Source organism: Diabrotica undecimpunctata, chromosome 8, assembly GCF_040954645.1.
Source record: "Diabrotica undecimpunctata isolate CICGRU chromosome 8, icDiaUnde3, whole genome shotgun sequence".
Lineage (NCBI taxonomy): Eukaryota > Metazoa > Arthropoda > Insecta > Coleoptera > Chrysomelidae > Diabrotica > Diabrotica undecimpunctata.
Window position 1 is genome coordinate 88788691 of NC_092810.1, and position 60948 is coordinate 88849638.

Here is a 60948-nt window from a genome sequence, read left to right on the forward strand (position 1 = left end):
ACATTGTAGTTAGTTTCCATTTGATTAATTGAGCTGCTTGATGATGATAAAGAAGGACAGTCAGAATCAGATGTCCGACAATCTTGCATCGGGAGCAGTTTAAACCATCTATGGAAATATATAGCCGATATGATGTATCGTCGAATGAGATTAGAAATGAGTCAGGAATTGATGTATTTTCTAAAGGACTTATGAACATTTGCCTCCTAAAGCTGAGCACGTTGCTGTATTCTAGGTCTTGCATGCCTACTCGTAGAAACGTCATGTCGGAGAAGGATTTTATACCCATATAAAGCACTTTTTAAGTGCTCTTCAATTATGCTATTAGGTATAGTAGAACATTAGATATGATTAGTCTCTGGGTAGGGGTGAATATAGTTTTATTTAATTTAAACCTGTGTTTTACTGAGTAAGTATGCTGTAAAAGAGCCATCCGTCACGTCACGTTATACAGGCCTATTTAGGCAAAACCAGCTACTTTTTATTGTCAATGGTTCTTCTTGACAGAATTGTAATCGAAATCTAATCGAGTGTTTAGTTTTTCTAGTTCGTAATCCATGACTACTCATAGGTGTTCGACTTTTCCTTGACCAACTTCAATATTGAATATTTAAATGGCCAATAATTAATGTGACAACGTCTTTGTTTGTCGATTTTTCCATAAAATTGTTATTTGTCAAGAGTCGTGAGGCACCCATATAACATATAATTTTGTCTGAGAGTTGCATAAATTTCGTTAGCATTTTTCTACGGTTTTTATCCCATATAATTTACAAATGATGCGGAATGTCATTCCTAGTGTCATATATCACACACTTATGGATGTTTACTTTCCCTCGAGTCCGACCACATCACTTTACTGACACCAAATACATTTATTTCTGATCCTCTCACCTCTCTGATGATATTATGTACTTTTCCTGGAATAAACAGAAGATCCTGAGAGGAATATTTGTTGGTATATGTAAAATAGTATCTTGAGGAGACGGTACACCTATGATAAATGTAACAAATACAAACACATAGCAGGTATAAAAGACATAATAACTCTTATACAAATGGGAAGACTCACATAAGCAGGATATTTAGCACAACTATAATTGGACAACTCTCCCAGATGAATCTTTATGTCACAGCCCGAAGGCGACGCAGACTTCAGTCACAGACGAGGCTTTACTTCAGGGCTGTTGCACTAGTGCTGATGATGACTAACTTTAACCGTTGATTGAATACAAACTTTAACTTTAAAAATTGATTGTTAAAATATTTTTGAAGTGAAGCTTCTATACTACTTTTTCTCTATAGTAAAATGCTTAGGAGAGCGTCACGGAAGTAGCGCCACGACACGGCGTCGCAGAGGAAGCGCCACGGAATAGCGTCTTTCGTGGCGCTACTTTTACTACAGAAGCGGCTTGGTAATATTCTGTAAACAGTTTGAAGAGTTTATTTACTCGACGAGTAGAGTCCATTATACAACATATAAACTTTTTTAATTTTATTAAAATCTCTAACAAGGGTAATAACTAACAGCGGCTTTATGTAATTTTTAAATATTATTTTTTAATTATGAATCATCTACAGATTCACCATGTATTTATTAAAATTACACGAGTAATTAAAATAATAAATAAATAATAAAATTACTTAATCCAATTTTAAAAATATAGAAAACATAGAGCTTCACGCTAGTCTACAGTACCGCCTACTTTATCAGTTGTTTCATATTTTAACATCTAATTCCCACTACAACATTTTAATAAAATCAATTAAAACGTCAAAAATCGTTGCTTTACTGTATTATAATTTGATATCCTTATTAAATAACCCAAGTCTCGTAAAACGGGGAGAAACGAAACAGGAGGGTGAATAAAAACAAAATGACAGTATTTTACTAAAAAAATCATAAGTTGTTTAAATTTCATCCAAGAAATAACTATTGAGGTACATAAACTCACCAAATGATAAAAAACGCCAATTTAGTGTATTTTGCATTCTAACAGATGGCAACACTACACAACAGCAATTTCAATTGAACAGGTGATTTTGCTGCGTATCAAAGAGCAAAGAACTTTTTGTAACAAGGTAAGAAAAAATGAATTAAATAAATAGATAATTAGTCATAATATAGCTTAGGGTGTATACTTAACATAAATACTTGGCAAATTTATAACATACCAGTAATTTGATTTAAATCTTGTTTTGTAAAAACCTAACCCCAATTATGTTTCTATTGACCCACAGTTTCTAATCACCCGCTATTTCTTTTCATCCACTGTTGTGTTTTCACTCACCTGCTTTCTTTTTTTCTCCAGTATTTTTTATTTTGCTTTCAGATTAACCATGCCACGATACTATGTACATAGTCCAAGGTCCAAGTTTTACGAAAAACCAATCGTAAGGCTCTTGAAAGGGCCTTAAACGACATAAGAAATGATATTTCCCTATAAGAAATGCCTCCCTATAGGGAGGCAAGCAAAGTACATGTAGTTAACTACTCAGTGATCTATAGGCACCACAAAAACCCTAACTTAAAAACACCTGGAGGACAAACTACACTAACAAAGTTAGAAGAGAAAGTTATACTGAAACAATTGATAACCTGTGCTGATTGGGGCTATACCTTAGATAAATACGATCTTAAAGTAATGATAAAAACATACCTAGATAGTCGGGTAAAAATGTACCTAAATTTAACAACAACTTACCGGGAAAAGATTTTGTACATGGGTTTTTGAAGCGACATACGACACCACTACGAACACGGCTTTGTCAACACATCTCGAGCAGCGGTTTCACTCGAGACTTTAAATGTGTATTTTGATCACCTGGGTGCAGAACTAGAAGGTGTACCGCCGTCTAATATTGTAAACTTCGATGGGACGAATTTATCTGACGATCCAGGGAGGAAACGTATAATTACAAAACGAGGATGCCGTTACCCCAAACGAGTGTGCAACTCTTGCAAAAGCTGCACGTCCATCATGTTTGCGGCGGCAACTGCTGATAACAAGGTGCTACCCTCGTACATCGTGTATAAGGCTCAAAACATGTACGAATCATATACAGTTGGAGGGGTAAAAGGTGCGAGGTACAATCGTAGCTGTACTTGCCAGGAAAAAAAATTCTAATCGGCGACAACCTCTCAAGCCATTTTAGTCCCAAAACTGCAACCGAGTGCTTAGAACATGATATCTCATTCATTTTTTTCCGTCAAATTCTGTTTTTCCGTTTCATTACGTCAAATTCTACACATATGATCCAGCGTCTTGATGTGGCTTTTTTTCGCCCTTTAAAAGAAGCATGGCGAAAAATTCTTGAAAAGTGGAAAATGGGTGAAAGGAAGAAGGGCAGCTACCATACCCAAAGATCGCTTTCCTCATTTTGTTAGGGAGCTGATGGACATAATCAGACCCAACCAAGAAAAAAATATTAAGTCTGGTTTTAGAAAATGTGGGATCTACCCGTTAAACCGTGATCAAGTCCTAAACCGACTCCCTAGTGCCAACACTGCAAATGTTTAAGAAATAGAAGAAGATGTTAGCAGTGTAGTGGTTAATATGCTGAAATCCATGAGATATTCTGATACTCCTACATACCGACGAAAGAGAAAGGAGGTCTTCATAGTAGCTGGTAAAAGTGTAACTGGAGTAGACTTTAGAGAAAAAGAAAGTGAAAACGAACAGCTTGATTCAGATGATCATAAAAAAAATATAGAAGAAAATGAATCGAGTGAAGATGAAGAGGTCGTTAACAGAAGAGAAGGGGAGGTCGAATCAGATGATGAGGAGATGAGTATTCCTTTAAGCCAGATTGCTGAAAATCAAAAACGTGGACAGACAAGTGTTCCTGTTCCTAGTGTTTCCTACAAAGGTAGAATTTCTAAACAGGTTTATCACGTTTCGACAGAATCTATTCAACTGTCAGATTGGCTGCTGGTTGCGTTTTCAACCAGTTTTAGGAAAAACGAAAGATTAAAGTATTATATTGGAAAAAGTGTTGAAAACCATTGATGAAAATGATAACATTTACGGAACTTTTTTGAGGCATCGCCAAAGCAAGCAATCCCCAAGGTTTATTTATGGATTTCCCACGAAACCAGACGTTTCTCTTTTGACCAAGTTGTTCGCCAAATTCATCCATCTGATAACTCCGAGCTGCCAAGCAGTTCAAATAGGGAGATTCTTAAGTTTCCCATCAACCAAAGTGATCTTAATTAATGCAATCTGTTATTTTTACGAAGATTCCGTTGCGAGAATTAACGCAGCAGATCTAGATTTAAATTAAAACTTTTTTTATTTGTTCCTACACATGTAATTTTTTGTTCCTATAGTTATAACAGTACAAAAGTTATGCTGTAAGAATTAATGCAACGCAACAGGGTCTTTTGTGTTCCGTAAAGTAAGAAAGTTTTATAGTAGTATATTTTTCTATATTTTCATATAAACGATATAAATTCCAAATTTGTATGTTTATTATATTTTGTTACTAAAAAAATTAATTACAAATATTACTAATACATTTTTAAATTTCTCTATTGATCTTCGGAATGGTATATAAGCCAAACTAAAGCAAAACATAGCATTGTTTCCTTTCACGCCGTTTGGAGAGTGAATAGAAAAACACTACTTTTTTTTTAATTGGGAAACTTTTTCAAATGTGCTCACTAGGCCCTTAAACCTATTTGCCGTGACACACATTTTGCATATTTTTCGTGGCCGATTAGATAAATAGCAACCTAACTACAAAGCCTGAAAACCTCAAAACCAAAACTGTTTCTATTGACCCCGTTTTACGGTAATCAAAGTAACAATATTTCTGGTTATCCATACATTGGACATATTTTTGTCTCACTTTTAACCCATGATATCATCAATAATTCACGAAAACAAGACATTTCAATATTTTGTTACTGTTTTTTTAGATATGTGTCAACACTCTATAATCATAGCACTCAAGATGTAACTTTATCCACGATTTTAATCTAAGGGATATATTATATTTGTCAGAGTGTCATAAAATATTATAAATCTGTCAAGTTCAAATAGGGAGATTCTTAAATTTCCCATCAACCAAAATGATCTTAATTAATGCAATCTGTTATTTTTACCAAGATTTTGTTGCCAGAATTAACGCAGCAGATTTTTTTTGTTCCTACATATGTAATTTTTTGTTCCTATAGTTATAACAGTACAAAAGTTGTGCTGTGAGAATTAATGCAACGCAACAGGGTCTTTTGTGTCCCGTAAAGTAAGAAAGTTGTATATTTTTCTATATTTTCATACTTAATAAACGATATAAATTCCAAATTTTTTTACAAAAAACGATTTACCAAAACGATATTTTTTTACTAAAAAAATTAATTGCACATATTACTAATATATTTTTAAATTTCTCTATTGACCTCCGGAATGGTATATAAGCCAAACTAATGCAAAACAAAGCATTGTTTCCTTTCACTCCGTTTAAAGGGTGAATAGAAAAACACTACTCTTTTTTATTTTTTTAATTGGGAAACTTTTTTAAAAGTTGCTCACTAGGCTCTTACATTTTGCATATTTTTCTTGGCCGATTACAAAAATATCAACCTAACTACAAAGCCTGAAAACCTCAAAACTGTTTCTATTGACCCCGTTTTACGGTAATCAAAGTAACAATGGTTATCCATACATTGGACATATTTTTGTCTCACTTTTAACCCATGTTATCATCAATAATTCACGAAAACAAGACATTTCAATATTTTGTTATTGTTTTTTTAGATATGTGTCAACACTCTATAATCATAGCACTCAAGATGTAACTTTATCAACGATTTTAATCTAACGGATATATTATATTTGTCAGAGTGTTATAAAATATTATAAAACTGTCAATTTCTCATTTTCAATTTAATCATAGGCCATTATGTTATCGTGAATGATATGGTTTTATTAAAAAGAAAAGCAAACACAAAAAAAAGAATATTCTGTAAACAAATTCACCAAAACTGAAAAATGACCTTATAAGAACGTTAGAGAAATGAAACACCATCTAAATATTTATCTAAGACTGATGAAGAAAAAAAACCAGCTACCATCTGTCAAGGGGCGTATATTTACTTGATGCGTAGAAAATGGATAGGCTCGATTAGATATATTTGGTGACCTCCCGTTCACGAGGGGCACTAGAACTCCGATATCTTTCCCATAATTCATCTTAGAGCCATTTTTCAATTCGTAATCCAACGTACGCGAGGACTGTTAACACTTAAAGGTCATAATGTAGAATATACAACTCGATAAGATTGAATTGGAATTTGATATGTGGGCTGGGTGAGAATGTAAGGCGAAACACATAAAGTAAATTCGATATGGATCGATCGATATAGTATATTTATATCAATGGTTTTACTAATATTATAAAAACAAATTATATATACCGAAATTTATTGAACGATTCTGAATTTGAGTTGCTTAGTAACACAGTGTCAAAGTATTTTGGCTTGGTATTATTTTGGTATTAGTTATGGTGACATTAAGGATAACGACAAAGTACTACAGTGAACTCAACGGAACAATAGAAATATTTCTGAACAAAGAAAGTTTACTTCACGGATCTCCACTATCAAGAGTGCTGTTTAACCTGGATTTAGAAAAAGAAACAGCAGTAGTAGAAAAACAAAATTGCAAGAAACAGTATTTAAAAATTGCACCCAAACTATATATTTGTAAATAATTAACAATCAATAAAAAAAGCCATACAAAATCACTGGAAAGAGAATAAGAAAAGCAAGAAATCTTGAGTTAAGGGGCAAGGGGCTACCGTAGTACGTGCTTCGAAGCAACATTTCCTATTTTATCATCAGAGAAGACTAGTAGACTAACTTCCATATTTTTATTTTATGCCAAAAATACAGTTTACCATCATTTTCTCTCAATTTCCTAGAATTTTTGGGTTACAGAATATAGAGAAATACAGAATATACAGAATACAGCTACAGAATACACACAATTTTTGGGTACACGTAATCATCACTGTCCTGCCCGCAGCCCGTGGCAGGTTTAGAGCATAAAACGCTTGCAAACCGCTAAGGTTTAGTAATTTGACGGATTAATCCAAATCCAGATATATTACATGCAAATGCAATTCATTTGCTTTTATTTGAAAATTCTATTGACAGCTACCTAAAACTATACGAAAAGAAAAATTTCTCTTCATTTGCCCTTGTTCCTCCAGCATGAATAGTGAACTGCTCATTGATTACTTTCTGAGCCAACGCGGATGAAAAATGATGGTTATCAGTAAGTTCAAATTTTAATTGCAAAAGACTCTAAAATTTAATTGACGTTTGTGGAGTTTCGCACTGATGTTCGAGGGTCATTCTGATCAAACAGAAAAAAATCACCTTAATTAGGTTCTTCAAGTCAACTGTCAGTGGCGGACCAAGGCTAAAGCGAGCTCTAGGCAACATTAGAAATGGGATTAAAAGCGTGAAAACATATCCTAGTGCTGATGCAGACTCCGACCACAATTTACTTCTTGCCAACTTTAACATTAAAATGAGAAAACAATAGAAAAAAAAGTAAAATTAAGACCAGATTTGTCAAAGCTTGAGGGTGAAAAATGTCAAAAACAAATAAATGAAGCAATTGCACCAGCATTCACAAAAGCTTAAAAAAAAGATATTAACAGTGCCTGGAACGAAAGGAAGTCGGCAGTACCTAACGCTGGCAAAACGTTTGTGGGTAGAAAAGAAGTACCAAAAAGGACTTGATGAGACCAGATATTATAAAGCTCATAGCTCAAAAAAAAGTAAAATTAAGACCAGATTTGTCAAAGCTTGAGGGTGAAAAATGTCAAAAAAAAATAAATGAATTAATTGCACCAGCATTCACAAAAGCTTAAAAAAAAGATATTAACAGTGTTTGGAACGAAAGGGAGTCGGCACTACCTAACGCTGGCAAAACGTTTGTGGGAAGAAAATAAGTACCAAAAGGACTGGATGAGACCAGATATTATAAAGCTTATAGAAAAAAAAAACGAAAATACAGAAACACAAATAGAGAAAAATACAAGCAAATGAAGAAACTAATAGAAACACAACTCAAGGAAGCTAAGGAAGGCTGGACGGATGAAAATTGCAAAGAAAGAGAAGAATTTAATATGACATAGGTACATAACCTACATAAGAAATTGAAAGAAATTACGGGTAATGCATGGAAGAGCATATCACAAGTTTAAGAAACTCCAAAATGGAAATCTCCAATTATCAGATTGAAGACGCAAATTATAGAAGAAGAAAAACAACAAATATAGGAGAAAAACGTCAAGGACTTATTTACAGATAATAGGGAAGAAATAAATGAAACATTTTCAACTAATGAAAAAATACAAATTCTAATATCAGAGGTGAAGCAATTAAAAACTCAAAAAGTGGTAAAGCGCCAGGTCCTGATGAAATTCCAGTAGAAATATTAAAAATCCTGAATAAAGAAAATATTGAATGCCTAACTAAATTATTTAATAAACTATACCACGACGGTCAAATTCCTGATGAATGATTAAAATCTATCTTTTTACCCCTACCCAAGAAAAATAATCCTAAATCTTGCGATGAATACCGATTAATTAGCCTCGTGAGTCACACTTTAAAAATACAAAGTTATTCAACAACGTATATATAAAAAATAAGAAGAACAATTAGACAAGACACAGTCACAGTATAAAGAGTGGAACCTCTCTATACTGTGAGACAGTTTAGATTTAGAGGTGGAATGGGAACAAGAGAGGCATTTTGCGCAATAACGGTAATATTACAAAAATGCAGGGAATATAATAAGAACGTATTTATATGTTATATAGATTTTCAAAAAGCGTTTCACAGAGTTCAACATGGTAAACTTATACATGAATTAAAACATATACACCTAGATCCCAATCATATTAATTTAAACATTGTAGGTACTACAATCAAACAGCGGTCGTACGGGTAGAAGATAGTGAGACAAACCAAGTAGAAATTCAAAGAGGAGTCAGACCCATATTATCATAACGCTATCCCCGACAGTTAGTGAAGTCTACATATAAATTATTTAAAAATTCTAAAATAATTTTCTCTTAAGTTTTCACCACCTCGAGAAAATATAGGTAGAAATCCCAAAAATCTTTCTTCTATACCACTTAGAAGAACATAGCGAATAATGACGTTTAACTGAGCTACGAGAGATATATCAGGTGAATAAATAGAGAGTGAAATTTAGCTTCCTTTAATTCGTTCCCTATTGTGAGTTGTAAATATTTTGATGTAATTGAAATGCATTCATCACATACTGTAGACGATAAATAGTTTATAGTAACGGTGCCACAGTTTGCATATTTTTTTTATGTGTGTCTGGAAAAATGGAGCTAATTTGGATAAATATTCCAAAGCACCTATATAATTACCATTATTTTCACTGAAAAAAACTTCATTTTTCACATCACGTTTTTCTGATAAATAAACATAAAAATAAATTATAAACATATATAGTATAGGCCTTAGTCCGCCCCTACAACTGTTGATAAAAGTATCAGAAAAGAAATGAAAGGCAGAATTTACAAAATCATCAGACCAATAATGACATACTCGGTAAAAACACGACCTGGCACAGAGGGGACAAAAAGGATGTTAGAAAGAACAGCAGAGATAAAAACACTTAGAAAAATTGATGGGAAAACACTATAGACAGAGCTACAAGTATAGATATACGAGGCAGATGCAAGGTCGAGAACATTAAGGACAGGGGAAGTAATGGAAGAGTAGAATGGAACAATCATATAAGCCGAATAATAACAAATAGTGTAGTAACGACGGCAAGAGACGGTTCCCCAATAGGAAGACGATCAATAGGAAGACCACGCAAACCATGGAACGACAATGACAATTTACTATTAAACTCAACAGTCTTCCGGGTTGAACCACGTCGATTATCATTGCGCCGAGCTTTCGACATCCTCTTCCACGTCTTATTCATGACTTTCGAAGTCTCAGTCTCCCGGGCCCCCAGACACTACTACACTGATCAGTAATCAATGAATTACTGTAGTAGTAATGCGGTAAAAGCAAATATTTCGAGATCCCATACAAATAAAGCATGCTACAATGCACACTCACGAGGGCGTTGGGATGAACACTTACTCTCTCTTTGTAATTTCTGCTGAAGTTGTAGATTTCTTTCTTAAAAGTAGAAACTTTTAGCTCTCTTTCTATCACTTAATAATGATAATTTTATAATGAATAATTTTATAATGGATAATGAATTTGGAATGAATACATTAGGAAGCCTAGGATGGATACTAAAATTACAGAAGATTTGAAGCGTTTAAAAAAGCCGTATGTGTTCTTAGCAATGATTTTAATAAAAATATCAAGCAAAGAAATGTTACTACGTGGAAGGTGAAAGGTGGAAATTAGGAATCTTTCCTGATAGCTTCGTATCTCTTCTATTATTATCAGCCAAATTGAAACTAATAAACAGGGCGCTTCGCATTTAGGGCAACACAAGCAAAGAGGCATTTTAAAGCAAACTTTTGTATCTCAGTTTGTAAAAACATGTTCAGATAACTGTATCCAGAAACTTATAAAGTAAGAATTTCTGATTCACCTATCTATAAAAGATGCCAGCCACTCTAAATTATTAGCCTCTTAACAAAGGAAAAATAGACCCCTTCTTTCTTAAGCATAGTTCCAAAAATCAATGTTATACTCCATTTCATCAACTTTAATCCGACAGTAACAGATCTGATGGTTGAGGAAAAAGGATTAATAATTGGGGACAAAAGGGAACAAAGGGGGCTAAAAACGTAAGAGAAAGAATGTGATCGATAAACGAAAAAGAAGATGGACGGAAGAGATGGCTGATTGGACTCTGGATCCTATCACTAAACTCAAGATATGGTTAGAATGTGAATATGGGGAGGTAAACTATAATCTGACTCAGATAGTGACGGGGCACAGTTCTTTCTGCTCTTACCTGAAACGGATTGCCAAAGAGGAGATTCACGAATGTGTAAATTGTCAAGGAGGGAATGAAGATTTTGCCGAGAACAAGATGTTTCTATACGAGTACTGGATTAGAAAAAGATGGGAATGAAATGGACTTATCTGAAAGGATCACAATGGAAGTATTGGTTGAACTGATGCTTCATGGTAAGAAAGAATGGAACCCCGTGAAGGAATTAGCGTAGGGGCGAAAAATCGCAGCGGAGATGATGTAGTTTTAGAATAGAGCATATTACTAAAGTACATTCGATGTGAAACTATTAAGGAAGTGGAAAGCATGATGAAATACGACCGCATAGGTTGTACACCATGTCCTTCTCAACAGGTTTTTAATGAGTAAAAATCACAATCTGCCATCAAGCACATGCTGGATTGTATTTTTTGAAGGTTTTACTCTCCAGGTAAAAAAACAATATTGGATGAACATATAGACTCCAGAAATTTTATACATCATTTAAATAAAACATATACTTATCATTAAAATCATGAATGTGTTGCTTGTGTGAGTCCATTTCAAAAGGTGAAAGAAATAATAAGTTAGACTTACTCACAATCAATTTAATTTAACTAATCGGACGACCGGTTTCGCTTTCTACAATATGCAAAGCATCTTCAGGTCACGATACAAAGTTAAAATGCTGAAAACAATAATCCCTTATTAGGGTGTTGTCTAATAAAGATAAAAACATAGGTAGGTGATACAAATTATATAAATTACAGTAATTATGCCAATATTACATGTCTGTGGTTTTATAAATGAATAAAATTAATAATAATAAAATGTTTAAGCAGACAAGGTAAGACCCACAAATTGGTAACATCGTCTATTAAACTGTAATGAATCAATAAATAAATGAACAACTAAATAAACATTACTTACATTACTTACATGCCGGTACTCTATTAATTGATGGTAAGTAATGTTTATTTAGTTGTTCATTTATTTATTGATTCATTACAGTTTAATAGACGATGTTACCAATTTGTGGGTCTTACCTTGTCTGCTTAAACATTTTATTATTATTAATTTTATTCATTTATAAAACCACAGACATGTAATATTGGCATAATTACTGTAATTTATATAATTTGTATCACCTACCTATGTTTTTATCTTTATTAGACAACACCCTAATAAGGGATTATTGTTTTCAGCATTTTAACTTTGTATCGTGACCTGAAGATGCTTTGCATATTGTAGAAAGCGAAACCGGTCGTCCGATTAGTTAAATTAAATTGATTGTGAGTAAGTCTAACTTATTATTTCTTTCACCTTTTTACTTATCATTAAGTGTAAAATAATTAATGTCGCCTATGACTCAGGTGCGTGACTATAAGAAAAATAATATATGGCAACTTGTAACCATAGAAATTAGTTGTAATGATCAAACTGTTAACTATCGATCAAACATGACATCCCTGTGTTTTATATAATATGTAAATACTACTTAACAAACCCAAAATGTCTGCTTTGGAAAATTTATCCGAACTACCAGGTAATTTTTCGGGAATTGAAAAAGGAGAATCGTTACTTTCTAAATTCAACATTCCGATAACCCATTTCGAATTCGATCACGTTGAAAGGTGCACAGATGGCAGAGAATTAGAAAGGATCGTTCAGGTTCTGCGTTCGGGAGAAGAAGGTTGGTATCCGGAGTTATTAAAATGTGCAGAAGAGCGTCTGCAAATTGTTAAGCCGGGAAGCAAATATTTAAGAGAGGTAATGATGTAATTTTTATACAGATACAAAGATACAGATTTTTTTAACGTGTTAGGTATATAAAGTTATTTATACTAGAATACCACTGTTTACTTTATGTATTTAATAATTGATATCATGATTTGAAAAAACTTAACTTGTTTACTTGTTTCTACTACAATCTGCTATTATGTCTGTGTGGGGTGGAGAGAATCGGCTTCGAACTATGTTCATTAGCCACAAATGACACTAATCACATACTACTGTATGTACTGTACATACACAATGTATTGTCATATGTAAAATGTATTGTAATATTCCTACTTACTTAAGAGTAAGAGTACTTACTTTTACGTATCGATTATATTTTAGTGACTAAGTACCTCAAAAATTTTTAAGCTATTTATGATAAATATTTATTTTTGTTTTCCTGAGAAAGTCAATTAAGTGATCATACACTGATTTTTTAAAAGAAGCAATTAAACATGATATATTAAACTGGGCCCGCAATGTGTACAATCTGCTATTAAACAAAAATTTACATCAAATAATAGTTAATTAATTCTGTCAATATTTGATGACAATTCAATAAAAAACATTAAGCTACAATTATTTTCATCTAGTTATATAGTTAAAGTCAGTTATCTTTTAACTGAGATTCTACCTCACACTTATTATGTAATTATTACATTATTTTGGTTTTGTCGAGAATCGTTCTTAAATCTACCCTTTTTGATTCCGTATCTAATTTTTATAATTATCATCATCATTCTCTTTGTCTTTATTCCTATACGGAGTTAGCTTCCACGATAACATTTCCCTATAAGCTTTGATTGAATAACATTCAATCAACCTATAAGTCTATATTTTTTATCCCTTTACAGATGTATGGTCTAGGCGTCTCACCAGGTTCTCTTTGGTGTTCCCCTCATATCCCCTCCAGGAAATTAAAACTCATCGATTGTTTATCTTGGCTGTTTATCATTTCGGCGTTAAACCTGTTCTAATCATCTTAGCCTATACTCTTTTATGTTGGCATTAATTGGTGTCACACTTTCTTTCTAATTTTATCTTCCTCTCCTTATTCTTAATTTTATCCTTTTCTGTCACTGAATTCGTATTCGTAATTTCTTTTCAGCTGGCCCAACTGTTCGTGCGCTACATCTTATAGTCTTCTGGTAGTTTTATAAAATTCGCCTTTAAGTTTCATTGTAAACTGATAAATTATTATTTTATTTGTATTAATAGCTATATCTTTAATTGACAATTCTGTCTTTCTTTCTCCCCTTCCTTTTACCCTATCAGGGTGTCGGATTTGGGCTAGCTATTTTAATTTCCATTTACCCACCTCTTCCATTCTTTTCTGTTTCCTGCCATTATTTTCAATTCCTCGAGAGATTTTTGTTTAAGTTTTCCCGCCTCTACTACTTGCTGTATCCATTTTTTTCTTGGTCTGCCTCTTTTTCTTTTTCCGATGTTTTTTGCTTCATAAATTTTTCTTGTTATTCTATTGGATTGCATCCTCATCAGATGCCCATACCAGTCCATTTGTCTCTTTGCTATTTTGTTCATTATCGGTTCCTGGTTGGCCATTCTCCTAATAGTCTCGTTGCTTAATCTATCCCATTTTGTCTTTCCAACTATCCTTCTTAGATGTCTCATCTCCATTGCGTTTATCCTGCTCTTATGTTTTTCCAGAATTGTCCAATTTTCACTTGCATAGAGCACAGTCGGTATCACTATTGTGTTATATATTTTTATTCTTGTTTCTCGTGCAAGTTCTCTTTTTCCCATTATTGGTGCTAACGCATAATATAACTTGTTTGATTTCTTTGCTCTATTTGTTATTTCCCAGTCTATTTTTCCGTCATTAGTTATTATACTTCCCAGGTATTCGTAAGTTGTTACTATTTCCAATTCTGAGTATTTACATTTTATCTTTATTTGATTATCTTCCTTATCTCCTTTGCCGCTGATTATCATTATCTTACTTTTTTCCTCGTTTATCTACATTTTAAGTTCTTCTATTTGTTCCACCCATATATCCATTAGTTTCTGCATTTTATTCTCGGAATCTGCTATTAGTACTATGTCGTCTGCATACATTATGGACTCTATTGTTACCGGTTGTAATCTGCGGTAACCTATTATTGTTTGTAGTTGATTAGTTCTGACTCTAGTGTTTCTTATCAATTCGTTCATTACTATTATGAATAGCAAAGGGCTGAGACTATCTCCTTGTTTAATACCTCTCTTCCAATTAAATGCTTCCGATCTTTCCCCTGTTATTTGTACCCTTCCTTTTACCTCTTTGTAAGTACTTTCTATAATTTTTATCAATGCATTAGGTATGTTTATTTTCCTCAAGGATTTCCCTATAATATGTCTTTCTATCGTGTCAAATGCTGCTCTTAGGTCTATGAATGCTAATACTAGTTTTTCCCCCGTATCTATGCTTCTTTCTATTAGGTTTCTAATGATATATATGTTCTATATGATGTTTCTAATGATATACTGTCGCCCCAGTCTAAATGCCGTTTGTTCTTCTCCCAATACCATTTCTACTTCTTGTCTCAGTCTCTTCTCTATTATTTTCGTATATATTTTAAAGCATACCGATGACAGACATATTGCTCTATAGTTGTCGCAGTTTACATGTTCTCCTTTTTTGTATATTGGCACGATGATATTGTTCTGCCAGTGTTTAGGGATTGTTTGTTTTTCCCACGCCTCTTTATATATTTTCCATAGCCAGTTTATTCCTTCTTCTCCCATGTATTTTACCATTTCCGGTTCAATTTCATCATCTCCACCTGCCGTGCCTATTTTTATATTTGATAATCCTTCTATTACTTCTTCTCTACTTATTTGCTCTGGCTCTGTGTTTTCTTCGCCTTCATTGATTATATTGTCTTCCTTTATCACTTCGGTATCAAATTTTTTCTCATAATATTCTGTCCATACCCTAGCTATTTGTTCTGGAATTATTTGTATTTGGTTTGAAGTATCTCTTATTGCGTTTATTTCCTTTCGTTTTCCCTGCCTTATGTGTCGTATTGTCGTCCAAAAGTTTCTATTATTTGTTATATATTCTTCCTGAAGTTCTTCTCTAAATTCTTTCCATGTTTTTGCTTTTGCTTGTGTGACTGTCTTTTTTGCCAATCGTCTCTGCCTATAGTATTTTTCTTTATCTTCTTCTGATCCCGTTTCGATGATTTTTTTCATGCTATTTTCTTCTTTTTTATTTCTGTCTTCACTTCTTTATTCCACCATCTTGTCCTTTTCAACTGTTTATTAACATTAACTGATAAATTATTATTTTATTTGTATTAATAGCTATATCTTTAAATGAACAATTCTACTAGCTAAAACTCTGTTTCTGTTCTACCAAGCTTTAAACCTTTTTCTTCCACATCTGATCTCCACTGTTTCAGTCATTCTAATTCCCTTTTAGTATTTCTTAGAAATACCAGGTTATCAGCATATATTAAGCATCAAGAAATGACAATTTGCAAATTTTTAACATTGATAATCTTACTTTTCCGTGACATTTATCAATCTCTCCCAAACGTGTTCCAAAATTGGTTTTACTGCCTCATAGAACTGTCACAGTTTTTTATGCTTACCGAAAACTCTTTTTTTATTGAATTTTCACCAGTAACTTTCGAAGTATCGGTCACACGCTTTTTCAAGATAATATTTTCCATCAGCTGCCTTATAAAGAAAATTGCATCTGCTGTTAGATAAGTTAAGACTATTTTTTTGGTGTATTTCGATTTCCTCATATACCTAACTAGATAAATGGCTACTTCATTCATCTGGCATTTGGATGCGGGCACAACCACTTGGAGAACTTGGAATCACAGACGACATCTGTCTCCTAACTGAGCCTAGCAACAGGATGTAAAAAAACAAACTTTCGCAAAATTTCGATACAATGGCTTTAAAATAAAGACAGAAATAAAGACAAAACTTCTAAAAAGCAACAGGCAGTAAACTAAAATAAAAATAAATGGAAGAGAAATAGAAGAAGTAGAGAGATTCGCATTCATAATTGAAATCAAACATTGGAAAAAGGCATATCAGATAATATATCTACACAAAAGAATAACAAAAGTACAACAATATAATGTATATATTGTTCTATTGTTGTTTATATAACTTCTTAAAAATATATAAAATACGTGCAATATATCGGAATCGACAAAGGTTACAATATTCAAGATTTGGCTAAGAGTATTTTCCTGTATGGCACAGAAACATGAAAAGACAATCACAAAAAGATTGCCTCAATTTTTTAAAAGATCATTGAGAAAAATCCTTAAAAAATACTGGCCTGACAAAATATTTAATTCAGAATTATAGAAGGGAACAAAACAAGAGAAGATATATGTATATATACACACATATATATATATATATATATATATATATATATATATATATATATATATATATATATATATATATATATATACTAGCTGACCCGGCCACGCGTTGCTGTGGCTAAAGTTTTTGTTATATTACATTATAGTAAACAATCTAAGAGGAACAATAAGAGAACATCAGTCACGGAGTCCACTATGCTTTTTCACACAGATGGTATTTGTAAAAAAATATGGTGATCTCCTTATTTGACTTTCTACTACTATAACCCTTTAGTACAATGAAATTATTTACGAACAAAGACGAAAATGTTGATGTTGGTATACAAATTCACTGGATTGAGATTTGAACGGAAAGTACGTTGAACACAATTAATTAAAATGTTCTTACACTTGATATTAAGCAGAAATCAATAGGTACAAAATAAAAATTTATCAAATTTATTATTTCCATTTAATTTTATAACAAATATAAGTATATTACAGTATAATACAGTAAATAACATGTGACGCTTAAACTCATGAATGAGGTAGGCAAGGCAGACAGTCTTAAACTTTTAAACATTAATATCTATTTTTTTAAATTTTTTATAAATACTTTCAATTTCAATTTAATTTAACACCAATCGGTGCACAGTGTTTTTGGTTAACCTGTCTTTAGCTAACACAAATAGATTCGACGGTTTCCCAACACGTGAACACGCAACATATAGTTGCCCATGAGAAAAACATGGATTTTCCAAATCTAAACCACAAATGGACATTGTTTGACCTTGAGATTTATTTATAGACATGGCGAAAGCTAAACGAATTGGAAACTGTAGCCTTTTGAAGGATATGGTAGAATCTGATGGTATCATCGGAATACGTGGCAGCAGGACCACTTTTCCTTTAAACTTCCCAGCCAGAATGGTTGCTTCAAGAATGTTTCCGGTGATCTTTTTGATGATCAAACGCGTACCGTTACATAATTGAGGTGGATTCAAATTACGGAGGAGAATAATAGGGGAACCAATCTTTAATCGAAGATTATGTGGTGGCATTCCAGGGATATCGAATGAATTTAAAAATTCAATCGGAAAATGTACACTTTCATTTTCATCAACAACAGTATCGATTGATTTAAAAAACATCAGATCACCTGGTAACAACTGTTGTATCTGGAAGTTAATTTCGTCAACATCAACGTTTTTGGCTGCCAAAATCGCCCGTTGACTAAGCCATTCATGATTCAAATAATTATTCTGTATGTCCGGGAAAATACTCTGAATCAATTCATTTTTATCCTGAACAACAGTGCAAAAATTGTCTGGTAGTTTAATGCATTGCGTATTTGGTTGCAGTTCTATTTTACCGTTCCCAATATCTAGTAGTTGTTCGGAAAATATTTGTGCTGATGGATCATTTTGCAATTGTACTCGCATATTTATGGTCAATCGAAGTGTTTCAACACTTCGCCATAAAAATGATTGTTTCAAACATGCATTAATCTCATCCGCGAAAGTAGAGCGAGGTATAACCGGTACGGTCTGCCGGAAGTCACCAGACAAAAGTAAGATAGCACCACCGAAAAGTTTATTATTACTGTTTAAATCTTGCATAGTTCTGTTTAATGCTTCAAGTGAATATTTGTGTGCCATTGTGCACTCATCCCAAATTATTATAGAACTCTTCCGCAACACTGCAGCTATTCCATTATTCTTTTTGATGTTACACATTGCATCTGGTTTATTACGAACGTCCAATAGCAGCTTGAATGTTGAATGTGCTGTTCGCCCACCATCCAGTAAAGTAGCCGCAATGCCTGACGATGCTACTGCTAATGCGATTTTTTGTTGCGACCGTATTTTGGCAAGAATCAACGATATTAAAAATGTATTACCGGTTCCACCGGGTGCATCCAAGAAAAAAAACCGCCTTGTTCAGCAGCAACAGCCAGCATAATCCGATCATAAATAATTTTTTGTTCTGCTGTCAGTAATGGTTCACTGTTCATGATAATTGTTGCTAAACTTCCATGGTCATATTGATTTTCTCGTTGTAAATCGGTATTGACTAAGTCGGTGGCTGGACGATTAGGTGATGGCATACCATAATGATTAAGTGGTAAATTTGAAATAAGAACACATAAATCCTCGATCAAGACCAATGCTTCATTGTACATCTCTGGTGTATAATCTATGTTTTGGCATTGATTTGTTTGTCTAATTCGGTGCAAGATGTCTTCTGTCATACAATTTTTATATTTTTCCCACAAAGTTTGTGCTTGCGAGGGATAACATGTCGTCAAAATAATTGCAAACAACTGACGAATCTTATTCGGTGTTGATGTCAACGCAGCATCAGCAAGCGTTAAGTCCCAATGGTTATCGTCTTCTAGCAATTGCAGTTCACGACATGCATCCTGGTATGTATTGAATACTCGACCATTAACTGTTCGTAAAAATTCAAAAAACGTTGGTCCGGGAACATTCACCAATAACAAACGTAAATAGAAGCACTCACGTTGCTTTGGATGTACCGTGTAAAGTCTCCCCAATGTCTTAGCTTTGAATATGCCTGTAATGGAAGGATGTGGTTTTCCTTGTTTCCGTGGCTCCCATTTTTTACTGGATTTGTTCCATGTGAAATAACGTGGAACATCACCAAACAACAATATCTTCGCGAATTGGCCAAAAACATCAGGTTTTTGACACAATGTAAAAAATTCAGTTAGAGTCGTTTTCGGAGCTTCGAACGCTCTTTGGAGAACATTTTCTTCAGTGAATTATACACGTTGACCGTTTTCAAGACGTATTGCCAGATGTTGGACAGCAGGATCTCTTTCGTGGATGGGAAAGCTGAGAATATGCCAAATAGCTTCATTGCTGCTAATGTATCTGCCCATTTGGTATCGTGCTATTTCGTCATTTTTATTTATGTTTTGTAGTTCAAATATGGCCAAATCACTGCCTTTGTTTACATATTTACAAATATACTTAATTGATTTAACAGAACTGCAAAGCTCAACATTGATATGAGCTTTGTAAGTTTTTGAAAGTAGTGGTGAGTATGGTACCACCCACTGATTATCAAACTCAACTTGATTTGGAAAGTTCGGCAGTCGCATTGTAAATGTGTGGCCACCATTCTCAGTACTTCTGCGGCGATACATTGGATAACCATCAATATCCGTGATTGTGTCATTCGTATGCGGCTTTGGGAAGTTTTTTTTACATTTTCCATTTTCCATGCACGGTGACGTCATGTTGAAAGCACCGCATGGCCCATGGATCATGTGTTTGGTGACAATATCAAATAATTCTTGATCAATTAATGGGTCTGGAATTTCGGCTGAAATTATTTGATCGATTTCTTCAGGACGGATTCTATCTTTAAGCCAAACCAAAATGTGGGCATGAGGCAAACCTCGCTTTTGCCACTCTATCGTATACAGCCAACAACGTGTGATACCAAAAATTGAATATTTAACAATAAAATCAATTAAGGATTTCAATTTTTGTTTAAACACACGTGCAATTAAATCATGACGATGAATAGCTTGTTGTCCTGGCAATAGTAAAGTTTGTATCTCTTCCCAATTCGGATTACATGTGAATGTAATAAATAAATCCGGTCGGCCGTAATGACGTACGTAAGTCATCGCATCTTGTATGTATTCCTGCATGTTCCGTGGACTGCCGATGTAGCTTGAAGGTAAAGAAAGCATTACCGATGTCATTGGGATTTAAATTTCCATCGATGTTTCCAGCAACAGCATCTCGTAAGTGAATATATTCTTCCGATCGTAGTTTTGCCTGGTTGAATCGAAGAAATCGCAAGCGTTCGCTTTCGACCTTAGCATACATATCAACAATGTATTGATGGAACAGCTGACGATATCGAAGGATATAATTGTCTTGATGTTGCCTAACCATTATTTGGTGTGCGTAGTATTTCATTGAGCTAACTTTATTATTTCTATAATCACCTAAAAAAATAAAAAATAAAATGCAATACGAAATTAAAATCTATACATACAGTAAGAAAGTAAATAGATAATTGTCAAATTTACCGGTATTTGGATCATACTGTTTGATATTAAGGTGATATTCATCTTGTCCTTGCCAAAATATCAATGGATATTGTAGTGCGTCATATGAACGGTGTAGATCCGAAATCGTACTGACAGTGTTGTCTCGCCGTGTAATTTTTATAGATCTTTTGTCAACTGGATCACCAACCATGATAACAGCAACCTCATCAACAGTTGGAGCGTTGAATCTACCAGCATGTTCACCTAATGGTACTTTGTCGGCTTTTATGACGATTTGATAATTGTCATTTTGCAGTCGTGGCGAAACTCTTTTGATCAATTGAATTAGTTGATTGTGATCTTCTAAAAAATTTTCCAATAATATCACAATTGCTCTTTCCTCTGCTTGTTCAATAAAATTATACAGGCACCGAGTCGTCACGCGCTCTTCACAATCGCCCATAAAATAAATTTGAAGAAATTTCGGATTGTTATCAGGCATTGGCATCAGTGATCCGATTTTATGGTACACCTGGCCTTGAATTTTGAATGTAGTTTCAAAATTACGTCCATCGGATGCACGATCGCAAATTTTAGTTGCCCCAAATGACGTCATTTGGAAGCAAGAATTAAATTTTCGTATCTTACGCAAAAATAATTTGGAATCATCTGAATTGCCAGTAAGAAGGGATAATAAAGGCTTCAGCGGAGCGGGTAGAGGTGACAGCACAACTTTTCCTGATGCGCAGCACATGCCGGCTGCTTCATTCCGAAATTTCAATGCCTGACAATATTGACATACTTTATCCATTCCACCGATAGCAATTTTTGAATGCGCTGAGTAGTTAATAGCTGGTGCATATTCAAAGGCAAGCCGAACGAATGATGCACGTGTTAATGAGCGGCTGATCCGTTGCCTTTGTCGATCTAGTACTCGTACTGTAGCTATGTTTCGTTCTCGTGCAGCTGATGAGTCCTGATTCTTTGAGCTGCATTTCTTGTTTCGATTTGTTCTGGTAATTGCTGAGCTCTTTCAACACGTTTGCGTCGTGACCCTTTGCTGCTCGCGTTCTTGAGGTTAGATTTTTTCGGTGGCATTTGACTGAAAATAATAATTTAATCGTTTAAATATGAGAAAAGAAAAATTGAAAATAATTCTAATTAACTTTTATAATTATGTGATAATACTGACATGTACATATTTAAATTATAGATTTTAAATAATAATTTCAATAAGAATTGAAATACTAATTTAATCGTTTAAATATAAGAAAAAAAATCTGAAAAACTCACATATAAAAACTCACTCACATCATAGCACATTGAAATAATAAGTGCTAAATATTTTTTAATAGAGGTTAAATAAAAACAATAAAAAAAAATATTTGTACAACTATTGAAAAAGTGTAGGAAATTGTGTATCATTTTTGCATTGACATTTTAATTAAATTTTATAATTATGTGATAATACTTACATACATATATTCAAATTAAATTATAAAGTTTTGATCAATGAAGCACAAATAAGTAAAAAACAGGATTAATTTCACTGTATTATCTTCATTATAATATGAATTCAATTTACACTTCAGTCTAAGTAACACGTGGCCGGCTATGCTAACACCAAAAATTTAAAAAGTGGAAATAATTGAATTATACAGTATTTCGTTCACTACAAAATAAATTTAATTAATTTTATAGCGTCAACAACACGTGGTAATTATGCTATTAAAATGTATCTTATATGACACGTTCGTAGATTTACCATAGCAGCGCTATCTATTGATTACTTACTAAACCCAGTCGAAAGGTATCGACATCTGTTAGAATCATTTGGAGTTAACAGATAATTGTGACTGTCAAATAATAACAGACAAATAATTAGCAATAAATTAAAATTGCGACTATAATTTAAGATTTAAACTATCCTATCTCTCAAGTTGGATCGAACTGCACATGGTGTGCGAATTTTATTATAATCGGTTAATTGGTTTAGGAGTCCATTGAAGACAAACATTGTGACACGAGATTTATATATATTAAGATATATACATCTTTTTCTATCTCTCCAGGTGTCTTCATCAATGGGTCTGTCTTTCATGGTTTCCATAAGACCTTGTATCCAAGACTTGGCTGGTCTTCCTCGTTTCCTTCTATTACTTGGATTGTATTCCATAGCCCTTTTTGGCCATATGTTGTCGTCTATCCTCTGTACGTGTCCATACCATATTAACTGTCTAGTTTCTATTCTTTCAGAAGTTGTATGTACTCTATCTGTTTTTCTTCTAATTTCAGAATTAGGTATACGTTCTAATCTTGATATACGGCAAGCTCTTCTCAGGTAGTCCATTTCAACCGTGTCAACTTCTTTCTTTCCTTTTACTGTCATTTGCCAACATTCTGCTCCATATGTAAGAATGGGCTCTACAATTACTTTGTAGATAGTCATTTTAGTTCTCATGGTAGCTTTGTTGGACCAAAGTATCGAATTCAGAATTTGAACACTCTTCCTGCCTTGTTGCACTCTGTAGTCTATATCTCGTTCCGTTGTTTCTTTACTGCAGATAATACTTCCCAAATATTTGTATTCGTAGCACCTTTTCATTTGTCTAATTTCCAAATCCGGGTCTTCGTCTTCACTGCCTATTCGCATATATTCTGTTTTAGACATATTCATACTCATCCCCCATTTTTCGTATTCATCTTTGAGCTTTCTAAGCATATAATCTGCATCTTCTTCACAGCTTGCAATTAGTACTTGATCATCTGCAAAAAACAGCGTTGTCAGATAATGGTTGTTAAGCTTCAACCCCATTCCCACACATTTTTGTCTCCACTGGTGCAGTGCTTCTTGGATATATATTTTGAATAGGGTGGGGGAAAGACAACATCCTTGTCTCAAGCCTTTCGTTACTGTAAATACCCTTGAGAAAGTATTTCCTGTTTTTACAGTGCTTTGAGGACATTTATAGATGTTCAGTATTGCTTTTAGATATGTTTTACTAAGGTCCGTTTTCGTCAAGACACTAAATAATAGTTTTAAAGGAACTGTATCATAAGCCTTCTCCAGATCTATAAATACCAGATGCGTAGGGAGGTTTCGAGCTGTTCGTCTTTCAATTACTTGTTGAAGGGTAAATGTGTTGTCCACGCACGATCTTCCTGCTCTGAAGCCGCTTTGTTCTTCAATTTCTTTATACTCCTCTTCTATTCTTCTTTTCAATATACGACCATATAACCTTCCCAGCGAGCTAGTTACGCTAATGCCTCTATAATTTCCGCATTCTTTTCTGTCCCCCTTTTTATAAATGGGGCTAATCTGGGCCAAATTCCAATCGTTTGGCCTTCAATTAAGCATTTATTAAAAATATTCACTAAGCTTTCCAAAAGAGCATCCGGTCTATGTTTCACCAACTCGATGGGAATGTCTCCAGGCCCGGGTGTTTTTCCATTTTTCATTTGCTTCAATTATTTTTTCAGTTCTTCTTTGTTTATCTTATGCACCTCTGAGTTTTCTGTCATTGAGATATGGTCAGGTCTTTCCATAAATTCGTGCCTACTTTCTGTTAATAGCGTTTCGTAATAGGTATCCCACTTTTTATTTTGAATCAGGTTTATATTTCCCTCATCTTTTCTTTCTTTTCTAATACTTTTTATGAATTTCCAAGCTTGTGTCACTTTGGTTCCTCCTAAGCATCGGTCCATCTCTTCGCATTTCTCTTCCCACATTTCGTTTTTTCTTTTAGTGACTTCCTTCTTTGCTTCCCTGTTAAGTCTGCTGTAAATTCTGCGGTCTTCTGAGTCTTTCGTGGATAGCCATGTTTGATAAGCTTTTTTTTTGTCTTTAATTAATTTTCCTACTTCTTCGTTCCACTACTCAGGATTTTTTCTTTTGTCAGCTTCTTCGTACCCCAATGCCTCTTTGGCCGCCTGATGAATGCAATTTTTTATATCTTGATATTCTTTTTCGGCTGTTTCTCTTCGAGTTAAGTGAGTTAGTTTTGAGGCTAGTCTAAGTTTGTAGAGGAATTGTACTGATTCTTGTTTGAGGCTATCAATATTATATCTTATCTTTGTGGAAGCTGCTACCTTCTCCTGTTCAATTTTGTTCTTGTTTACTTTCCTGTAGTGTATGGTTATTTTTACGACCACCATATAGTGGTCAGATCCGCATTCGGCACCACGATACACCCTTACGTCATTTGTTTGGAGCTTTTTGTTTTCTGGTTGGATGAGATAGTCGATTATAGATTTTATCTTTTTTTTGGTTGTTCCCAGGTAAATTTATGTATATCTTTGTGCTGATAAAATCCATTCATTATTTTAAGCTGTAATGTTTTACAAAGATCAATAAGTCGCTCTCCGTTGTTGTTTATTTTGTCTTCACCATATCTTCCTACCACATTGTCTTGTAACTTTTTGCCTACCCGAGCATTGAAATCTCCTAATAGGCATATTTCTTTGGATCGGTTTACATGGGTCAACACGTCAAGCAATTTGTGATAGAATTCCTCCTTAACTTTTGTATCAGAATCGTCACTAGGAGCATATACTCCTATTATAACTATCGTCTTCCCATGTTTCTCAAGATCCATCATAATGATCTGCTCGTCTATCTCTTCCCAACTCTTGATATTGTTTTTGAGTTTTGTATGCACGGCTATAGATACACCTCTTTTTGGTCTTAATGATTTTTCAACTCCACTATATAAATGAATATAGTCGTTCTTGATTTCATTTCCCTTTCCTTTCTTTTTTGTTTCTGTAAGAACGCATATGTCTATTTGTTGTAGTTTTAATTCTTGAAAAACTTCAGTTTCCTTGGTTCTTAGACCTTGTACATTCCATGTGGCCGATCTCATAGTCCTTTTTCGTAGCAGTCGTCGTCTTTTGTTTCCGTCCTTATTCCGAGGCTCTTGATCGAAATTTTTAGCAAATACCTTTTTTCTAGAAGAAGGGGTGCTGGCCCATCGTTCAAACCCCCAGACTTGGAGGACCAGGATTTGTGAAGAGTATGTAGTAGGAGTAAATGTAGTGACTCGTCTGCCCTCAGAAACCTAATAGCCATTCGGGGTCGGAAAAAAACAAGAGTTAGCCAAGAGAGGCTGATAGGAAAGATTAAAGACATTTTACTCAAGACAAGTTGAAACAGAGTAAAATGTGAAGGCCCTTATGATCCGCCAGGTGCGTTTCATAAGCGTATGAGTATTGATACAATTTGTATTCCCGCTCACACCTCGGGGTGTTGACTACAGACTGTATGGCTCGTCCAGCATGCCATAGCATGGAGGATAGGGTACACGTCATTTATACAATGTAGATACCCCAGCTCCATGGCCTGACTCCTGACTATACATATATATATATATATATATATATATATATATATATATATATATATATATATATATATATATATATATATATATATATATATATATACATATACATATTAGAACAATATTAGAACTTGTAAATTTGTTTACTAGACACATCTTTATTTAAAATTTGAGCAATACCAAGAAATTTCTTTTCAATTTAATGCATAAGAGTTATATCTTTGAAAGATGATTGTTCAAACATTCAAAGTTTCTCGATGTAGTTTGGAGAGACATTTTTATTGGCAGGATACATTCTATATTTTTGAATTTAGTTTGTAAATATATGAAATTATGTTACACCAAACTTCAATCTTATAATACAAAACAAAAGGTAGATTCAAATTAGAATTAATTAGCTAAAATTTAAGAAAGCATCATCAAATGATTTGTTAAAATCATAATTTTGGGTTAATATTAAAAGTACATATAATATATAAGTTTGAACTTATAAAAATAAAAAGAAAAAGACAGTTAAGATTTGATTTCACTTACAGGGCGCCTGTGCATCCGCTTATACGTATTTCGGCCTAATAGGCCTTTTCAGAACGGCTTTCACAGTCGCTCTGAACGTGAAAATAAATATTTTCTGTCTTAGGAAGCAACTTTAACATGGCTTCGTATAGACGCAAATAGCGACATCTGATATTAAAATCCGTGAACTAATTTTCGAAACCAAATTCAGAATTTTGCTTTAATCTGTGCCTTCTAAGTATTGCAAGGCAAAACAGACGTTGATAAAGATGTTATTAGAGACATGGGGAATCTAAAAATTGCATTCCACAACATATCTCCTCAACTAAGCAAAATTCTTAGCGAATTGGTTTCTAATACTCGTACAGAGTATATCGGAATAAAAAGGAAAAGACAGTTAAGATTTGATTTCACGTACAGGGCTCCTGTGCATCCGCTTATACGTATTTCGGCCTAATAGGCCTCTTCAGAACGGCTTTCACAGTCGCTCTTAGAAGGCACAGAATAAAGCAAAATTCTGAATTTGGTTTCGAAAATTAGTTTACTGATTTTAATATCAGATGTCGCTGTTTCCGTCTATACGAAGCCATGTTAAAGTTGCTTCCTAAGACAGAAAAGATTTATTTTCACGTTCAGAGTGATTTATACTAATTGTTTAAATATCTGAATTTTAATTTGTAAACGTAAGAACAAAAACTATAAATTTTGGTGACATGATGAACTTTAAATGTCTATAAAATTTTAAAGAAAGCATCATCAAAAATTAAGAAATATAGAAAATTAATATAGAGAATATATTAAATATAATTCCAATATTCAATTTAACTCAAATAATAACATTAAAACACAATTTAGGCATATATTTCGAAATTTTATATCAATAGTAGATTATTCTAAATGTCAAAAGTGTTACTATTTTCTGATTGGTCCATTTAAAATTTCAAAGAAATAAAATTTTGAAGGAATAGATGAGAATCCTTTGTGAAACGTATAAGGAATATAAGGATGTACACGCTTTCTTTAAAGCTGCTTTCATAAAATTGACAAAATATGGAAAATTTTGTAAATTCAATATGAAAATATATCGCAATACTTACTCTTAACATTCATCCTCCATTTAAACATATTTGTACATATGGACCTAACATTTCAGTAAAAAAAAAGTATAAAAAGTGTTTCGAAAAACTTCAAACCAGTGTAGATGAACAAAGTTGTTCCAGAGACTTAAGATTTAGCTGTTTCCTGACTCCAAGAAAGTTCACCAGTAATGTACAACATTCCTGCTATCAGGTGATATCATTTTATTTGAAAATTTTGTACAAAATTTGTTTTTTAAGCACCAGCGAGAAGCGCTACTACCTGACTTAATAATGGCAAGTGCGACCTTGCCGAAACGTCGTCAAAATAATGGTTTCTATCAAAACCAAAATTATTCAACGAGGAGTCAAACCCGGAACCACAATAAGCATATATATATATATATATATATATATATATATATATATATATATATATATATATATATATATATACGTGTTAGATATTACTCACATATTATAATTATCTTGTTCTCTTATGTGGTGTGTGCTTAATATTGAGTTATTCTCTTTTTAAATTATACAACAGCTATAAACTTTTTTAATGTTGTATTTTGAAATCTGTTTTTTGCTACAGAAACATTATAGAAAGGATATATATGGGAAACTTATCCTATCATCTCTCAAATTATAAAAATGATGATCTCATCCCTTTTTAGCCTTGTCGTGTGTTAGAAAAAAGAGATCTTACTAAAGATGACCTTGATGAAATTTCTAAAGATTTGGAAAAGTTTTTGCTCACCGCTGATAAGTCGGATAGAGAACTAGAAAAAAGAAAACTGAAGTCTGTAGATCACGACATAAATGTAAGAAAGTGTATTAAAGAATTCTCCGAAAAGCAACCATCAAATGTGAAACGTATTGCTTCTACCGGTGAGTAGTGAATAAAGGATCATCTTCTTTCAATGATCTTTAAGGATAATAAATTGTAGTTTATTTATAAAATTGGTCGTCTTTTGCTTCTTCTCTTTTTCATACGTTTCCTAGATACAATAAACTATATTTTTTATACACATATTCTTTAAATAGTGAGTTAACAATTCATGATCAGTTGCTCTAAAAAAATAATCCTTTTTAGATTATAAATCATGGGACAAATACGATCCTGATACCGAGATCTTAAAAATGGATCTCGAAGAAGAGAGAAAAAAACAAGAAGCGTTGGTAAATGAAGAAACACAAAAAAAGCAAAAAACAAAAAAGTGTGTTGTGTTTAACAAATTTTGTACGGAAGCCGAGGCAGTATTTTTTTCGGAAAGGGAAAGAGAAAAGGGCAACGAATGCTTTAAAGTAGGTGGTTATGAAGAGGCGTTGGAGTTTTATACAAGAAGTATAGAAAGTAAAGTTACACCAGAAAATTTAAATAATAGAGCAGTGACTTATTTAAGATTGAAAAGGTAAGCAAAAAAGATAATGTTTAAATTTTTTTTTTATAAATAGTATATGATTCAAAAATAACATGTAAAAATCTCTCTCTATATATATATATATATATATATATATATATATATATATATATATATATATATATACAGCATAGGTAAAAGTTTATGGTCGGTATGGACCTTACGTAAGATGGAGTGAGAAACACCTGTTTAAAAAGAGAGAGGTATATTAGGTCCGCCCTTTAAATCGCCGAACATGCATGATATAATAAAAAAAGGGAAGTTCAACGTTGCCAAACTTATGTTTTATTTGACCTGTTGTCTTTTTAGCAGTTGAACAATGTTCTAAGATAATCAAATTTGGGCGAAATGGATTTAAATGGCAGCTCACTGTTTTTTATTGGGAATGTGCCACAATTTTACTTTACAATAAGTGTAGTATAACATTTTGATTTCCACTTCGGAAATCGTTTTATATAAATAAAATTTATTAATGATTCGTATTTTAAGTACGATTTCCGAATTAAAAATCTAAACATCAAAATAATCTTATGCCTTATTTCCAATAAAAATATTAAACTGCATATAACGCCACAATAAAAAAACTTCATATAAAATTATTTGGCAACGTCTCATGTCGCGTGGTCAAAGCACCGAATCAAAGTAGGGACACAGGTAACGAACGAGTAGAGGTGGGTCGTTGACGTTTTTATCGTTAAAAGCGTAGGCGCAAAGTTTCGGGCCAATGCTTTTTAAATGCATTCTTTTTTTCCGAATCATGAGAAAACTAATAAATATTTTTGAAAAATTTGTCTCTGAAATGAAAGTCTGAAAACTTCTATAATGTTTATTTTAATAAGTTACAGGGGTGAAAAAAAGATAAAATTTAGTGTGATTTTGAATTTCAAATATCTCATTCAAAAAAACTTTTTGTTTATTCTAAGGGACTTTCGACCCTCGGTAATAATGTAATCTTTCATTCTGCGTTTAAATTTTTCAAAAATATTTGTTAGTTTTGTCGGGATTCGAAAAAAATAAATGCATTTAAAAAGCATTGGCCCAAAATTTTGGGCCTACGCTCTTAACGCAACTAAACCGATTTTTGTAAACAATAACTATGATTGTTTAACAGTAGTTTCAAGTAAGAGAGTACCTACATAAACAAACATAATGGCTATTATCGTTTATGTGTATATTTATTGGAGTGAAAGAAACTAATGAAGGATATATTTATTATAACTTGAAAAATAAACTAAACAAAACAAATAGTAAATCGTACTTACATTTACATTACACGTTATTATTATATCACGAATCGTCTAAATTGACATTTAAAAACATAAGTTTTTCTACTTTACTTCTTGTTAATCGTGTTCTTCTTTTATTTAAAATTAAACCAGATTTTGAACGTGTTCACATTTACAATACTTTATGAATATAGTGGTTAAGTTAGGATATACATGGCGATGGTTTTTCCACCATTGTAATGGACTCTCGATACAGGTGTACGTTTAGATGAGTCATGTCCAATTAATTTATCAAAAATACACCATGGACTTAAGTCATCTTTATCGGTTTCCTTTTCTTGTACTGGTTGATTTTCAATAGTACAATCTTCTTTTTTTTATAGAAGTAACCAGCTTCTTAACTGTTTCTTTTGTTTTTTTACCTGCATTTTTATCAGAAAATCCCTGCACTTTAAATCGTGAATCCATAAATGTACATAATGACAATGTGCCACTCTGTTCTATCCCTGTGTGTGTGTGTGTGTGTGTGTGTGAGAGAGAGAGAGATGGCATTAGACAAAAAATCTTTTTGCCACAGAAAATTGTTATAAGGATGTTTAAATTTTTATTTTAGAATCGTTTATAAACTTGATTAGAATATTATATATAGATTTGTCAGAATAAGATAACAGATTGCTGATGTTAACTGGTAGGCTAATATTGAGATCAATTAAATCTAGATACAGGCTTCGAGTCTGTTCCCTATGATTAGGACAATCGAAAAATAAGTGGTTCAAATCTCCGACAGATTTACCATCACAAGGACAGAAAGGGGTTTCATAGATTCCAATCCTATGCAGATGCTCTGGAAAGAGGCCATGGTTAAGTTTTAACCGGGTTATTAACGAAGAATGTACTTTATTATAGTTAAAATTAAAATGGGGAATATTTTTTGGTAAGCATGGATGAATCGAAAAGTAATGGTTTCTTGAAGACTTCTGAACCTCTTTATATTTTGACATCCATCTTTCCCTGCCAATACTCCTGATAATAGAAAAAAGATCTTTAAAGTAGTAAAAATTTGTAATTTCTGATATCTCAGATGTATTTTTTGCCACACCATCCACTAATTCGTTTCCAATTACTCCATTATGTCCTTTAACCCAGAGTATAGTAACTGTTTTTTTTTGTGAATTTTAGATCATGTAATAATTTTTTGATATCAAGTATAATGGAGTTTTGAAAACTATCCAATGGATGGCTACGAATAGCTTGTAATACTGCCTGAGAATCTGATACTATTACGATGTTCTCACAATAATTAGTGACACACCAAGTTAGTGCTTTCTGTATAGCAGCAGCCTCGGCTGTAAAAATAGAACAACATTCAGGAATTCGATATTTCTCAACATAATTGCTGTTTGAAACAAAAAAAGCGAAACCAGTACTTTCAACAGTTTTTGAACCATCTGTATAAATTATTGTTAAATCTTCCCCTAATTTGCTTAGTATGGATTTGAATATAATATTAGTTAAAATTGGCAAATCTGAATAAGAGGGCATTATAATGGTTGGTTTGTCTATCAGAACTTCAAAGTCTTGTATGTAAAAAGGAAATTTTGGGAGCTGTAATATATAAGATTGAAATGAATTCGTATCGATAAAAGATTCTGCAAGAGGAGGAGAATTTTTTATTCTCCAATAAGAATTTGTTAAATTTTCTGTCAAAAGTAAACCTATTTTGTGAACCATAGTTGTATTAAACGATCTGTATGTTATTAGACGTTTGTTGGCTAACATTTGCCTACGTATGTGTAAAGGTGGTTCCTGGGCTTCTGCTAGAACTGCTTGGTTTGGTGAAGACATCATAGCTCCTAGACAAATTTTTATTGATTTAAATTGTATTCTGTCAAGAGTTAATAGATTTGTTTTGCATGTTGAACCGTAAAGAACACAGCCGTAATCCAGAATGGATCGTATGTAGGATCTATAAAACATTAAAGAGATATTTTGATCTGCACCCCATCTTTTTTTAGAAACGAAACGCAGAAGGTTAATTCCACGCTCGCACTTTTGTTTTACGTACTTTATATGGCTGGACCACAAGAGTTTTTTATCTAGGATCATGCCTAGATACTTATACTCTTCTGCTAAGGGGAAATTATAATCACCTATCTGGCATTTGCCTGTGACTTTTTGTCTACGTCTAGTGAAACATACAATCGAAGATTTTTCTTGTGATATACTAAAACCCATTTGTTTCACCCACTTATCTAAGTTACTAAAGCTAAGTTTTAGATTCAACATACAATCTTCATAGGATTTATGGCTGGTATATAAACATATATCGTCTGCATATTGAATTATTTTGCATTTTTCATCCATCAAACCATGCAGATCTGCAGTATAAACATTAAATAATAAAGGACTTAGAATTGAGCCTTGTGGGAGACCGTTATATAATATTCTTGGACCGTGTAATACATTTCTATGGTCCCGTAAGTATATTTTTCTATTCACATACAAATTTATTATATTTACAGATAATCTTTTATCAATACCACACCCCACCATTTTTGAATATAATATATCCAAATCAACCACGTCATATGCACCCTTTAAATCTAGAAACAAACATAGCATAAATTCGTTTTTTGAAAAACAGAGTTGAATATCCGTAACTAAATGTATGAGAGCATCAATGGTACCTCGACCTCTACGAAATCCATACTGTGAGTAGGGAAAAACTGAACTACTTTCAATAAAATGTTCTAATCTAAATTTTATAAGCCTTTCAAAGGATTTTGTCACACATGATAATAGAGAAATGGGTCTATAAGATGATGGAAGTTCTGGGTTTAAGTTAAATTTGAGTAAAGGGCATATGATAATATTTTTTAAAGTATCGCAATATTCTTGTTTCAACCACCAACTATTAAAGATTTGTAAGAGAACATCTTTGGCATTTGACGGCAATTTGTCCAATATCTTATAAGTAAAACCGTCCAAACCGGGGGCTGTATTTCTGCTTTTTTTTAGTGCGAAATCAAGTTCTGAAGGAGTAAAAGGTTTTGACATGGAATCTACACTAGTATTAAAACGAAAAAATTCTTTAATCCTACCAACATTACCAGAGGCAGATGAAGGTGCAAGTTGGTCTAACATCTGTTTAATGAGATTTTCAGAAAGTTGAGGTTTTTTGTTGTACTGATAGTTATTGGAAATTGATCTGACGGTTGACCATATTTTTGAAAGAGGTGTGCTTTTGTTTAGACTATTTAAAAAATTTATCCAACTACTTTTTTTCTTTGTTTTAAATAATCGTTTGGTTTGGGCTGCTATATTTTTATAGTTTATGTAATTATTATAGTTACTTTGGGTTCGATACGCTTTCAATGCTTCTGATCGTTTTTTTATTATGAATGTACATTCCTCATCCCACCAATAAGGCCTTGGAATTGAGGGAGTAAAAGGTTTTTTTATGGGCATAGATTTGGAAGCAGCTAGAGAGATAGTCTGAAAGAGTAGGGCTGTCTTCTCATCGTTAGAAAGATTATTAGATGATAAAATTGTGGATAATTGTTTGTCTAAATCTGTCTGAAATAGCTTCCAGTCAGCGCGGCAATCGTTCCATTTTGTTGATGGATTAATTAGGAAAGAAGTAGGATTAATTTTAAGCTCTATTTTAATAGGAAAATGATCGGATCCCAATGTGTCGGGATATACTGACCAGTTTATACGATTTGTTAATGAGGCTGAGGTGATAGTCAAATCAACGGCAGAATGATTGCCACTCGCGGCGATTCTAGTAGGTGATCCGTCGTTTAGAGAAACTAATTCGAAAAAATCCATGCTTTCGACTAATATTCTACCATTACGGTCATCCGGGATCGGACCCCACATGTAATGGTGGGCATTAAAATCACCACAAAAAACTGTTTTATTATAATCGAATTGTTCAAATAAATGTATCCAATCAGTCTTTTCTACTCTGATGTCAGATGGTTTATATATAGACACAAAAGATATATTAATTTTGTTAAGTAAGACTGCACACACTTCTATTCCGGTATTAAAATTATAGTTAATGTTAATTATTTGATAATCAATGCCCTTTAGTATGAAAATGCCTACACCGCCATAGCCACTTTCACGGCATTTTGAAACAAAATTATACCCTTTTAATTTAAAGTCTATTTGGTTTTTCAACCAAGTTTCGGATAAAATTATAATATCTACATGAGAATTATTAATATAATTTATGAGACTATCCCTATTACTTACTAACGATCTACAATTCCATTGTAAAATATTTAAGGAAGATTGAGTAAGTTGACTGTGCATTTGGAAATTAATAATACGAGTGAATGCTTTCATTGTCACTCGTCGCTAAATTATCCGTTTCTCTGTTATTACCTGTTTCTTCTAAATTATTAGAAATAAGTTTTCTTAATTCATTTTTTAAATTGCATATAGGTTGAGATTGATTATTGGTATACATAAGTTGATTAATATGAGATGTGACAAGTAATATAAGTTTCTCTTTATAGTCAATAAATTCGTCCCTGTAGGGATTGGGTATTATAGGATTAGATTTAGGGGTAGGTCTTTTGATAGAAGTTGACGCAGAGGTATGGGGTAAAATTGGTGGAGAAGTTGCTTTACGTTTATTATTTGTAGAAATATGAATAGTTTTCCTTACCGGTTTATTTAATGTGAAATTAGGGACATTGTTAGACGAGGTAGGTAAACTGGGAAAATTGGAAGTGTTATTTAGAATAGAAAATCTATTATTAGTTATTATTTTTGCGTAACTTGGATTGTTATGTAATTGTTCTGCTTCTCTGAATGTTATATTTTCTGATGCCATTATTGCTTTGATTTTCTTCTGTTTTTCGTATATTGGACATTTTCTAGACAACGAGGTGTGATCGTTGGTTTTACAATATATGCAATGATTATTTTCATTACAAGTTTCTACAGTATGGGTGGTGTCTGTACATTTTTTACATCTACTGTCCTTAGATTTACATTGTTTTAAGGAGTGACCATATCTGAGACATTTATAGCATTGCACTACCGGGTGTATGTATGGATCTACTGAAAAGTTGCATAAATTAATTATTATGTTTTGTGGAACCTCGTTTCCCAAAAATTCTACAATTATCATTTGTCTTGGTACTAATTGAGTTGTGCCATCGTTGTTCGTTACTTTTCGTTGCATCCTTTGAACATTTACCACTTGTCTCTCGGATATTATCGCATCCTTTAAATAATTCTCCGAAAAGAAAGTATCAACCATACGGACTATGCCCTTTCTATGTATATAAAATTTTGGAATATAAGCTATAAGATCATTTTTATTTATTAAATCATGATTAATTATTTTATTTGCTATAGAATAAGTTTTAAAAATGACTTTTACCCTATTAATGCCAACTGTTTTTATATCAAGTACATCATTTTTAATGGACGAATCATTTAATAAAAAATGTCCTACCTTCATTGGAAATAACCTACCGATATTTTTATTTTTGTGTTCAATATATACAAAGAATGGGGCCTTATCGCTGGGTTTATACCGGTTTTCAAAATCAATTAAAGTATTTACAGACCTGTTATCATCAATATTAGTTTTTTCAGACGTGTTTACGGAATGTAATTCATCGGGCGGTCTATGACCTCCAATAGCATCTTCTTTCATACTTAGATTTTTTGGAATACCAAATTATGGGCCTAATTTGCACTAAACAAATTCACAAAATAACACAATAGCGATCACTATCAAACTCGCACCGACAGCAATATCAAAACAAACCGTTCTCTACGGCTATCGACTCGGGTATCTGTTCTATCCCTCTAAATCTTTTTGCTAAACCCGATATTAGTAATTGTACTACGTCGGATACTATGGATGTAAGGTTGCCGTTTGCTAAAATTTTATTGCAAGATTCTTGCAGGCAGCGTACCATAACAATCACTGAACTACCCTTCAAGTATTTTTGGCCACTAATTGTACTTGTTATTTCTTTAAAAGGCCGTAAAATTTGGGAAAGTTGAGAACAAATAATCCAGTCTTCATTATTTAGATTTGGTCTAAGTCTAAGTTTGTATTAACTAATACCAATGTGGAACGGATTGCCTCTTCTAACTCGATCATTCTTTTTAACATGTAATAGGTGAAGTTCTACCTAGTTTCCACGTCTTGGATTGGCCGTTTGGGAACTTTGGTATGTTGTAATTGATACTTTAAAAGCCTTTCTAAAGATAAGTTACTTTTTTTGAAATGTGTTTTTGGCCGAATTGTCGAAAAAAAGACTTTATTTTATCTATTTGTACACGACAGCATTTAAGTGCGTCCTTCACCAATAAATTTAACGTATGAGCAAAACAATTTAAATGTTTTCATTCCAAAACATCTTTAATAGCTTTGACCATATTTGAGGTATTATCAGGTACTGCAAAATTTACTTTTCGTTTTAGACCCAATTGATATAATTTCACTAATTTCAAAAGCGATGTTTTCTGAATTATGGTTTCCAGAAAAATGGCAGCTGCCTAATAAAACCGTTTTAAATACTAAATTTTCGGTTAAATATTGTCCTGTTAATGCGATGTAACTCTCAGTTACTCCGTATGTCCAGAGGTCAGTAGTAATACAGATATTTTCTACTTCTTTAACAACTTGTGATCTAATAATTTGCTTAGTTTTGATATAACATTCCTGAAGTAATGAACCTGACGTAATGAACAATGGAACTATGGAAAACGGATGAAACGAGTCTTTGCATAGGTTTAGTAAATCCATATCTATTTGTTTCTTTTGTTCTAAACTAATATTTTTATTAATGAAAGTATCTATCACCTTTTGAGCTTGGGTGGCGGTGGCAGTATGTCAGTACTTGTAGTAGAAGTAGTCGAAACGGACAGAAATGCGTCAGGAGAAGTTTCAATCGTTGCAATATTTAGAAAGTGGACCATAAAAGCTGAATCTTTTACAAATGTGCATTTTTGAAAATAAAATATTATTCTTATACTATCGAACTATCAATAAAGATTTGAAATCGAAAATGCAGATCAATTGTAAATCGAAACTCATTCATTAATCAGAATACCTAGTTATAAAAAACAAAAGAAAGAGTTAAGAAGCTGGTTACTTCTATAAAAAAAGAAAAAGAAGATTGTACTAGTGAAAATCAACCAGTACAAGACAAAGAAACTGATAAAGATGACTTAAGTCCACGGTGTATTTTTGATGAATTAATTGGACATGACTCATCTAAACATACACCTGTATCGAGAGATATAAAAGAAGTCGACATGTATTTATCTGATGATGTTACCCATAAAAAATTTCGAATGGAGATTGGAACTGTCCATTACAGTGGTAGAAAAACCATCGCCATGTATATCCTAACTTAACCACTATATTCATAAAATATTGTAGTATTGTAACAAAATCTGTTGTGAACACATGTTCAAAACCTGGTTTAATTTTAAATAAAAGAAGAACACGGTTAACAAGAAAAGTGGAAAAACTTATGTTTTTAAATGTCATTTTATACGATTCGCGATTTAATAATGTGTAATGTAAATGTAAGTACTATTTGTATTGTTTAATTTATTTTTCAAGTTTAATAAATATATCCTCCGTTAGTTTCTTTCAATATACTAGCCAATATGTTTGTTTGTGTACTCGCTTATTTGAAACTACTGGTAAACAATCAACTAGTTACAGTTTACGAAAAACGGTTCCGATAAAAATGTCAACGACCCACCTCTAGTTTCATGGGTATATTAGGATCGGAACCTGAGATATGTAAAATATCTCTGATCGGAACTAATCGTCTTACTAATGGGCAATGGGCGTCAATAATAAATATGGACGGGAGACCAAGGGGAAATATGATTTTTATCTTTGTCTATTCGCTGAAAATATGATTTTATATATGTGTTAGATATCCTGTTAAATTTTACCATACCGACCATAAACTTTTACCTACACTGTATATATATATATATATATATATATATATATATATATATATATATATATATATATATATATATATATATATATATATATATATATATATATATTATGTTCCGAAAGGTTTCCGCGGATAGTACAATTAAATCTAGAACTAAGATTTATACTATTACAGGAATTAATATTAAACTCAACAGTCTTCCTGGTTGAACCGGGTCGATTATCATTGCGCCGAGCTTTTGATATCCTCTTCGATGTCTTCTTCAGAGCTTCCGAGGACTCAGTCTCCCGAGCCCCCAGACAGTACTATACTGATCACTAACCAATGCATTACTGGTACTGGGAATACCATTACCGTTCATCTATACCGTCGATGGTGACATGGTTTGGGTGAAGGTTGGTGTGGTGGTTAGCGTGGGATCGGCGCGGGGAATGGCGCGTGGGTTGGCGCGAACGTTTCTGACAGTTTCTGACGTTTCTGACAGTCTGCTCCACCTGTCAATCATAAATCTACTGTCAAAAATGTTCGCGCCAACTCCCGCGCAAATCCCCACGCCAACCCCCTAGCCAACCTCCACCGAATCCACGTCACAATCGACGGTATTAATGAACCGTCCTTTATTTCCAGGTCTAGTAATGCATTACTTAGTGATCAGTGTAGTGGTATATATGGGCCCGGGAGAATGAGACCTTGGAAGCCCCGAAGAAGACATGTAAGAGGATGTCAAAAGCTCGGCGCAATGATAATCGACGCGGTTGAAAATCACATCCTTAGCAGACGTTAGTCACCCATGACAATAGATTGGGTTAACAATGAACCTTGAAGAAAAATTAACATTTTTTAACAATGAAAATGATTTACAATTTACTAATCTGTATGATTTTGTTTATTAGATATAAAGAAGCTGTGGAAGATTGCGATAAGGTATTATCATTCGAAAAAGACAACATTAAAGCTCACACCCGAAAAGCGGAAGCATTGGATAAATTGGGAAAATATAAGGAAGCCCTGGACAACGCAGAATTTGTCATCTACAAAGAACCAAATAATAAATATGTCCAAGAATTAACCGAAAGAATTAGGAATAAATGTTTTACTGAGCTAAAAAAAACGAGAATGAAAATTATTGAGATTGATTGAAATTTTTATTGTAAGAAAAGATAATATATCAATTTTTATACAGTGTTCACAATAGTTAAAGGTTTGAATAAAACTTTTCTATAACGTTAATAAACAAAAGGTTTTTTAGGTTATATAAGTAATAATAATTCACATACATGATTAACACAATATCTTCATGGCTGCAACTACCTAGCTGCCTTGTGTAAAAATTCTTCTACGGAGTAAACAGATCCATCTAATTCTTTGTGTTGGTTTTGAAATTATTTTTCTTTCTGTTTGCCATTGATATATTTGTATATTTACTCAAAGACTACAACGCCTCACAGATAAGATCATCGAAGAACATCAGGCAGGATTTAGGCAGGGAAGATCAACGATCGACCAACTATTTAGATTAAGCAGGTCTTAAGTAAAGCCTGGAAATATGTCATAGATGTCTATAATATTTTCGTCGACTTTAAACCGACTTTAAATAGGCATATGATTTAATAAACAGGGTACAGTTATACAAAATATTAAGTGAATTTGAAATACCCTCTAAATTAGTTAGATGTCGGACACAGTGGCTCAGGTACAGATACAACATGAGATGACAGACTCATTTCAAATAACACCAGGATTAAAACAGGGTGATGGACTGGCACCAACATTGATAAATATCATGAGCAGAACCAAAGCAACAAGTGAGAATACGTATACGGACCTTAAATCACATGCTAAATAAAGAGGTCTGCCAATAAACAAAACAAGACTAAAATCCTAGTACAAAGTCGATCAGAAAGAGCAACACGACCCTACCTGATAGTTGACAACTTAGAAAAAGGAGATAGCTTTTCCTATTTAGGAGTCCACATGACAAAGGACAACATTGACGATGCAGAACTTATCAATTAGAAGAATAATCCTAATCAATATGCTATTAGCCTGATATTTAAATCAAGAGACGTAGATCAAAGAACTAAGATCGTATCTGCAAGACCATAATCCGACCGATAATGAGCCCTGGATTTGAAACTTGGGTGTTGACACAAAAATCTGTAAACCGCATAGAAATCTTTGAAAGAAAGGTACTGAAACGGATACTAGGCCCTAGAAATGAAAACAACAGGTGTCGAATCAGATACAATTATGAAATATATAATATATATATATATATATATATATATATATATATATATATATATATATATATATATATATATATAACATAAAATAGGATGGAAGAAGACAGACTTCCCAAAAAACTGTTGAATGCAAGAATGCAGGGGAAGAGACCTATTGAAAAACCGAGAAAACGATGGGAGGATAATGTGGATGAGGACGTCAGATATCTCCTTGGTATAGGGTATATGCAAACGGATGGAGAGGTTTAATGAGTAACGTATTTTATAAGTATAGTATAAGCAGTATAAGTAAGTATATATATATATATATATATATATATATATATATATATATATACATATATATATATATTCTTTTATTTTGAATTTTTTTAGAGCCTTGTTGAAACTCTGGGCAAATTTTTTAGACGCTTTTAACAACTTTTTGAAACTTTTTGTAGCATTTTTCAATCTTTTTGTAAGATGATTTTTGAACTTTTTAACATTTTTTGTGAGTTACTAAAAATTTTGAAAAGTTTGTATAAGCTTGTAGATTTTATAAACATTTAACTTTTTTGAAAACCTTTCAAAAATCGAAATAATATTAAAAGCTTGCGAAAAGAAACACAGACTTATCGATTAATGGTAAAAAAGTTATAAGTAGTGTTGGGATTTTTTGTTAGTTTTGTATGATACCGTTTCCTAATTATGGCTCTCTTTATTAAACTAATGAATAACACGGAAAAGAAATGCTCTATTAATAGTGCAGTTCATAACTAGGAAAATAACAATTATTACTAATTATATAAAAGAACGCACCGATGTGAGTAATATCTCAGTGGCGTCTTTTATACAGGACAGATTAAAATATTTGACTATATAAATGGGGATTGGGAATTGGGGATATGGGAATTAAACTTTGGTATATGTATCGGACATGATATGTTGGTAAGAGAAAACGATTAAAATCTCCGGTAAATGTCTAACTGATAGTGACAAATGGGCCACAGCAGCTTTGTCAACGAATCCTATTGAATGGGAATTAAACTTTGGTATATGTATCGGAGAAGCTATGTTGGTAAGAGAAAACGATTAAAATCTCCGGTAAATGTCTAACTGATAGTGACAAATGGGCCACAGCAGCTTTGTCAACGAATCCTACCTCCTATGTCCACGAAGACATAAGTCGCGTAATCCCCGGCAATATATGACGTATTACGGAAGCACGTTATCCGGCAGAAGGAGGACTGTGAAAGCGGGTCTCATAGTTATAATCGGAACACACCAGCGAACCTTTACCAACTTGCACTGAGGCAGTGTGTAAGCTATGCCTCACAACCCCTAACGTAGACGACACATTTAAATCATGGCTTTCATTCTCAGATACCTAAATGGCCCTGAACTGGGCAGCTTTCGGGATCAAGCCAGGAGGGCAGAGCTAACCCAAACTGCTACCCAAATAAAACAACAACGTTTTATAGCGACATATAATTGCCGCTCACTATGAAATCAATCCAGACTTCTAGAACTGGAAAAGAAACTGAAAATATAAAATGTTACGTCATAGGAATCAGCGAAATAAGACAAAGATGAATAGCTATTGGAATTAGCGTCAGGAAACACATTCTACTATCAAGAAACATCAACGTGCAGAACAGGCGGTATTGGATTCCTAATCAACAAGAAATGAAAATGAAGAGTAGTAAAAATAACTAGTATCTCGGATAGAGTAGCTAGCTTAACCTTACAACTTACAACTATCAAAGAGATACAATATACAAATTATACAAGTATACGTCCCAACCATGATTCACACTGACGAAGAAATAGAGGAACTCTACAGTAACATAACTAAAACATTAAATAATAATAAAAGTCCCTTAAGTATTTTACTGGTGGTTTTAATGCTAAATGGGAAAGAGAAACGGCAAGGAACAAGTCATGGGAAAGTATAGAGTCGGTGAAAAAATGAAAGAGGAGAACGGCCGGGTCAGTTTGCATACTACTAAAACATGCTTATTGCAAATACATTCTTTAAGAAAAAATCGAACAGAAAATGGAATTGGGTAGCACCAAATGGAATCACTAAGAACGAAATTGACTTCATTCTAACCAATATGATTACGACAATAAAATATGTTAATGTAATAAATAAATTTCAAACAGGGAGCCACCATAGACTAATCAGAGCAAAAATTGTTCTAAATCTAAAACTAGAAAAGAATAAAATTAATTTAAAAACCAAGAGTAACCGGTATAAATATTAACAATCTAAAACAAAAGTCAGATCATTACCAAAGGACAATTAACGAAAGATTACATGACCAAATCGATAGCTCTCAATTAATGTAAAAAAATCATCCTTGATAGTGCCAAAGAAATCGGAGGCTTACAAAAAAATGAACATAGTAAACTGTCTAATAAAACCAAAATAATTCTAAAACAAAAAAGGGAAATAAAAATAAGTAGCACCATACAGAGAATACAATACACAGAATTTTGTAAGACAATAAGGAGAAAAGTATTAAGAAAGGCTTGAGAAAATACAATGAAAGACTGGTAGAAAATGCAATCGAAAACAGAAAAAAACTACAATAAAACAAGAAAGACATTAATCATTGGGAAGAAGCAAATCGTTGCTCTAACAAACGAAAACGCCAGAATTACAGAGAGTAATGGAACAATGCAACTCGTGACTAAATTCTACAGGAAACTATAAAAAGCCCCTGAAACACTAAAAGAAGCAATCTGTAATCAAGAAGATGTACCAGAAGTCCTTCCGGAAGAATTAGAATCGACAATTACAAGAATTAAAAGCGGTTAAGTAGCTGGAATCGATGGCATAATAGTGGAACTGCTTAAATACGCTGGCAAAAACCTAGAAAATCTTAGCAGACATATTTACAAACTGCCTAAGATCAAGATGCATACAAGACCACTAGAATACAGCAAACACAATTCTCATCTTCACAGGCCGTCTTCTGTGAAATAGTTTTTAGAGTTAGGGTATTCTTTCATCAAATGTTATGCCGTGACTGACTGTTTTGACGTGGCTTTTGCCAGCTTCATTGTCATTAATTATTTGACGCTGACGAGTAGGTAATACTTCTTTCGTTTGTGGATTTAATTTTGTTCAGTTGTAATTTTAAGATCCCATTTTCCCAAGAAGATATACTATCCATTTTATTTTCCGCATCATTTATTCAGGTAAGTTTATTCATATTATGTATTTAAAGATATTCAGTTATCAGTAAAGTTGTACCTACTATAACCTCAAAATGTAACAGTCTAGGTTCTTGAATCTAATTTTGATTGACCAACATTGTTGCTTAACTAATATTACCAATTTGGACACAGTTTAAAAATTGCTTGCTCAAAAATTGAAAACATAATATATATATAGTAAAAACAGAAAATGAAACTTCTAAAACTACAGTTAAAAAAGAGTAGGAAAAACTAACTTTATAAAAAAAAATATTAAATGAACGTTACACAAACATTAGGATAACAGAAATTTAAGGTTGCGTTTCTATTTCTCAGTTTAAAAAATTTAATAGTATTAGATTTATCTTCCTGTCAGTTTGAATTATGATTTTTAAAGAATTTGTTTATCTTTGTGTATATTCTTACAGTGTCTAGTTTTTGTATTAGGAAAAAAAATTATAACATAGATCCAATTATTTGTTTTGAGCTAGTAAGTTCATCTTTTGCATAAGATCTAACGATTTTTTATGTATTTTAGGTGGGCGGTTTAATAAGAATTTTGACACTTTAAAACGTTGAAGCAATGATACCTAGACGTAATTTATTAAGAGGAGCTTTAATGCTATCGATGTTGTCGGAACAAAATCAACAACTCAATGATGTTCTCAATAAGACTGAATCCAACTTAAAAAAAGATCCGCAACCAATGGCAGATGATAGTGCAACTTCCTTAACTATAGAGGCTTAATTTGAAACCGAAATAATACTTGCTTATTCAGTGATTGAAGAAGATATGGACTCCTTAAATTTTCTGCAAGCTGCGAAACTTTTAAATAATCCAGATCAGAATTCTTCAAAATGTAACGAAGAAAGAGAAAATACGTTAATTTACACAACACTTGAGGTATTTACTCCATCCCAAAATGTTCCAGTTCGCAGTGAAGTAGAAACTTTAAATAACACGGTTATACCAGAAGAAATACAAACAGAAAATAAACAATTAGAAGCACAACAACAGTTCATTGACACAACATTAGAAGTTTTTAATTCATCAAATTTAAACCAAAATTTTCAAGGTGAAAATGATCCAGTATAAAGAGAAATAGAAACTGTAAACAATAGTGTAATTCATAATGAAAAACCTCAAGAAAAAGAACAGCAGTTAGATTTACATCAAGTACCAGATAGAGAAAATGTAGAACTTGATATTACAAAAAGTGAAACTAAAAGGATACAGAAGAAAACAAGTACAACTTTAAAAGAAAAAATACTAAACAGAATAAAGAAGTTGAAAGAAGATCATCCCACGCGCGATCCTTGTGATGATAAATGTCGCTCCACATGTCTTATAAAATTTTCGGAGTGGCGACAGTAATGTAACGCCGAAATTTGGAACAAAAATTTCACCGAAACACAAGACGGGATATCGCAAACCAAACACAATTCATTTCGATATTTTTTTAATGACCAAAAAGGCGAAAGAGTCAGGCTATGTAAAACATTTTTTCTAACGACTCTTGGATTTTCTAAAGAAAATAACTCAGTTATTTATGATATCCTAACATCTGGTGACAAAAATACAATGACAGGTACGGCGTCAGGTGTAACCGACAAAAGGGGAAAGCATTCTAATCATAAGAAAATTGACAGAAGCGTCATTAGAAATCATATAGAAAGTTACAACCCAAGTATTGCTCATTACAGAAGAGAACATGCACCAAATCGGCGATACCTCCCAAATGATGTGGCAATTCAAAGGATGTATGATGACTTTAGACGAAGTGAAAACTTTTGTGACTGTTCTTACGATTTATACAGAAAAGTTGTTAATGAACTCAATATATCATTCACGAAACTCGGTCATGAAGAATGTGGCATGTGCTTTAAGTTTAAAGAACATAATAAAGACCACAGTCAAGAAAACTTATCATCAGATTGTTTGGTTTGCGTCTGTTGGAAGAGTCATATTGCAAAAGCTACAGAATCAAGACAATTATATAAAGACACCATGTTCTTTTGTGCTGATCTTTAAAAAGTCATCATATTGCCACGCATGGATTCCTTCAAAGAAGTCGTGTTTACTCGAAGAATGGTAGTATTTAACGAAAGTTTTGTACCCATTGGTTATAAACGTAAGACCAAACCTCTCGAGGTATTGTGGCATGAGGCAATAAGTGGAAGAAAAAAGGAAGACATCCAAATGCCTTTTACTCGTTTTTTACCATTTCAGAGATGTAAAACATATTTGTATTTGGCTGGACAATTGCTCAGCACAATAAGAACTGGACGTTCTTTACCTTTTTGGTGTATATTATCAATTATTGCCCGGAGATTTCTGTTGACGCCATTGATATTTTTTATTTCGAACCAGGTCACACTTTTATGGCTGCTGACTCCTTTCACCATCAGGTAGAATTAGCTATGAAGCATAGTGGAAAAGTGTACGATTTCCAAGATTTTGTTAAGTGTGTTCAGGAAGCAAACTTAAGGAAAGTGGAAACAAAGGAGCTTAGTGGTGAGGATCTTTTCGCTTGGAAATACTACACTTCCAAGCCAATACTTAAGCATCGTGGCATCGATAGCGTTCTGTATCTTACAGACATTGGAAAAATGATAGTTAAGCGAGGCAATACAAATCTACTATATTCCACTGATTACCAAGAATCTAATACCAAAGAGCTAAATTTCTTATAAGCTAAATATATCAAGAACTTTCCAATACATGAGAAAACTAAAGGAGTAAGAGGATTTAATAAAGCTTAAAAAAAGAAATAGTTGAACCATTCAAGAGTCAGAGGAGCCAGATTTATTAAACACTGACTGACGCTGAATGAGGCATATAACCAATTTTTCCCTTATGTTACTTAGTTTTAAATTATTTCATAACTTCAAATTTTTATATGTCTATTCATTTTTAGATATTACACAGTTCTTAAAAACAAAAAGACAGTTCTTAAAAAAAAATAAACCTTTTATGTTCAGTATGTATAAAATTAGTTAATTTTTAAAGTAAAAAGATTTAACTGCCTATACGAGGGAGTTAGGGCTTCTTAGAATTTGATATGTTAGTATCCAACTTTAAAATAAAAAGCCCTAAATCCATTTTTCTCCTAAAAATTTAAATATTCTTATGTTAATGTTAAAACCATAATTTTAACATTGAAACAAAACCATTTACACATTAAATTCATTTAAAAATATCAAAACTGTGATGCTGGAAAAAAAATTGGTTTTCCTTGTCTTCTGTAAAATTTTGTTCTTTGGAGATAGGGCTTTTTAGCATGAGGGCAGAATGGTCTCATGTTGTACTTTTGTGGCTCAGTATCTTTATTTTTGTATTTTCAAGTATGGGGACCAAAAGGAATAATAAAAAATAAAAATGTCAAATCTAAAATTCATCAATGTATTGAATGGAAATAAGATTAATAAAATTATCAGTTGTAAAATTTATCAATATGTATCAACATAAGATTAATGGTACCTGCTATATAATTTTTATCTAACACAACAAAATCATACCATAAATTGTCAACATCTACAACACACAAATCATATTTTCCTAATGTGCTCTCCGGTTCTAGGAATTCAACCCAGGAGATTCCGGGAAATTATCAGGGAAAGACTTTTAGCTAAAAGTAAAAACAGCAGAAATCATTATCGCCATCTTCGTTTTTATAATCGTAATCATCAGATTACCATTATTATTGTCATTAGAATCGTATTATTGTTATAATTATCTTCTATGCAGTATTATATCAAATATTTCTTCAATTTCAATTCCCTCTACGCCACTGATTAAGAATGATAAAAGAATACTGTATTATATGCCTCACCAGGGCATTGCCATCGAGCTAGTTACACTTTACTGGGAAAATTACAATAATTTACGAAAACATTTTTAATTACCTGTTTTGGTTGCCTCTACGTGTGCTTCGTAATAACAAGGTATTTTATTAATGTTTTGTTTACTGTTTCTGAGAAATCGAAACAAAATATGACCATATAGGCTGTTGAAAGATAAACTACAGGAAATATGATATTTGGTAAATGTGAGAGAATAGAATTAAGAAATAAGTATTGTATTACCTGCGTATTTATCAATATTCTGTACTAAAAATAATTAAAACGAAGAACTTTATGACAAATATTCTTAAACTACCGGTAAAATGTTCTAAAATGTGTTTAATCTTGCGTGAGGACAGAATGTCAGTCATAACATTAGAAGGTCATCCGCGGTATCTATAAGGTATTTCTAACTCATTAAGTACTTAAAAGGAGAATAAATTATTACTCATCTCATAATTTTAATATATATATATCATATTTACGCACGCACGCACGCACGCACACATGATCACATGATTAATATTGTCACATGATTAATATTGTCTCTTCTTTTACTAGTGATATTAAGTTATCCTTTAAAGTTTTTTTGTAGCATTTTGTCTCCAAACGGTGTATCTTCTTCGGTTAACAACTTTCTAAAATCAGCTTTCTTCCAAAATGTAATAGAGGTTTTTGTGTTAATCGTGGATGGGAAAAGGCATTGTCCACAATGATTACATTTACTAGAATTCACTCCATTATTTGTATAAAATGTTTTTAGTCATTGAATAAGCCTAACAACTTGTTTGAATATTCTTGTCCTGCCATATTTTTAACGAATGTCACCCGTTGGATCACATTTCATCCAGAAAATAGTTTTTTTCATCTGACGGTATTTTCGAATATTCCTTAAATATTGACGTATCCAACATATTATCTCTTGTTGATGAGAAGCACTGATATCCGATTTTCCTTCTTCCAAAAAAAAAAAATTATTTGACAATATGTTTTCTTTCACAACCATTAGAATGATTTTAATATGAATTTTGGTAAAGTTTGTTTAGCAGAATATGGTTGACTTCAATTAGTGCAGTCGTAAATATTATTAAATTTATCTGACTTGGCCCATTGTTAAGACCGGTCCGGAGCGATAAGCAAACGAGGTAGACAGAGTTGGTCTTGTGACAAATAACACTGACTAGACGGTACTCCTACAAGAAAGCAAAGGATCCACAAAATTTACAATAATTATGACGACAAAAACCAAAAAAACGGATGTAAAATATATTACTTTGCCTTATATACCCGAAATTAATGTTTTCAAATGAGTTTTAAAATAAATTAAATGTATTTTAATTGCTAAGATTCTAGAAAAACAAACAATAATAATTTGTGGTTCTGAAAAGAACTATTTTTTTTAAATCGTAACATTTGTAGATTTGATGACAGTATCACTCCACACATAGTTCTGTTTCGCTATCGCTATCCTCATCTAAATTAATTAAATTAAATTAAATAAATTAAACTAAATTACTTGGAAGAATATCATTATACATTTTCTTATTAACTCTACAACAGTACTACTTAACGTTGGAGAAATATTTTGAGACCTCACGTTAGACTTCAATTCGTGCCACATATGTTCTATGGGATTAAACATACAATAATAGGGTGGAAGCCGTAGCACTGTATGTCCCATTTCCTCTGCCAATGTATCACAAACATATACTTTTTTTATAGAAAATGCCTTTAAAACTTCTAAAAGCTCTTGTTTGGTGTAACATTCTGCAAAATACATATCATTCGTCTCCATGTAATTTTGAATTTCCAATTTAGTATTATTTGAGTTTGGACCCTTACTTATGTAGTTGGCGACTGTGATAGCTTGCATTGTCCATTACTATCACGCTATTCTGAGGAATGTTTGGCATAAGATTATTCTTGAACCATTCTTCTTTTTGCCGTAGTATCTTCATGGTAGTCGACGCAGAAGTCTTTAATATTCTTTGCAGAAAGCCACAGGGCATTTGGAACCCAACCATTTTCTGATACAGCATGTAAAATCGTTATTCTTTTCCCTTTATTTGACGGAGCTTTTGTCTTACTTTTATCGGAGGAATCGGCAAATCTTTTAGGTCGCCTTTGAATGTGTGTCAAACCATGTCTCGTCGAAGTAAATTATCGGACGATTTTCAGAACAGAATTTTGTTATTGAAGTTATATACTCATAACGCCATTTTTGTAATCTGAGATTCCATAATTACTTGTCTTTTGTCAATAATTATACGATATCGAAAGCCCATACTTTACAAAATTTTCCATAAGCTGGTGAGGCTACAGTTTATTTGGTTTTGGTCAACATTGAGCCATTGCTTCAGAGCTCTTAATGTAGGTATGCGGTTGCTCTTCGCACATGGTATAGACTTTTTGACGTATCAAATCTTTATCGGCTTCGTCCATACATTTGGTGGAACTGGAATCTTTACGTTATTTTCTTGTTTCTATGGGATTTGATGTAAATCTTGTTTCTATGGGATTTGATGTAATTCTTTTTACTGTGGTCAAAGATATTTTCGTCAAATCGCATATTTCACTCGTAGCGGAAGTTGTGCCAAGTCCTCTTTTAAGTAAGGTAGTGTATATAGTTTGTACAATTTGCTTTCTATCTACAGATAAATGTTTCTTCTTTACCGGAACACTATAAGAAGCCCCATTATTATTATCCCACGGACGCCACATAGTGATAGAAAACGTAATGAATAAAATGAGTAGTACTACTTAACATTTCCCGTGATACATAAATACAAACAAATTTTATAAAGAACTCTTATTTAAATACTGGTTGGTGTTCAGTTCCATAAACTTATTATATAAATACTTGAAAAACACTTAAAAGGCGATTAGCAAACCCATCGTGCACTACCATCGAATTCGAAAAACCCTCTTATCAGTACAGTTTCTTCAATATAAGCCTTATCTGTATTAATGATATTATAATGAGTTTGGATTGTAGGCAATTAAATCAACATTAAGAAATGAAGATTGACAAATTTTACCAGGAAACATATTTTAATTTTAATTGAAACTGAACCTTTTATACTATTATCGGTTAACCCAGGATGTTTATAGTCAATTTATAGACGAAATTTCTTTCGGTATGCCCAAGTTTTGGGCAATACAATTGACTATGCAGACATCTTCCTGAACGGTAAAAGATGTTGTTGTACTTCGGTGGTCACACCGAATCATCTAACCTTTCTTCTCCCTGTATAGTTTTAAATAAATTCTTTAAAGCTCGGTGATCAACTATTCGCGTTTTGATGTTGGAGGGTTCTTGCTTCTTCTGTATTGTAGTAGTAGTCACAGAACAAATCTATGTTGCGGGAACACACTGTCCTACCAAAGTACTTCTACTCAATTTCATAGTAATTTCCTTTAATTTCATGTTTCTGTCAGAAACGACCACCCGAACTCTTACAAAGGCTTTTGCTGTTAAAAACTCTTTATGATTAAATCTTCGACCATCCTTAGACATCTCTCTCCGCAGTATACATTAAGTCTGATCAATAGAATTTTCTCAATATGGCCTGATTACATTACGTCGCAAGTAGTTAGAAGTGGACAATATCTTCATTTTCTTCATGAAAGAGGAGCTCTTTACCATTGACCTTGAGCACTTAATTACTAACATCTAGAACACTTCCAGTTTTTTCAAAAGACCCACCCTCAATATACATATAACAGGTTTCAGAAATTACCATTTTATGTTTGACTATTGTCTGGCTAATACATACCGGAATATTAATTTCTTCGAATGTTTTATGTCACCAGTTGATGTTTTAAAGTTGTCGTTCCATGTGAACCCTCTTTGTATTTCGACTCTTGTGTTTCTTTCTTGTAAATTCATGAATTTGAGCAACTTGGATAATATCTTGGCCCATATTTCTTCACCATCCGGATTATTCTCTGGACAATTTCCTTCAAACATCGTTAGTGTTCGTCTCCGCTAATGATTCAGACTTGATGGCGCCGACTCATCTGATATTTTTTATCTTGCTAATCGTAAAGCTTTCTGTAAATCGCTTTTTTTATCGCTCTCTCTCTTTCTCTCTCTCTCTCTCCCTCTCTTTTTCTTAAATCATTAACGAACGTTATTTCTTCCAAAACATTATCAGGGACTTCCAGGCAAGCTTACCACACCTTAGAGCAATAACTACTTTAAATGCCTACAACGTCTTGCTTGCACCCTTAATTGTATTTCACAGTTGTGCTTTATATACTTGTTGTAGATGGACATCTACATATAGTGTCCTACCCTGTAAAATTGGCCTATCAACTTTCTTGTGCATGTTGAATATGTTATGCTTATTTTCTTATTCTTCCATTTCTGAACATCTATCCGCTATCTATTTTTCTTTGGTCGCTCGTATTTTTTGTTTTATGTTTCTTTGTTTTCTTTTGTATTCTTCTGCTTTATCCTTAATTGTCTTCTTTGTTTCATAAGGTCTAGTATTTTTTCCGTCATTTATTGTTGTTTATTGAATATATTTGTTACACAATGTTTTTCTAGTATCTTGGTCATATTATGTTCACGAAATAATATCCATGTTTTCTCAACAATTTTGATTGTTCTTATTTCATTCATGTAATTGTTTATATCGTTTTCGATTTTACTTTTGTTGACGTTTGAAATAGACAATTATTTTAAATATTTATTAAAATTTTGCCATGTTTTTTTTAGTTTTATTCTGACTCTTGTGTCAGCGACTAAAGGGTCGTAGTCAGACCCAATACCTGCTCTACGGTATTGGGTCCCCTCATTCATTGCTTTCTCTCAGGGCATCTTCATCTACGAGCTCTGATTTATGCCCTTTACCAATTGTGGCATTAAAATCACCCATTACGTATTTGATTTCATTATATTCTAAGCTTTTAAATTTTACACTAAGCTTCTTATACAAAATTTCTATTACGTTGTCATACTCTCTTTCTAAAATAGGGGCATATATTATGTGTCCTAGTTTAATATTAAATTTCCCCATGTGGAGGCGGGCAGCTAAAGTAGAATGCTTTTACAGCTTCTTCTGCTTATCGTAAAAGGGAAATAATTGGAGCGGCTATCCGTTGACCATTAACTAAGTTCCTAACGTATCCTTCTGATAGCAAATACTTCTAACTATCATACGACACCCACCTCTACCCATCATACACGTCCTGATACTCAAAGCTATACCCGAGAAAAAATCCTTCAAAATTTTCCTCCATTTCAGTAGTATAAAAACCAGTGGATGAAATCAATGAAAACAAACGGATATGCATAGGGAAGGCTGCTATACATCATCCTAATATACCGCCTCCCCAACCACAAAGCCTAACACCATCATATCGACGGGGTGTATAGCCCAGGAATAACATAGAGGCCTATAACGGATACCCAAGATGGTGGACTCGAAAGGAAAACAGTCTTGGCGGGGTAAGGGAGCCCTGCCGCACTGAACCGATCAGTAGGACCCAACTCGTTGGAAGAAAGATGTGAAGGAATAAGAAAAATAATAAAGACGGAAGAGATAGTTGCGGGATTGAGGGAGAAACCTGAAGAGGGAGAGAAAAAGAAAGGGATGAAATTCGAGGGGGGAGAAGTAGAAGAAAAGGAAGAAACTGGAGCTAAAAAAAGTGCAACCAAAAGCAACGGGAATGATGGGGAAGATAATAGAGAAGGAAGAGGGAAGAGAAAAACAGAAAACCAAGAGAGAGTAGGAAAGAAAGAGAAGAGAAAAGAGAAAGAGGGTGGAGACAACAGACAAAGGGATGTAAAAAATAAAATAAAGGAGGAAATTCTAAGGATAAAAAATGAAAAAAAGGAAGAATAAGTGGAAGCTAGTAGCTTGGATAGCGGAAGCAGCTCTGGCGATGAATGGCAAAAGCAGAGGCCAAGAAACAGAAAATCGATCCAGAGGATAGAAACGACCAGTTCGGAGGAAGCTAAATAGCCAACCAACTACAAAGCAAGATCAAATTTAGCAGAAGCTATTAAAAGAATGGTTGACGTTAGCACAGACAAGATGACAATATGCGAAGACGAGAAGGAGACAATAGAGTTCTATAATGAAGATTAGCCTTGGGAGGTCTTCACGAGGACTGTGGTGAAACAGAAGGACATCTTTGAAACAACAGGAAACGTGGCAGACTTCGTCACTAAGAACAACGAAGACGTCAAAGTCATGAAAAAAACAAAAGCTATATTCCCGGAACTACCAAGTGGTCCAGCGGAGATAGACGAAGAGGGCGTCCTGGGAACTATGAGAGTTGTAACGTCTACCCATAAAGATGGAACGTAGATCCACAAGCAGTATCCACAGGACGGTGAAGTGCCTGAAAACGCGCAGGAAACTGGTACAGAAGATAGAAGAACTAGGAAGAAAAAACATGAAGGTCCACACGCCGATCACACAGTTGAAACATCGAAGAGAATCCTGTAGTAGGTTTCAAGATTAAGGGGTGTGACGATCACGCCTCTAGGCAAAAAAAGCTAAAAGGGGGTGGGCTAACATCAACACCAAGTCCAGGGAACAAAAATGAGTGGTAATTATTAACAAAATCAAAGAAAGATCATTTGTGGATCTAATGAAAGAAGCAAAAAAATTACCTGGCAGAAAGAACGGACATGGATATAAAAGCATCACAGATCAAAGAAACTTGGTGCAGAAAATCTCACCCAATACAACGGAGGAAGAGTTCCAAAAGACCACAGAGGAAGCAGCAGACTGGTGACATCGTAAAAATCTGAACCGAGAGATGAGGCGAAGTAAGAGGGATAAATAATGAGTGCAGTGGTGAATTCTGATATGTGAAATAATTTTTTTCGAAAAATTAATAATAAAAGAGTTTCCCATATGGTTCCAAGTTATGCAGACACATTGTATAAAACAAAATTCTGAAACCAAATGAAGAAGATATAATAGGCACGTCCAGGTTGCAAAAAGGACTCTGTAGAAAACGCCGAATTAATTTTTTTTACTAAATTTAAAGCATCAAAGTATGATGGAAGCACACATGCAAAACTGTACGTAAAACTTACAAGGTAAAAACTTCTGCTAAATATTCACGAATATTTGAAGAGGTAAATCTTCTTACGGTGCCTATCCGTTCCGGATGTTGGCGATCAGCATAGCTGTCCTAACTTAACTTGCAGCTAATTGAAAAAATAAAAATGTCCTTTAAAAGGTAAATAGAATAATTAAATGAAATTAAGATTTTTTCTAAGAATAATGTAAAAAAATCTGTTTAAATCCACTCAGCTTTTCTGATTCAATTTCAATCGCGTACCACACAGGTTGACACAGGAAACCAAATTTGCAAATATATTTCTGATCTACTCAAGATACTATCAATTAAAAAATTAAAAATAAGCACTGCGATGTTCTTAATGGCAATAAAAAACAAAAAAAGTTTATTTCGTTAAAGGAAGTGACGAACTGAATATTTAAGCAGCGAGTCTTGAAATTTGCATCCGCTTAAAAAGTCAACCGGATGAAAAGCTCTAAAAATATTCGTAATACAAGACGTATATTTTATTTTTACAAGTTAACTATTTAACGAACGTAGATAATCTTAAACGAAATGGTAACTGTAAATAAAAAAGAATTAAATGAACTTTATTACTGTGAAGAGGATTCTCAATATTGCATCGCTTATACTCTAATAAAGGATAAGAATGTCAGATTGTCTTAGCTTTACCAACAGATTCATAGTCATTTTATTTAGCTGGTTTGATTAAAAATCCGACAGGTTCTTCTTTAAATCGTGCCACTATATGTCAGCCTCTATGTCTGTCCACGCGATAACTCTTGAAGAAAACGTCCCTAGAACCTTAAAACTTAGTACATATGTTTTTCTTCTACAGTTCTCTTACATACAGCACTGAACATCTTCAACATTAAGCAAAGAGGCACAAAAAAAGATGTGCCACGATTGACACAATTGAGTCACCGCATCCGAAAAGGAAAGTACCCCAATGTCAAAGATGTCAACATTTTGGCCACACACACAATTATTGCCACAGGAGTCCGCGCTATAAAATGCGTGGGAGTTCACCTATCGTCTCAATGTCCAAAACAAAAAAATACAAAAGATGTTTAATGTGTAAATTGTCTAGAAAATCATCCTGCCAGCTATTTATAAGGGATGTACAGTACACATTTTTTCCAACACTTCGAGAAGAAAACGCTAGTCAATCACCTCGTGCAGTACATCCTTCAATCACTCAACCAACTATCAGCTATGCGAAAATTGTTGCAGGAAGAAATAATAGAAATACATCTACCATAGATGAGACTTCTCATGTAATAGAAACAACAACTCCTCAACATATACAAAATAATCTAGAACTACTAGTACATAAGTTAATAGAAATAATGGATAAGATGTTTGATCTCATAATGTCTCTGATACCTAAGCTTAACCTTCAACACTAAACTAAAAATGTGCTGTTGGAATGCCAATGGCTTAACCACTCATTTCCACGAAGTTAAATAATTTATTTACTCCCATAATCTAGATGTTATATTTATTTCTGAAGCACACATAAGAGCCATTTCTATATTCCCAAATATTCAACCTATGTAACTCAAGATCCATTAGGTAAAGTCCACGAAGGTACGGCAATTATTATAAGGAATAACATTAAGCATCATGAAATAAATAAAATTAGTAAAGTTAACATCTAAGCCACATCAGTATCGGTCGAAGATTCACAAGGCCCGATTATTTTATCTTCTGTTTATTGCCCACCGAATAAAATAATTAAAGCTGATCATTTAACTGAATACTTGTTGCTCGGACACCGTTTTATTACTGCTTGAGATTATAATGCCAAACATTATAAATGGAGCTCCAGAATCATAGCCTCACGTGGACGAGAATTATTAAAAAGTATTAATGAGAATCATTTAATTCCTCTCTTTACTGGGGAGCCTAGTTATTGGCCCACTGATAGACAAAAAATTCCTGATCTTATTGATTTCGCTATAGTAAAAGGAATATCACATACCTACCTTCAAATTTCTCCTTCATTTTACCTCTCATCAGATCATTCCCCTTTCTTCATAGCTCTACAAAGCCAAATTCATAACTGTCCTAAACATTTACACTCTCTAATAAAAGAACAAACTGGAACAGATATAGAGAAGAAATAAAAACATCCATTAACCTAAACTTGCCTCTTAAAAGTGATAGCGACATAGAAAATGCTGTTGGTCACTTAACTACAGTTATTCAGCAAGTTGCTTGGACGTCCACCCCAGAAATTACTTACAAACACAACTCCGAGTCCTATTCTGCTCACATAAATACAGTTATATTGGAAAAAAGAAAACTGCGGAAGAGGTGGCAGCTCACTAGGCATCCATAAGATAAAGCGAATCTTAATATAGCTTGCAGACTACTCAAAAGAAAACTGATCCAACATAAAGACAATGGAATCAACAAATATTTAAAGAACCTCTCACTTGCAGATGATACAAACTATTCGCTGTGGAAACTAAAAAAAAACTTAATCACAATGAACAAATGAATGTGCCAATCAGGAAACAAAATGGCACTTGGGCTAAAACTGACATAGATAAAGCATATACTTTTGCAAATCATCTATGCGAGGTATTTCAACCGCATCAGAGGGAAGTCTCAGTTGAAGAGGAGCAAGCTATTCATGAAGTCGTAAATGCACCATATCAAATGGCTCCATCAAATCCAAATCAAAGAAATAATTGATAATTTGGAAATTAAAAGTCACCTGGATATGATTTAATATCCAATTTAGTATTACAAAATCTACCCAACGAAGGTGTAAGTTTAGTTACTTATATATTTAATTCAATATTAAAAATAGGTTATTTTCCAGTCCAATGGAAAGTTACTCAAATTGTTCTTATTCCAAAACCTAATAAGGATCACACAGAAGTATCTTCATATCGCCCAATTAGCTTGTTGCCTATTATATCCAAATTATTTGAACGGCTTTTTCTGAGAAGACTGGAGCTTATTTTATATGACAGTAATGTTTTACAAAATTATCAGTTTGTAGAGGTATAATTTTGCCTACCACATTGGGTATCACTTATAGGGGGTTGAAACTGGGGACTGAACAATTACTGGGCTGGAGATGGAGCAAGCAAACAAACTGAAACGTTTGCGAACGGTCACTCTTGGTTTGGTTGGAGAGCTGGATCGTAAGTAAGTGAATAAAAGAGGTACTAGAAGGGGTAATTATAAAGAAATTAATCAAAAAAATACTTAGATAGATTTTCTGGGCAACACATAAAAGAAGGTTCCTAAACTATTTGAAATGGACGCCGTTTAAAAGAATCTTCCTGCTAGATGGAAAAAAGGCCTTTCTTTCCTAAAAAATATTAAAGGGTGAAAATCTTTTTAGAGGAAATAATTCTACACTTGGTTTAGAGAGAAACATTACATATTTATTATTACTTCACCATAAACAGTTATTACAAATAATAATAACAAAATTTAAAAGCAAAACTTAGCAAAAGCAAAACAATGGCGCTTTTTGTAACGATTTACAAGCTCCAGACACTTGGGGACACTATAGGACTTTAAATTATTATTAAAATGAAAATATCTAGATTTTTCAACGGAGCTTACATTGAGGTTAACCTTCAAACAAAACAATTCAAAGTTATGGTTATGTACCAAATATCCGAAAGGGATAATACTAACTGTCATATGTCGAAATAAAATATTAAACCTTTTGGAAACATTAATTTTAATTATAATAGTTAACTTTATTTAATGAAAACTAATATGACAATTAGCTTATCTATAAAACTTATAATTTTATTTATTACAATCTTTTGTATATATCACAATATTACAATCTTTTTTAAATAATTTGTCATGAAATTTAAAAATGTCTATTTTTACTTAAAACATTGTTTAACAAAAAGTACCTTATATCACTCTGGCTTATGTATTTCCTTTAAGAAAGTTTTTGGGATTGGGACTGGATAAAAAAGCTGCAAACAAACACAACTGTGTCTCACTCAAGCTGCAAATTGGTATGAAGTGACCAGGGAACACAAATAGAGAATTATTTGGAAGTTGGAAACTGGATCCGGGCTTCGAATTATCCTGGATGACAAAAAACTGCAATCTTCAAAACACGGCCTCTCAAACGCTCCTGCTTAAAACCATGTGGACCTCTCAAATTGTTGTAACGCTGCTTTACAAATCTCCCACATAGGGCACAACACAACAAATCGGTGATTAACTCAACAAAAACTGCCACATTGCCTTTGAGCTTAATTCACCACTCCATAAAAAAATTTGCCGGCTTTTGAAGACTACACACGATGAAATCTCTCTTCTTCAAAACCTCAATCCAAACTTCACTGTAACTACTAACTTTTCACTATATTTCCATGACAAAACCGAATAACGAACAACAAAAAAACAATAACGAATTTAAAAAAGAAAACTTCGGACTAAAAAATGAAGTGATCACTTTGGCGATCCATCGTAGAGTGATCTCATAATCTTTAAAAATCATTCACCTCCCCGCATAACTTTCTCACCAATCTAAATGGATATTTATTTGACGCACAATATTAGGTGGCTTCACGATCAAAGGAATGCAATTTAAATTATTATATACAGACCAGAAATGTTTATATTATCAATCCCAACGACGCAAAAGGATTGAGAAAATATTTTGGTGTTTTAACATATAAAAGGAAGTTGAAATGCTACAAGTTTGGGTTTAGGAAACAACATGGCACCATCGAGAAAATTCATAGGGTGGTAAAGACTTTCAGAAATTCGCTCGAATACAAAAATTACTGTACTGCTGCATTTCTAGATGTCTCTCAAGCATTCGACAAAGTTTGGCATGTAGGTATTGTTACGAACATGCTTTCGGCATGGCCCATATAACGGTTGCAACTCTAAAAAGGCATTAAGAACATTCGCAATGTATCGAGTGCGAGGTAGAACAACACGTCACGTAGGCGAATTAGAGGTGGGACTACTCCAGAATATTCTCGAACATAATACTTTTGGTATATATATGTAACGATGTTAGGAGTAAGTTGGAGTTGATAAGAGAGTACCGAACTGTAAACTTATAAATAAATATATTTATATTAATTCGAACCGCCCGTTTTATTTAATCTCGTTACAGTTGGTGTCCGGTGTGAGATTTAGAAATAAATTCAGCAGTGACTTTTAAAAAAGACATTTGAAAGAACATTTAAAAAAGTACGTGTGTGCCTGACCAAAGATGCTGCTAGTACAACTTTCAGTAAGACAGTTGCGTGAGCAACTAGAAGAACGCGATGAAGACTGCAGCGGGTCCAAGAAGATACTTAAAGAACGACTGAAGACTGTTCTTAACAAGAATGGAGATGACCCAGAGACATTCCATTTTCAGTCAGCAGAAGAAGCAGTTTTAATGAAGATCGAAGAGAGTTCCAGAAAAAATGATAAGAAATTTGAAAACGTCTCTCAAATGATAGAAGAATCTTCTAAAAAAAAAATGATGAAAGATTCAATGAAACGTCTCAAATTATTAAAGAAATAGCTAGACAAAATGACGAGAAATTTGAAAATGTGTCTAGAAGATTCGAAGAGACTTCTCAAATAATTAAAGAAGTTTGTATTCAGAACAATGAGAAATTTGAAGAAGTCTTTAAAACATTCGAGAAGATCAAACAGTTAAAGAGCATGATAACCAATACAAAAGTGCTACCACCAGTTAATACAGTAGCCTTAGATCCGGTAGTGAAACAAGAACCACCTAGAGACGAAACGACACATCATATGCGATTCAAATTGCCACCATTTGATGGAAAGTCTTCTTGGTCCATATACCCTAGACAATTTGAAGCTATTGCGACAGCCAATCATTGGACAGAACAAGAAAAAGCTGTTTCCTTAACTGCTGCTTTACGAGGTGATGCTGCGGATATCCTAAGATCGATTCCTAAGGGTCAAGAAAAATGTTACCAGACCTTGT

The 60948-nt window shown here is 33.2% G+C and overlaps 1 protein-coding gene across 1 annotated transcript; it reads left to right on the forward strand.

Moving 5' to 3' along the window:
* Window positions 1-12418: 12418 nt before the first annotated feature.
* On the forward strand, window positions 12419-39892 carry Spag1 (Spag1 axonemal dynein assembly factor). The gene is made up of 4 exons (XM_072540573.1): window positions 12419-12740; window positions 28728-28941; window positions 29147-29465; window positions 39564-39892. The coding sequence occupies exons 1-4, from the start codon at window positions 12483-12485 to the stop codon at window positions 39808-39810; spliced, it is 1038 nt and encodes a 345-aa protein (XP_072396674.1). The 5' UTR covers window positions 12419-12482; the 3' UTR covers window positions 39811-39892.
* Window positions 39893-60948: the final 21056 nt, after the last annotated feature.

What these genes read in the sequence shown, in the direction of transcription:
- Spag1 (XM_072540573.1), top strand. Translation starts at nt 12,483, where the DNA reads ATGTCTGCTTTGGAAAATTTATCCGAACTACCAGGTAATTTTTCGGGA. An exon ending in GAAACGTATTGCTTCTACCG is followed by an intron (nt 28,942 to 29,146) that starts GTGAGTAGTGAA and finishes AATCCTTTTTAG; the next exon opens with ATTATAAATCATGGGACAAA. An exon ending in ACTTATTTAAGATTGAAAAG is followed by an intron (nt 29,466 to 39,563) that starts GTAAGCAAAAAA and finishes TTTGTTTATTAG; the next exon opens with ATATAAAGAAGCTGTGGAAG.